The following is a 72089-nucleotide window of genomic DNA, read 5'->3' on the forward strand; positions in this document are numbered from 1 at the left end:
TATATATGAATATGTTGGGTTACACAGTAAATGTTCCTGTGTTCGGATATTGGTACCTTGTTCGTTTGAACAAAGTGCTCTGGGCTGCCGCTCTAAACCGTAAAGCGTAAGCTGGATCGACTTTCGTTTCTATTCTTTTACTCTGATGATAGAATTTCCCTTTGAAACAGAAGGTATTATTTTCTAAGATTAATTTTACAGATTCAATGATGAAGCTTTCCGAAAATTCAGTATCAATAGCCTCAGGATGTTTTCTAAGCAAAAATTGAACTGCTTCCAATCCCAGGTCATGGGTATGTTGGCATATAAACTCTTCACATCAAAGGTGACTAGAGTCGCATTTTTAGGTACGGCATCGGGAAGTGATTAAGAATGTCTATATCGTTCCTTACAAAACTCGGCACATGCTTTGTTAGTGGTTTTAAAATAATATCGACGAGACTACTAAGGCGCTGCGTCGAGCTGTTCGATCCTCCGTCAGTCAGTCTGAATGTCAAATCAGGAGATCTGGTAATTTCGATGTACTCCGAATTCTGTTCGGCAATAGCACTATTTATCAATTGAATTTTATGGATCTTGGATAGTCCGAAGAAATTAGCCATCTGGGGATCACAGTTTATTAAGTAGTCCTTTTCTTTAGCGGGAAGATCTCTAGAGAAGTCTTCACTATGTTTTTATATATGGGTTTTGACAAAAGACTACTGTTAACATCTGAGTAACTAAAAAGGTTCAAGAGCAGAGGCAGACACAGACCAACCATGTCCTAATTGCTTTGAATATTTCACCTCAGAACCACCAGTTAGGAACCATTTTGACTTTACCATGTCAGGTAACAGCTGACCACACACACGCCAATTACAGTACAACTTTAAAACAGAAAGTCCCATGCCATAGTAAATAAAAAAGTCATTAGCACTTACGGTTTAATAGCATCAATTCCGGTTCAGGACATTATGTACACGCCAAATGTAGTGCAACCTGGAAACAGAAGCCTGTGCCCCCAGCTACCTAAATAACAATGTTATGAAAACTTAACGTTTAAGCAAACATATTAATGCGATACAACTTTGAAAAAGAAAAGCCTATGCTTAAAAAACGCTCTAAGCACGTCCAGTGCAATAACATGCATCCAACTACCTTACAGCCATGTTTTGGGGCGGTCGGGTAGCCCAGTGGTTAAAGCGTTCGCTCGTCACACCGAAGACCCGGGTTCGATTCCCGACGTTGGTACAATGTGTGAAGCCCATTTCTGGTGTCCCCCACCGTGATATTGCTGGAATATTGCTAAAAGCGGTGTAAAACCATACTCACTCACCTATAGCCATGTTTAATAATATGACTGAAGCAGCCATGACTTTATATAGGGGAGCTCCAAACGTTTATACCATCGAGACCCATGTAAGACATTAATTATACATACTAGTAAGTACTACTCAAGTTATCGTGTACACAAGCTTTCTTACACCATGTTCACACTGTACTTGTACTTCAAGGTCTCCCAATCATATGTCAGAAACAATCACTAGGGGTATACAAGATGCATATTGGCCTCAGGTATGTCCCTGACATCTCTAGTGAGAGACTGAGTTGGATTTAACACTATTCAATATATATATCAAGGCGTGTCGGCCTAAAGTGGGAGGAAAGGCCGATGTGATGCTGGTCTCAGACATTTACCACTATGGTGAGTAGCTGCGTATGCTGCATATCTCTAGCATCCCTAGCACATGTCAGTCTGTATGTGTGTGTCGCTGTGTGTGCTGCATATCACTAGCATCCCTTACCCATGTCAGCCTGTATGTGTGTGTAGCTGTGTGTGCTGCATAAAACTACAATCTCTAGCCCATGTCAGTCTGTATGTGTGTGTCGCTGTGTGTGCTGCATATCACTAGCATCCCTTACCCATGTCAGCCTGTATGTGTGTGTAGCTGTGTGTGCTGCATAAAACTACAATCTCTAGCCCATGTCAGCCTGTATGTGTGTGTAGCTGTGTGTGCTGCATATCACTAGATTCCCTAGCCTATGCCATCCTGTATGTGTGTTTAGCTGTGTTCTGCAGATTACTAACACCCCTTACCCATATCAGCCCGTATGTGTGTGTAGCTGTGTATGCTGTTTATCACTTGCATCCCTAGCACATGTGAGTCTGTATGTGTGTGTCGCTGTGTGTGCAGCAAATCACCAGCATCCCTTACCCATATCGGCCTGTGTGTGTTTGTAGCTCTGTTTGCTGCATATCACTAGCATCCCTTACCCATGTCAGCCTGTATGTGTGTGTAGCTGTGTGTGCTTCATAAAACTAGAATCTCTAGCCCATGTCAGCCTGTATGTGTGTGTAGCTGAGTGTGCTGCATGTCACTAGCATCCCTAGCCTATGTCAGCCTGTATGTGTGTGTAGCTGTGTGTGCTGCGTATCACTAGAACCACTAGCCTATGTCATCCTGTATGTGTGCTTAGCTGTATTCTGCAGATTACTAACACCCCTTACCCATATCAGCCTGTATGTGTTTGTAGCTCTGTTTGCTGCATATCACTAGCATCCCTTACCCATGTCAGCCTGTATGTGTGTGTAGCTGTGTGTGCTTCATAAAACTAGAATCTCTAGCCCATGTCAGCCTGTATGTGTGTGTAGCTGAGTGTGCTGCATGTCACTAGCATCCCTAGCCTATGTCAGCCTGTATGTGTGTGTAGCTGTGTGTGCTGCGTATCACTAGAACCACTAGCCTATGTCATCCTGTATGTGTGCTTAGCTGTATTCTGCAGATTACTAACACCCCTTACCCATATCAGCCTGTATGTGTTTGTAGCTCTGTTTGCTGCATATCACTAGCATCCCTAGCCTATGTCAGCCTGTATGTGTGTGTAGCTGTGTGTGCTGCGTATCACTAGAACCACTAGCCTATGTCATCCTGTATGTGTGCTTAGCTGTATTCTGCAGATTACTAACACCCCTTACCCATATCAGCCTGTATGTGTTTGTAGCTCTGTTTGCTGCATGTCACTAGCATCCCTAGCCTATGTCAGCCTGTATGTGTGTGTAGCTGTGTGTGCTGCGTATCACTAGAACCACTAGCCTATGTCATCCTGTATGTGTGCTTAGCTGTATTCTGCAGATTACTAACACCCCTTACCCATATCAGCCTGTATGTGTTTGTAGCTCTGTTTGCTGCATATCACTAGCATCCCTAGCACATGTCAGCCTGTATGTGTGTGTAGCTGTGTGTGCTGCATTTCACTAGCATCCCTAGCCCATGTCAGCCTGTATGAGTGTGTAGCTGTGTGTGCTGGATATAACTAGCATCCTTAGCCCATGTCAAATTGTATGTGTGTAGCTGTGTGTGCTGCATATCACTAGCATCCCTAGCCCATGTCAGCCTGTATGTGTTTGTAGCTCTGTGTGCTGCATATCTGTAGCATCCCTTACCCATGTCAGCCTGTATGTGTTTGTAGCTCTGTGTGCTGCATATCTCTAGTATCCCTAAACCATGTCAGCCTGTATGTGTGTGTAGCTGTGTGTGCTGCATAGCACTAGCATCCCTTACCTATGTCAGCCTGTATGTGTGTGTAGCTGTGTGTGCTGCATATAACTAACATCCCTAGCCCATGTCCTTCTGTATGTGTGTGTGCTGCATGTCACTAGCATCACTAGCCCATGTCAGCCTGTATGTGTGCGTGCTGCATGTCACTAGCATCACTAGCCCATATCAGCCTGTATGTGTGTGTGCTGCATGTCAATAGCATCACTAGCCCATGTCAGCCTGTATGTGTGTGTGCTGCATGTCACTAGCATCACTAGCCCATGTCAGCCTGTATGTGTGTGTGCTGCATGTCACTAGCACCACTAGCCGATATCAGCCTGTATGTGTGTGTGCTGCATGTCACTAGCATCACTAGCCCATGTCAGCCTGTATGTGTGTGTGGCTGTGTGTGCTGCATATCACTAGCATCCCTAGCCCATGTCAACCTCTAAGTGTGTGTCGCTGTGTGTGCTGCATTTCACAAGGATCCCTAGCCCATGTCAGCCTGTATGTGTGTGTAGCTGTGTGTGCTGCATATCACCAGCATCCCTAGCCTATGTCAGCCTGTATGTGAGTGTAGCTGTGTGTGCTGCACATCAATTGTTCCATAGCCCATGTCAGCCTGTATGTGTGTGTGTTGCTGTGTGTGCAGCAAATCTCTAGCATCAGAAGCCCATGTCAGCCTGTATGTGTGTGTCGCTGTGTGTGCTGCACATCACTAGTTCCATAGCCCATGTCAACCTGTATGTGTGTGTCACTGTGTGTGCTGCACATCACTAGTTCCATAGCCCATGTCAGCCTGTATGTGTTTGTAGGTGTGTGTTGTGCTGCACATCACTAGTTCCATAGCCCATGTCAGCCTGTATGTGTTTGTAGGTGTGTGTTGTGCTGCATATCACTAGCATCCCTAGCCTATGTCAGCCATAATGTATGTACTATGGGAAACACATGGGGGAGAGCTGCGGCCAGCAATTGATTACTGGTAATTGGAGTGTTATCAAATGTGAAACAAGGCTACCTCATAGATTCCCGGTTGTCTCGAACTCGCCTTCCGGTCCTTAGGAATTCCCTCTATATTTCTCATCATTAATACTCGGATCTGTCAAACTGGATGTATCGAATTCCCGGTTGTCTCGAATTCATTTTGGAGTCCCAAGTATCCAAATGAAGCAGAAAATCCAACTGATGGTTCGAACAGTTAAAATAGAAACATAATGTCCACACACTCACTCTAGCCAAACTTTGAACTCACTTCAGACACAACAGACTACCTCACCGAGATTGGCGCAATTACATGAAAGGCAGGATACCTTCTGACAACATGCCAATATCCAATCAAGCTCAATTTTAACAAGCACAACTTGCATCAATGGTACAAGCTGATTGCCTTATACACGTCGACAGAAAGTCACTTTATTGTTCTCACGTGACTGCCGATGACACATGAAAATTGACAAATGAGTAAACGGATTAAGGTCATGTTAGTTAATCCATTATTCGAGATATGACTTAAAAAATGACACCAGTTCAGATTGGGAGAATGAGGTCGACGATACCCTGAGTTGCTGCCCCCTTTACTACAAGCAGGCTGGATTGTCAAAATTACGTCCGCCTTAAAATCTAATATTGCGTCCAGACCTGGTAATAATCTCTCATAACATGATGTTTGCTTTTCGAAAAATCACTTTGTTGGTTGTATCGAACCCCGGATAACTCGTACTTCTCCCCAGGTCCCAACGAGTACGACAAAACGAGGTTCGACTGTATCTTAATTATAAGTGACTCATACCTAAATCATTTACTGATAAACGCATTTTCATTTATATCATTCAATCAATGCCACTACATAACAGTTAGCGTACCACACTGGCTCAGGTATATTGATAACTTGTGTCAACTGTGAACCAACCCACATTGACTGTGGTATAACGATAACTTGTGTCAACTGTGTACCAGTCCACATTGACTGTGGTATAACGATAACTTGTGTCAACTGTATGCCAACCCACATTGACTGTGGTATAGCGATAACCTGTGTCAACTGTGTACCAGTCCACATTGACTGTGGTATAACGATAACTTGTGTCAACTGTGTACCAGTCCACATTGACTGTGGTATAACGATAACTTGTGTCAACTGTTTACCAGTCCACATTGACTGTGGTATAACGATAACTTGTGTCAACTGTGTACCAGTTCACATTGACTGTGGTATAACGATAACTTGTGTCAACTGTATGCCAACCCACATTGACTGTGGTATAACGATAACTTGTGTCAACTGTGTACCAGTCCACATTGACTTTGGTATAACGATAACTTGTGTCAACTGTGTACCAGTCCACATTGACTGTGGTATAACGATAACTTGTGTCAACTGTATGCCAACCCACATTGACTGTGGTATAACGATAACTTGTGTCAACTGTGTACCAGTCCACATTGACTTTGGTATAACGATAACTTGTGTCAACTGTGTACCAACCCACATTGACTGTGGTATAACGATAACTTGTGTCAACTGTATGCCAACCCACATTGACTGTGGTATAACGATAACTTGTGTCAACTGTGTACCAACCCACATTGACTGTGGTATAACGATAACTTGTGTCAACTGTGAACCAACCCACATTGACTGTGGTATAACGATAACTTGTGTCAACTGTGTACCAATCCACATTGACTATGGTATTATTATGTCTTATGTCAACTGTGTACCAGTCCACACTTGCTCTGGTATAATGATAACTTGTGTCACTATGTACCAATTTACATTGACTATGTTTTGATTATGTCTTGAGTCAACTGTGAACCAGCCCACTTTGGTTCTGGTATAATCATGTTTTGTGTCATCTGTGTATAAGCCCACAAGAATACAATAATAATGAAGACGTGGTAACAGGTTCACAGGTTTATTAATAACAGCTTATTGTACTAATAAATGACAATAAAAGGGATCATATCAACTTAATCTACACTGAAAACGATTACTGATGAATTAAATCAGCGCAAACACACAACTCTTGTTAGCACCTCACCACGAGGGCTACAAAAGGCACTTGATACAGTACATTCATATGCCTCAAAGTGGCGACTAACGTATAACCCTTCAAAAATGATGTTGTTGTCTTCTCCAAGACAAAACAAAAGGGATTAGATATTAACTGCAAACTTTGTGACATAAATATAACAACCTCTGACTCTTTCATGTATGGTGGCATACTACTAACACATAGCCTGTCATATAAATCAAGTATTGAAAAATGTTTTCAAAAAGCAAGACAGAGTATTGAGTCGCTAAAGTCTGTGGGACTCAAGAGTTCTGAGCTACATCCAGCTACCAGTGTAAAAATCTGGTTAAGAATGATATTAAAAACAAGTTTTTCACGGCTGCGAACTGCTCTTTGATATTAAGGGTCAAAACATTAATGTCATTGAAAATACTCAACGCTATTTCGCACAAACTGTATAAGAACTTGGTTAAAGATCTCCATCAGAATCCACTATTGCTAATCTTGGGCTTTGGACAATGATCGGATATATCGACAAGTGTAAACTTCAGCTGCTTGGCCGCTTATGTAACTTAACCTGTAACAATTTTGTTAAACATCTTTTTTGTGCATACATTGCAAATCCAACTAATCCTAAATCTGAATGTGGAGATTTATTATCAGTTCTTAACAAGTATAGCTTACGAAACAACCTTTGTACATATGTAAGCTGTTGTGTATTTCCTACAAAGAGAAACTGGAAGCAACTGGTTAATAAAACCATTTATGAATATGAAGAAAATATGTGGCGCAGAAAAGTTTCTGTCAATACAGGTCTTTCACCCTTCATGCTAATACACGCAAAGCTTACTCACCATATATTATGGCAACTAGCATATCTGTACCCAGAACAGAGGTCAAGTTTAAAATTTTGTGTTAGACTTTCATCACGAAGCAAAACTTCCAGGGACTGTTATATAGTGTTACAAGCATGCCTTTGATTATGATAATCACATCATATTACATTATGAAGCTCTACTGCAGGAAAGAATGAACTGTTTTCAACTTTTATTGATCTGTTTGATTTTGAAACCTATGTCCAGGAAAAACAAGATGAAGAAGATATGTTGTCATTTTTCTTTGGTGCTGATACTCACTTCTCACAATGTATTGATATAGTTACATGGGAATCTGTTATACTGCTTATGCTTATGTACTTACTCTAAAGCCTTACCTTGATTATGTCATCTGATCTAACCTTTTGTACTGTGTGAATGGCATGACACGGGTGCTACTGTCTTGTATTATATATGTACAGGTAATATGAGTTTGTCTGAATATGTTTGATTAATTATGTATAATCTTCGGATAACCTTCTGGAGGAAATAAAGAATCTCTCTCTCTCTCTCTCTCTCTCTCTCTCTCTCTCTATCTCTATCACTCTCTCTCTCTCTCTCTCTCTCTCTCTCTCTCTCTCATTGACTATGTTTTGATTATGTCTTGAGTCAACTGTGAACCAGCCTACTTTGGCTCTGGTATAATCATGTTTTGTGTCATCTGTGTATCAGCCCACACTGGCTATGGTAAAAGTATGTCGTGTGTCAGCTGTGTATATGCCCACACTGACTGTCACGGAGGGTAAGAATAAAATAATAATGAAGACGTGGTAACAGGTTCACAGGTTTATTAATAACAGCTAATTGTACAAATAAATGACAATAAAAGGGATCACATCAACTTAATCTACACTGAAAACGATTACTGTTTAATTCAATCAGCACAAACACACAAGCGGCTCAGCTAAGCAACTGTATTCCAGTAATACAATGAGAGTAGCTAAAACAACACTTTGAACAGATAAGACAAGATGCGTAGACAGCCAAATAAGTCGGCTGCGACCATGTAACTCAACTCTCTAATGATTGGGTTAAATAACGGGAAGTAAACACAGAAGGCCTTTCCCAAAAATAATTCACTAGGACTATAAAATAGAAGAGAATTTCAGAATATCAAACAAGTCTAATCAACTAAAGAATCGGTCACTTTATTCATGGCAACATGAAAGCACAGCGATATCGAGATGAAGTTTTCCATCCTTCCAGCAACAACCCCATGGAATCATTTTCTAGCACGACAAGGCGACGCCTGATATGGCATGGTTGATGCATAACTTCCTTAACAACGTGAAAATTCAGGCTCTACCATGGCCCTCATGGTAGCCAGATATGAACACCATTGAACATTTATGGGACCACCCCGATCGCCAAATCAGAAGTCGCCCAGACGCTCCGGTCAACCAACCGCAAATCGTTGGGACAATGCCTCCTTGACGAATGGCAACGCCCCCCCCCCCCCCCCACACACACACACACACACAAACACACCACGTTTTCTGGTATGCATTCGTGCATTAATGGTCAAGGTGGTCAAGGTGGATATTAATGTGACAATGTCATGAGTATTCTGACATTTTACACACTTGCCTTGTCATGTGTTATGACTGTGACATTCATTGTTGACCCCACGCGTCTTTATGGGCCTGTCTGTCTGCATGTTAAAGTTGGAATGCAATGGATTTTTGTACATATGATGTTAAAAGAAATATGTTAATATGTTAATGAAATATACCAATATAAATTTTCAATATGGTATTGGTTTTCTTCCATAACCTTTCAAACAGTTGGTATCGTTTCTTGTTGACGTTAGAGTATATACTGCGCGTTGACCTCAGAGAGCATTTCTCTCCTGGACAGCCGGGGAATACAGTAGACTGGGGTGCTTAGCCAATGTGTGTTTTTAAATATGGGAAACATGAATGGCAAAATAACCACTATATCCTACGGTATCATAAAAGATATACAACAATGTACAGTTACTGTTTGTTTGTTTGTTGTTTAACGCCGCACACAGCAATATTCCAGCTATATGACGGCGGTCTGTAAATAATCGAGTCTGGACTCTGCTTACGCCTCGTCCAATATTTTTCTGCTAACCTCATATGGCACCATGTACGGCAACTAAAGATACCATATCGAACTTATTATGCCGAAAAGCTTACACTATTTGGTATCTTTATCGCACGTGTCATGTCAAAATGAAAACTTGACACTTACAACCAGTGTAAATAACAGGACCAGTACATGCGTTTCCAGTACAACGATTTAATGTGAAAACAGACGTTAACAATGGTTTGGTTTGGTTTATTGTTTAACGCCGCACTCAGCAATATTCCAGCTTTATGACGGCGGTCTGTAAATAATCGAGTCTGGACCAGACAATCCAGTAATTGATATCATGAGAATCGATCCACGCAATTGGGATCGATGACATGCGTCAGCGAGCCTGACCACCCGACCCCGTTAGTCGCCTTTTACGACAAGCATAGTCGCCTTTTACGGCAAGCATGGGTTGCTTAAGACATATTCTACCCCGGATCTTCAAGGGATCGTTAACAATGAAATACATAATGCACTAACTGTGAACGTTTAAACAAGTATTATAGCTGAAATTGAAAGTATTCTGCGGGCCATTGTAATTTGATAGCAGTCCGCTTTTCCCTAACGACGGACTGCTATTCAATTGCTATGTGACGTCATTGGCGTCACGTTTCTTGTTTGTGACGCCATCCTATGTTTTCTTTGACGTTGCTATTTGTTAATCAGTGACCTCTGCTCTGAGCTTTTATTTTCCATATTTTTTTGTTAATAAAGTCACAAACGTCTCAAACGGTCTCATATTAGGTCAGTAACAACCATCATGGATTTTTACTGATTGTATACGGGATCATATGGGGTCAGTAGTTCTGCTCTTTGATTGGTCAATCTCACTTTGAGGCATAATAAAGCATAATAGCAAACCCCAGATCCACAACAACGTAAAACATCAAACGTAAGATTAAGATACTTGAACGTCCCACACCCGTATGACTAACTCAACAAGATAGCTGCAGTAACGAACTGAAAACATCAAGGAATACTAACTGATGCTCTTTCTTGTCAGACACTTACAACCTTAAGCGGATGATAGGGTTATATTTGCAGGACTATAAATCATAAACTCAGAAACAGAAGCAGAAACTGCATGTATTTACATGTAAACTGGCTGTTTAAATATGGCCTGGTTTGTGTAAGAGGACATTAGGACACCCGTGTTATATTCATATTTACACACTATTAAATAAGTAAGCATATATCTGGTTGGCTGTATTAAAGGGAACGGCATACATTTAAGACAACGGTCCAGTCCTCTTTTTTATCATTACTGATAGCTATTTTAGAGCTGTAGAATAGTGTTTGTGACGGGTGCCATTCACTCGAACACCTCTTGCTCGAAGAGAGTACTGCCGTCTAAACAGAAAATGTTCCGGGCGATTTCGTCGTGTCATCTCCTCTATTGCCGACAACAGTTCTTCAAACTTTTCCTCTTTTTCTGAGTTTGAAGATTCATTGTCCAAAAAGACACACGGACGTTTACTTACTATGCTCCTAATAGAAGTAGGCAACTGTTGAATGAATTGATCACGTGACGTACCGTATGAGAACATATCATTTGATCTAGTAAATACAAAAACCAAATAGTTCTCAATGTTGACGCCAAACACCTTCGTCATATTGGTTATCATATCTGCCGTTGTTTCGTCGGTTTGTCCAACTTGTGTCACAAGGAGTATGGCATGAGGAGCATTACTCATGTTTTTATTCAGATATATATTTGGTGCTTCCCCGTAAATGTGTGGTGTGTCCAAGACCTCTATGACTCTGTCCAGACGAACACATTTTCCCTTTTGAAAGTTTCTTGTCACACTGATAGCCCTTGTAGCGGATTCAAACACTGGTTTTCCAAGTATGGTATTTCCTGTTGCACTTTTACCACTCCCAGTTTTACCAACAAGTACCATCCGTACTGTGCGATCCATTGTATTCTAAAATACAACAATATGCGTCAGTATCAAGTCAGAGATTTTTGGTGGATTGGGGATATCAAGGATAAGCAAAACGTCTTTGCAGAAAAAAATGTCAAACTTCACATAATGTGATCATGTGAAGATCCGGGTTAGAATAGGTCTTCAACAACCCATGCTTGCCGTAAAAAGCGACTATGCTTGTCGTAAGGGACGACACACGGGATCGGGTGGTCAGGCTCGCTGACTTGGTTGATGCATGTCATCGTATCCCAACTGTGTGGATCGATGCTCATGATGTCAATCACTGGATTGTCTGGTCCAGACTCGAGTATTTACAGGCCGCCGTCATTTAGCTGGAATATTGCTGAGTGCGGCGTAAAACAACCAACCTTAAATCAATAAAATCGTACACAATGTGAAATAGTACTTGTCTCCATCTAAATTATGATACAGTTATCCTGTACAAGTTTTTCATTAGGTATTGGTGGACATTATTATATTAAGAGCAATTTCATATGTAAATGTTGGTAGTTCGGGACATGTCAAGGTAAAGGAGTGGTGCGTTTTCCAGGTGCATGTGATAGTCACGATTTTGTGAACAGACAATCCTGGTACGCAATAACTACATATTATAAAAGTTGAGAATATTTTTATACACAAAAACCCACACGGACGTCAGATGTATGTCACTGATGAACTAGTGAGTGAGTATGGTTTTACACCGCTTTTAGCAATATTTTAGCAATATCACAGCGGGGGACACATTATACCCATGTCGGGATTATAGCCCGGGTCTTCGGCGCGACGAGCGAAAGCTGTGACTATGCTACCCGACCGCCCTACACTGATGAACTAGGTGGTGATATATAACTGGATGTGAATAAAGATATCTTACCCAATGAAGTGTTCCATGTGAGCCGAGAGTCACTTGCTTCATAGAGCCGATTGACTGTAGTGTCGCCTAGTTGTTATTGATTGTAACGAATCACAAGGACACTGAAATGTCACTTCGCTTTCTCATTTGTCCTTGCAGTTTAACTTAGCGTTATTACGTCGCGTCAGTCTGCCACTCAAATTCCCAGCCGTAGAGCGTTAGTAACGCGTATTGAGGATGTCACGGAGAAAACGTGAGGAAGTTGTGCAACACACAACAAACAAACGTGTAAGTTAAACTGTTACACATAATTGTTTTATAAAACATATGATATAATTTATCCCCACTGGATAGTCTTCGTGTTGAAGATGCAGCAACTTGTCATAATTGGTCAATAGTCACAATAAACATGTTATTGTATTGTTGTACCGGTAATATTGATATTGTTATAATAATTGTACTTAGAAGAAAACGTTTAACGGATGAGAAAAAATAAGTTCTGTTATTTTTTAAACAGCCCAAGATGTCTGGTCCAAGAGAACATATCAAAGGTTGGTGGAATAAAGTTGAACATGTTACATATAAGGTACGGTGAGGAATGATCTTTATCACGTGTACTGTTATCCCAGGCGACTACAAGAGCGTGCTCGGGATGTTTACATTTAACTCACTGTCAATCGATTCCTACGGACATCAACAAGTTAGCACTGTGACAGATGACGCTGATACGGCAATTTAGAGATGGGGTTAGTAGGTGGGGTATGGTGGAGGTGGGGTCGGGGTGGTGTGGTTGAGTGGGGTGTTAAATCCAGTGATTGACATCATGAGCATCGATCCACGCAATTTGGATCAATGACATATATCAACCAAGTCAGTGAGCCTGACCACTCGATCCAGTTAGTCTTAGACTCGAACCTTATATCTAAATCGTTTCAGCGAGTAATATACATTTTACGTTTAATATCAATCATCTGTGAAATGAATGTAAGCTTGAAATTAAACATACCGACGTATGTCTTGTTACATGCTGGAAATTATGCTAAGTCTGAATGAGAAGGACCTCAATAATTGTGGGGTATTGTTCGATATTAACATTTCATATACTCATTTTGTCTAAGAAGCGTCGATGATATCGTTTCTATACCTTAACCTTTCAATGGGACCCTCCTGTCCATCCATAATTAAATTGAGAGTATAGAAGAAAACTAATAGGAAATCAGTACCGGAACAACAATTAATAACATATTCCCATTTCTAGTTCAGTCAAGAATTCTTTATTTGACTTAATACTGTTTTGGATATTCAAATGTTCAAATATTTTTTTGGTGTGTGTGTGGTGTACGTATGTGTGTGTGGTGTGTGGTGTACGTCCGGTGTACGTGTGTGTGTGTGTGTGTGTGTGTGTGTGTGTGTGTGTGTGGTGTACGCGCGCGTGTGTGTGTGTGTGTGTGGTGTACGTATGTGGTGTGTGTGTGTGTGTGTGTGGTGTACGTATGTGTGTGGTGTGTGTGTGTGTGTGTGTGGAGTGTGGATGTGTATGGTGTGTGTGTGTGGGAGGGGGGGGGGGATGTCCGATGCTTTACCTAAAAATGAGTCATCTAGTCACCTTTGATGTGAAGAGTTTATATATCCGATTGATGAAACCCAAAGTGAATTCTAGAATGCATTAACACATTTATCATTTCATTCGTAAATGTTACACTGCTACTTTACAAATTCAGTACATTTTGATATTTCTAGAACTGATGTAAATTGATATAAAGATGATGATGGATTAACTTGGACTTCATTATTTCCTTATATACCCCCCCCCCCCCCCCCTTCCTCCCTCTCTCTCTCTATATATACATATATATAAACAAGTGATTTCGTGCTTGTCAAAACTCCTTGGTGTAAAGAGGAGCCATTCAACGGCGAACGATCTTGTGTGGATAAAGGAGTTTTGACAAGCACGAATATCTGGAACTGTTTTACATACAAGGTATATAGCCACAAACATATCTTGTACATAAACAAACTCGATGGCTTGTTTGCAGATCCATGTCACAATTGTCAAGGCTATTTGGACAAAAGTCAGAGCTCTCCTGACGTGACATGTCTTCATATCCAGATACATGAAAAGTACAAAGATCGTCTTAAGTTACACATCGAAAACTTGTATAGTCATGGATCTTCTTCCGTGGTTCTCAAGTTTGAAGGAAAATACGCTATCCCAGCAGTCCATGATGTCATTAGAACTACCAAAGAAACTCTCAAGAGATTAGATAGTACTGCAGTTGACAAGGGTCTTCGATATACAGTGGAGGGAAAAGAGCTCAGAGGATCAAATGTGATGCTGATAAATATTTCTTGCGCTGTATGTGCGAGGTGCACCTCAGAAGTGAGAAAAGATGGGACGGGAAAAGTGTTGAGTATGCACATGGACATAGCAGCCGTCAACAGTAAATCAAAGAAACAGAAAAAAGAAAATCCTAACCTCGATGATGAACGGAGAGCAATTATGAATGGCTTCATACGAAATGTGTGTGCTCTACAAAACGTTTCTGGTGGTGGAAGTATTATTGTACATTTCCTAGGTAAGGACACGGAGGATCCAGGAACATACATTGGAGGGTTTGATGAGATGGTAAATACAAAACTGAATCAACTTTTACCGCCAGGCGAACTATTTGTAAATAACTTCAAAAGGAAACATTTGAAAGGCAGGGGTTATGTGATAAAGTTTGACGTTGCATCAAGCAGAACATTATCCACTATGGACATGAAGACCAAACTACCTCTGGACGATTGTCTTCTGGAGCTTGATCTGCCAAGTCTTAGGACATTCATAAGGACTCTGTCACCAAGAAGTCAGCAAGAAAGGAACAAGCAACAACTTCAACAACAGAGGGATAATGATCTTGTCGATCTGCATGAAAGTAGGCATGTACAGCTGAAGAGGTTTCCTCCTGTCGGGCCTGATGTCAGTCACACAAATGCAGCAGACATAATCTGGGACCAACTGAAGTTAGGTGAAAACATCAGTGCATTTGCCAAACTGGAAGAGGGTGGAACTTATTACTGTGGGATAGCAGAAGAGGTTCGAGATCTAAAACGATATCAAACTAAATATTCAGAAACAAGAGGCATTCCTCTTCCAAACGGACCAACAGGAGATGTGGAAGCCCTTCTGAAGGAGAAGATTGAGAAGGAAATGGTTGCAGTGACTGAACATTTCGATGTTGATAAAATGCAAAACTATTCAAAATCAGTCAACATCAAAACAGAACCTCATGAGGGGAGGGTGATCCTAGTTGTACATGTGCCTGCTTATCGAGGACTTCTATTTTTTGATAAATGTGGACCCGTATCATATAGATATGATGATACTGTAGACATTGTGAGACGCCTAGCGTTAGATGAATGGTGTAAAGTAATAAAACAATATCTTAACATGCAATGAACATGCTCGATGCCTTAAAGGCAATTAAAAAGAGTGTTAGAAACACAAGCATAAGGGCAGATATTTGATGAGGGTGTTTTTGTAATGATTGTGAGGTTTTTAATAAACCTGTTTATCTGTATTAACTGTTGTGTTTTAGCTTTGGTAGTAAATTATCGATGTGTCTCAACAGTGAACTCATGACATTCGTCTTATTGTAAACTAATAAAGTATAAGATTAGTCATTATTCCCGATTCTATTCCAATCAGGGACACGTTTACATCGTGAACACTTCTTATTTGTTAAAGTAAGTGAATCAATATTCTAGTTATGTCACGATGGTCTGCAAATATTTGGTTGATATTTGAAACGTACCACGCCACTGGGTACACACATGCACACATTTAGAAAGTCTGACCACTGGTTCCAACTCATTCCCAGAATCAATACAGAAAACAACAACTGCCAAACTACCCCAAAGACCTCAGAACCTTTTTCCTAAATCTGTTCATGTTAATTTCAGGATCAGATACAGGCAGTGAAATACACCAGCTGAAATTACCATGCAGTGATCCATTTCCTCCAACTACCTACTACCTTGGTGACAGTTTCGATGATGCTCAGACATATTTTACACAAGGTACAGAATAACCAACACTTTACAAGTATTTACAGACTCTGTTTCTTGCGAATGAATATCATACTTACAAGATTCAAGCACAGATATTCCGTAATTCTGCAAAAATATATTATGTTACCAATTATAAGTTTCTCAAAGAACTGCGTGGCATTTCAGAACAACATAATGTTGACGTTATCTTGTACATATCTCTACAGTTCAACAATGTCATTGCACATTAAGTCTACTGAACATTAGCTGAGACAATCGCTAATAAAATATCATCCTGATATTGATGGAATATTGCAGAGTAAAGCCTTTAATGAACAACTGAACAAGCGAATATGCAATTACATCCAGGTTTTGTTCGAACCTTTTGCCTAATTTCTATGATGTCCAGGTGGTTCATGAACCGTAACATTAAGACAGTGATTTGTATTACATAATATGTAGATAACATGTTCAGACGAATTTACATGAGCTCATTTATTTAAAATTAACTAGTATGTTTTTTCAATGAAGGCACCCTGATCTAAGCCTCTGTAACTCGCTGTGTGCGGTGCAACCATTGGTCAAGCGCTGGTCTTCGTTACTGATGCCAGTTTTGTTCCCTTCATGACTGTTGGTTTGCCTGCTCGCTGTCCATATGTAACTACATACACGTAACTATATAAACCTTTACTTACACAGAGCAAGCAATGCTTCCAGTGAACTTTGTCGGCGCCCTCAAGAAGGAACATCCGCATGTGGTGAAACGTGTTGCAGAATTATTAGAATACAATGGAGGGGGTATTGCTTTATTTGGTCGGTCGCTTGCAACTACCTTAAACGTGCCTTGTAACAAACCACCTGATGTTTTGCAGTGTGATGTATTGATCATCACACGAAAGTGCCTACCTTTTGTTATATCTTTCTCATCGGAAGCAGTTGATGATGCTATAGACAAATATAATGCCGAATTGGCCCATCGCATGAGGGTGATTTTTGGAAAATACACAGCAGAAAGGTTCACTTTCATCTTTTTGGCCACTGAAGAGAAAATATATGGGAAAAAGAACAAATTTCACTCCACTGTCCATAAAAGAAGGTCTACGGTAATGGAATCCTGCTTTCCTGATCAAAAACACATGACCGATTCCAAATTTGAAGGGCTGAAGAATGCTTTAACAGCTACAGCTGCAAGAACAAGTATTCCACAGGCACCTAAAGATGGTGGAAAGGGGTCGTTTTGGGTTTTGATGATAGAACAGTTTTCAAACTTACTTAACAATGTTGATCTACGCCAACCATCAGATGTATCTGAAACACTTCATGGGAAAACAGTGTTCATGTTTGAAGCTGCCCTACGACTAGAACGCAGTGGTAAAACACTTCTTATCTGTGAGAGCATGGAGGAAAAGACCAAACGAAAGTAGGTTTGCAGACAACATACTTAATATGCTCCATCAGAGCTATTGTAATACTGTATCAGGCATGATATATTAAACTGATAGGTTTGCATATATAATTACTGAGGCTGCTAAAGCAGTCTAACATAAGGAGGTATTCTTCACAATTAATAGGTGTAGAGACTTAGGCTAGTGCTGATTTCTTTGCAACATCTTCAACTGTGTACAATAATAACACGTATACTAACATGTAATCTTTGCGTGATGGAAGTGTTAAGATATGAGAGTAAAGAACATGCCATCTTTCAGTCATGCCCCAGCTGAAGTGACCATCGAGACAATTGACTCCTTCCGTCAGTCTGGTCAGGACTGGTCACAGTTCAAGTACATCATTGTAGCTGCCCCACGTCACCAGTTCATGGTCATTCAGGACACGTTGAAGGCACTTAGGACTCCAATATGGAGGATCTACGAACGTGACGAAGGTTAGTAACACTTAGATTATTGTCATGCCTGTGAACATAAGAATAGTTTTATCACAACTTCTTTCAATCCTTTGCAGATGCCTTCTTTCACTTGTAGGTTGTGAATTTCCATGAATAATATTATATATATGGCTATATTTGACACAGAATCAGTTTACCTTTTTGAAAAACGTTAACTATAGTTCGCTGATGGTTCCTGATGGAAATTGATAGCAGTACATTTACTTCTGCTGAATGAAGCTAGATACAACACACAGACAAAATGTAAATTGCTGCATATTTGTTTCAGTTAAACCCCCCTCAGAAACTGTGAGTATTGGGCTCATAGGCTACCCAAAGACAGGGAAAAGTCTTCTTGCCAATGCAATTGCAGGTGAGAAACTGTTCGATGCTGGATTACAGAAACCCACAGCAATATGTCAGGAGAAACGCGCAAGAATTGGTAACAGAGCAATTCAAATATTGGACACACCTGGGTTTTCGTTGTACAACAAACAGAACATCCAGAGAACAGTCGATGTGGTGGTGACAAAGGCAAGTTCCATTAACGCCTTCTTGCTTGTCGTGAAGGTATCTCCAATGACATATGATGAAGAACTGCTCCTCAAACATGTCAGATCTATTGTGGGGAAGTCCATGTCACATAAAATAGTGCTCGTGCTTACAACATTAGATGATAACCTCACTTTGAAGGAATACCTAGAGAACATTCCTAATTTCCTGAAAGACTTCCTCAAGTTCTGCCACAACCCACCTGTGCTTGTCAATGTCAACACTGGGACAGAGTCCGAGAAGGCAAACGATCAATGACAAGAATTGTTCAGGACAATAGGAGGCATACAAAGGGAGCCTGTGCAAGAGAATAAACAATGTGTGAACACGATTCGTCAGAAGGTAACTGAAGCAATCTGTGAACTGGAGAAATGTCAGAAGGATGACTTGAAGCAGTATATAGAGTTGATACACTCGTTCCTCTCAAGCCATTATGGATGCTATAGATCTTGCGGTATGGCTTAAATAACGTCAAATAGATGTAAATCGTTCACTCTCTCGCAACAGTGACACCAACTTTGAAGTCACTATTCACACACACATGTTAAGGTGGCGACCCAGATATAGAGTGGCCTACCCTTTAAATACGTATGTGTCGGACAGACAGAAGATCATAATCTTGGAACAGTGCTCCTCGATCAGCTGATCTTATTTCGGCTGAGGGACGCTACTCTGTACATCGAATGTCAGCGCCACACGCCCTCAACTTATCTGATATGTTTGTTTATTGCACAGACTAGAGTTAATATTTTTTATTTTGTTTTGGGAGTATTGCTGCGACAGGCTCTACAATGCATTAATCAGGATTTTATGAACGCTTCATGACACGACTTGCCTACTCATATGGTCAATATTGTTATTCTCACATTTATTACAATCGTGTGGGTTTAAACGAAAAAAAATCAGTTATATCTTATGATTGAAATGTTAGCTATTTTCTAACAGTTTGTGTCTATTTAACACATTTGACATGGCATCTGTACCAAGTGTACACATCATGCTTTAGTTGATCCGTTTTTTAATTTTGTTCACATGTACCTCCTGTTTGTACCCCTGACGATCCGGGGTAGAATAGGTCTTCAGCAACCCATGCTTGTCGTAAAAGGCGACTATGCTTCTCGTAAGAGGCGACTAACGGGATCAGGCGATGAATGTCATCGATCCCAATTGCATGGATCGATGCTCATGATATCAATCACTGGATTGTCTGGTCCAGACTCGATTATTTCCAGACTACAATCATATAGCTGGAATATTGCTGAGTGCAGCGTAAAACAACAAAACAACCTAACAACAGCCTTCTGTTTGGGTACTTGCAGTTTACATGTGTTAGCTAGGATTCAGTAAAAAACTTTGAAAATAATATTCTAAAATAAGTATTTTGAGCACAATGATATCGATGAGCTGAAGTAAACATCACATATACAAATAAAATCAAACTGTACTAGTATCAGATGTAACAAACATCATCTGGTCTGAGTCTGTCAGATACAAATCTGTCAGATTACTGGTAAATCCGTTGTATCCCATTCTAACACAACATAATTTATATGTACACATTAAGTCCACCATACATATTGTTTTCTCTTTCTCACAATATGATCAAGAGGCCAATGACGTCCCCAACGTGTTAATAAAGACATCTTCATTGATAGGAGTGTTTGTGATTTTTTTAATGCAGCTTAAGGATTGGATATTTCTGAGTAATGAATTAATCGTCATCATAGTTACACATGCTTTTGTCTGGAGGAAATGGCCCACCGTCATATAGCTGGAATATTGGTGAGTGCGGCGTTAAACAACAAACAAAGAAAACAAACAAACCAGAGAAAATGGAAGAAAGAAGAAATACACATGTATTCCCAAGAATAAATGTCGTAAAGTTATATAATGTGACACCAGGTGTTAGAACATCCGGTAAGGCCTTGTTTATAAATGAGAACAATTAAGACGATTATCACCATAGAGTTGCATTAGCAAACACTGAGGTAGTGAGTGAGTGCGTGAGTGAGTTGGGTTTAACGCCGCTTTTAACAGTATTCCAGTCATATCACGGCGTGTCAGCTTAATGTGGGAGGAAAGCCCGAAATGATGCAGGTCTCTGACGTTTACCACTTCGGTGAAACGCAAGAGCACGGGTATGGTGCTGACAAACCTAGAAACATAATCGGGGCGAACCGGGATTCGAACCCACAATCATAGGTAGCGGCGCTTGTGTACTATCGATGGTGTGCACAATTTCAGTTAGTTTCAGTTTGAATTGCCGATAAGTTTGCGTCCGCGTACACATTTTCTTCCACAGATTTACCTTTCACAAATATACTTGAATTGATTGAGCGTGATACACTTAATTCAGCTGCAGACGATGGTCTGTAAGTGAGTGAGTGAGTGAGTGAGTGAGTGAGTATGGTTTTACGCCGCTTTTAGCAATATTCCAGCATCATCACGGCGGGGGACACCAGAATTGGGCTTCTAACATTGTACCCATATCGGGAATCGAACCCAGTGTGGCGAGCGAACGCTTTAACCACTAGGCTACCCGACCGCCCCTGATGGTCTGTAAACGTTTAGACGTATTAGTCAAGAATAGATTAAGTGTCCCTTTTGCATTTTTGGTATAAAGAACACGTCGTATCATAATATTATACAGACAGAACCGGGACATTATGAGTGAGTGAGTTAGTTGGGTTTAACGCCGCTATTAACAGTATTCAAGTTACATCGCGGCGTGTCAGCTTAATGTGGGAGGAAAGCCCGAAGTGATGCAGGTCTCTGACGTTTACCACTTCGGTGAAACCCACGAGCACGGGTATGGTGTTGACAAACCTAGAAACGTAATCGGGGCGAACCGGGATTCGAACCCACAATCATAGGTTTCTGACGTGCCCAAGGGACGTAACTCTGCACAGCGAATCACGGAGCCTTAGACGACTGGGTCACCCGTGCCCCCATGAGTAATGAGGGGCGGTGGGCTAGCCTAGTGGTTAAAGCTCTCGCTTGTCATACTGATGGCCCGGGATTGATTCTCCCAGGGGTACAATGTGTAAAGCTCATTTCTGGTGTCCCCCGCCGTGGTATTGCTGGAATATTGCTCAAAGCGGCGTAACACCAAACTCACTGAAACCCGTGAAGATCCGGGGTAGAATAGGTCTTCAGCAACCCATGCTTGTCGTAAAAGGTGACTATGCTTGTCGTAAAAGGCGACTAACGGGATCGGGTGGTCAGGCTCGCTGACTTGGTTGATGCACGGTTATCGATCCCAACTGCGTGGATCGATGCTCATGATATCAATCACTGGATTGTCTGGTCCAGACTCGATTATTGACAGACCGCCGTCATATAGCTGGAATATTGTTGAGTGCGGCGTTAAACAATAAACCAACCAACCAAACTCACTGAAGTAATCTCCCTTTTACAATGCCTAATGCCTGAACAGATAAACTCATTTGAGATAGCGGCGCTTGTGTACTATCGATGGTGTGCACAATTTCAGTTAGTTTCAGTTTGAATTGCCGATAAGTTTGCGTCCGCGTACACATTTTCTTCCACAGATTTACCTTTCACAAATATACTTGAATTGATTGAGCGTGATACACTTAATTCAGCTGCAGACGATGGTCTGTAAGTGAGTGAGTGAGTGAGTGAGTATGGTTTTACGCCGCTTTTAGCAATATTCCAGCATCATCACGGCGGGGGACACCAGAATTGGGCTTCTAACATTGTACCCATATCGGGAATCGAACCCAGTGTGGCGAGCGAACGCTTTAACCACTAGGCTACCCGACCGCCCCTGATGGTCTGTAAACGTTTAGACGTATTAGACAAGAATAGATTAAGTGTCCCTTTTGCATTTTTGGTATAAAGAACACGTCGTATCATAATATTATACAGACAGAACCGGGACATTATGAGTGAGTGAGTTAGTTGGGTTTAACGCCGCTATTAACAGTATTCAAGTTACATCGCGGCGTGTCAGCTTAATGTGGGAGGAAACCCGAAGTGATGCAGGTCTCTGACGTTTACCACTTCGGTGAAACCCACGAGCACGGGTATGGTGCTGACAAACCTAGAAACATAATCGGGGCGAACCGGCATTCGAACCCACAATCATAGGTTTCTAGCGTGCCCAAGGGACGCAACTCTGCACAGCGAATCACGGCGCCTTAGACGACTGCCCCCCCCCCCCCCCCCCTCCCAGTTTGTTATAAGCGTGATTGTTAACAAAGTTTACTGTCATGCGCTCAGTAAATTAGTTCCTCCTAAATATTGATTTAATTAGGAGATAAATATTTCGTTTTGTAAGATTTGCGTGATGTTATGCTGAATGGATGTACGGACATTTCAAGGCGGAGTGTTCAAATGAAAAAATTCCGTTCATCCATTCAGTGTAAGGCGGAGTGTTCAAATGAAAAATGTCCGTACATCCATTCAGCATAACATCACGCAAATCTACAAAACGAAATATTTATCGACATTGTAACATGAACGTTAATTAAATCGATATTTAGGAGAAACTAATTTACTGAGCGCATGACACAACAAGACTGTCGTTAGTAATACGTCTCCTCGGTTCATTTTACGAAAGGGGTGGCATCATGTTGAAGCCCATTTCTCAGAAAATAAACAAACAACAGGAAATATCACAAATTCAAGTCTTTATCACAGTTCCTCATCTTACTTCTAATTTGTAGTTATGCGTATCTATAAAATACAAATAATCAAAATTAGAAAAGCCGTACATACTGTTTGGCCCCTATACAAGAAAGTGTCAACTCGCTGAGGTAGTGACAAGAGAGGTCAAACATGTGCGAGATTTTAGATATGCAGCTTAGCTGGGATGGAAAAAGTTGTTTACTGTCACAGTGGAATTACATATGTGAAAAAGACCATCGGAATTAACAGAAGAATTAACCTGGAAGTTATTCACGGGAGCAGTGGACAGTGGCAGGATATTTGTATCTTGGACAGGTACCAAATTACGTTCGTTAGCGAGCTGCTGCTGTCCCTGAAGAATGTTCGAATAATGTCGTTTTTGAGCCGAGCTCGAGTTAATGGAATACAACTTCAACGATTCATCGGTTTTGTGGCCGGTAATTTTGCAAATCTCGCGATTTTCAATGCTTGCGTTTGACAGCAAAGTAACAGCAGTTGCCCGAAGACAATGGTTTGTATACACTTTGAGACCAGCGTTGGTAGAAGTTTCTTTCATCATGTTGCCAATGACATTTACACCAACTGGCCTCGTGGTGTACCATTCGGTGTCGTCGACGTGGAGTCGTCACTTGGGAGCCTGGTAAAAAGCACCATTGTTGGGATTGAGGAGAGACATGTATTTTTTTAATGAAAGTACAGGACAGAATTGGTCCGATGTTGCATAAATGCGTTTGTTGGGCCCATTTGAGTCTTTGAGGTCCCCCTTGTGATTTTTTGTGACTTCGGAGTGTGTCATTTCAATGAACTTAAAACCCCTGTTCATTGGTGGATACAAGAAAGGAAGATACAGTTAATTCCCTTTTGGTTTTCTTTACCACGACGAGCGAAACCGAGTGTAAGGTCGAACCAAACTTTACGAAGCAAGCCGGAAGGAGTTTCCGTATCCAAACTTTCACGAATTTTTTTAAAATCATTCTCGGGGATAGCAGCATGATGTGTTGTCTGGTCAAGGCCATCGCGCTTGAGTTTTTTTTATCATGGACAGAAAAACATTGTTTGCAGTGTGAAATTCCCGGTCTTTGATAATGTTTATGCTGCGCTCAAATGGCGGTCCCCTGATGTGCCTGTGTATGGCAGCACGCAACCCAACAAAACTCGATTTTGAGTAAAGATCTCCCTCAGCATTTCTGACTTCGGCATAAAAGAACCTCAGTCTCTCATTCAGTTGAGAAGCAGGAAGCTCTTCGAACTTGGGTTCCAAACCTCGGAAACCAAGCCATTCTGGAAGTGAAAAAGATTGCCTTGTTCAGGGTACAAATGTGACAGTAAGTGGGAAGAATTTGTTATTAGTCCTATTACGGCGTTGTGTTTAAATGAAATTTCCGTGTATCCATTTAGCATAACATATCTCAAATCTTACAAAACGAAATATTTAATTTACGTTAAGATTTTGGTCAATCTCGTTATATTATTGGCAATTTTTGCGATGACACATTGGTCACGCTTTACATTGCTATCATGGCAATGGTGTAAGGGAGGTAACTCTCGCTGATGTTGATCGAATCTGCGTAGGAATTATAGGTATGTGTTTATGTATTCTTTTATGTTTGAATGGCTTACGTCGAAATATTTTAACTCCCCAGGAGGTATTACGCCCAGTAGATTTGGAGAGGTTCCCATCCACGATGTCCTGTACTGCATTTGCATCAAGGGACGCGAAGCGGTCACTGGACGCTAGAACTTTTGGCTCTACGGAAACGCTGGCTGTATTTCCTAGTTCAGGGGCCATCTCAGAACGGTTTTCAGCTTCAACAGCTGTTGTGAGTAATAATAATAACAAAAGTAGGTGGGTGTAGGGAAGTCATAACTATTATAGAGTTGCAATAAATGTTTTTACTCTGTTAAAAAATGATTTTCTTTTCTTTTCCCTTAGGCCAAGCCCAAGAAAATTACATCATTTATGATTATGATTGGGTAATTAATGAAAATAGGTAAATTTCATTTACCTTCAAATTCTTGAATTATCTCAGAAAATGTCTCGTTGTCCCAATCACTCAATATTTCATCGAAATCTCCGATGTGGTAAATCTCCATCTGTTCCTCCATGTTGATGATTTCAAAAATAGTTCCATTAATTAATGTATACATACACGGTGATGAGACCCCAAAACTTCAGCGATGTTATGCTCATTCGACAACACTTTTTAACCAATCACATCAGAGAACATACCTACTTTTATGTTACAATATATAATGCAAAACGAGAGGAATAATTCGTAAATTGTTTGTGACTATAACGCACACCTGGCGAATCGTTAGATATCACTGTTCTGTGTATCAAACGACATAAAACACAATTCCAAGACCAAGACATGTCTTTCAGAAATGTGTGCATATATTTTAACGAAAAATATTATCCATTCTGTTAAAGTAATATAGTCAGGATTAGTTATAACATAAAATGAAACGGCTGTTCATGGACATTGGTTTTATGAACTTATAATATTGACTATTACACATCCCAAGAAATACTAAAATGCTGCAGTTACATTTATACTTCATCTTGTAACACTTGTCCAAAGGAAAGAAATATCCTATTCGACACTATAAACTTATCAATTCTTATGTACGCAATGTTCAAACAAACAGGAGATTATCAAAGGTTCGTTCATACATGTTGTGGTCTATATCTACGTATGATAGCATTTTGAACATTGACAAATATCCAAAGTGAAATTAATTGTGTGAAAAAATGTATAAAAGATATGCAAAATCTACATCATAACTGAAACTGTAAACAGCATGATACAATGATCGTGTGCACTCTCATTCAAGGACCTTCACCTCAAAGAAATGACCAAATATGTACAACAATGTTGACGTAAGACATCACTACCTGTGACCGACTTTTACAAAATGGCGTGTTCACTGTCAACAGTACGCGGGATTTTACGAGGGGACTTTCGTTGATTCAGGGATCGTATATACATATATCTGACATGTAAGTAATCAGAAACATTCTGACAATCTATGTCCTGTTATTTGTTGTTATATTTTTCATTGAAACCAACGGAAATAGTCCGAAATTCCGATAAATACCGTTGTCGTTGTGGATGATTTTGCGTCGGTCATGGCGTCACACAGGACCGTAACTTTGACAATTTCTGTTTCTCATCCCATGCATATTCTGAAAATGTTGAGCCAATATCTTGAACGAATAGACGAATGGATAGCTCGAAATAGGAGAAAATGCTACACTGTGTAAAATCTAAATTTTGCTTTGTTTACATTTCAAACAAGTGCAGTTTGTCGACCACAGCGTTCGCTTTCACACCTAACTTATTTTGCTTGACTTCATCTGGGCACTTTGTATTGGTGACAAAGACCATTAGTCATTTCATTCTTAATGTATGAGTAATTCAAGGATGTATGTATGGCAGCTGAGTTTGAAATATACGTGATGTTACAGGCGTCTCATAACCGGTGTACGTGAAACGTGATTTTGTAAACACTATCCAATATGGCGGAAAGTTCACTTCGGCGTTCGTGTTTGCGTATTTTCCAAAACATTCTAAACGATTCTAGGGTTACGGGCGACGTTTTGGAATGATCATTGGTGATTTCATAAAAGACAGATACCCGTGATCACTAATATGCTATTTTTGAAATTCATTTCTCCGAGTAAATATCCGAAATTTAGATTTAAAAAAACATGCTGTAAATAACGCCGTGAGTGGTGATTTAGTCATCTGTAAAAAATGGCGACATTTACGATGTACCTAATGTTCAGAGGTCATTTTCAGTACTTTTTCTTGACCAAAAATGCCAGTGGATGATGATATCACAGAACAGGGAATTTCCCACATCATTAAAAACTGTGAAATGTGTCTGTGTGCATGATGTATTTTGAATTTTATTCGACTTCAAAATGACGGTTGAAGAGGAGGGACATATATATGGTGGTGTCATGCTACCCATACTATAGAAGCAGTATATTAACAAGCTTGAGGCAAGAGTGGCACTTTATTATTTTTGTCAAGTGGATAGACTAAATAGTGATTGCTCATATGCGTAATAAGGTACATGTACACGGTACATAATTTGTCATTATTGTTATAAATCAATGCCAACGAAAGTCATTTCAATTTGTCATCGCATACACGTTTTGTGTTTTTTGTCTGGAACCGTATTGCTACGAGGGGTGTTCATTAAAGATTTCCCCTGACCCACTTTCGATGGAAAGGACTAGTGGACTGAAACTGTTAGTTTCTACCACTGAAAAGCCCTCATTTTGCGTCTCAAACCAGGACTTGACTTCAGAAATCAGTGTTTCGTCATCAGTGACACATTTTTCCTTCAAAAATGACTTCATGGTTGGAAAGAGGTGGAAGTCAGATGGTGCAAGGTCAGGAGAGTAAGGAGGATGTGGAAGGATTTCATAGCCATAGGACCGCGCTTCTGTCAGGGCAACATGAGATTTGTGTACTGGAGCATTGTCTTGCAGGAGACGGACACCCTTGGTCAGCATGCCACGCCTCTAAGCTTGATAGCGTCCCGCATTTTCCGCAGCAGTGAAGCATAATAAGCTCCTGTAATTGAGCATGACCTTGCCTGCAGAAGTTTAGACACGTGCCTTCTTTGGGGGTGGTGACTCCACATGCTTCTATTGCATCGACGGAACTTTAGTCTCAGGATCATAGTGATGGACCAATGTTTCATCCTGTGATAAGTCTGTCAAAAAGTTTGCCTGGTTTTTTTGGCACATGTCCAAAAGATCCTTTGAGCAATTGACTCGTTCCTGCTTTTGGAAAGGTGTGAGTAACCTGGGAATCCATCGTGCAGACACCTTATGCATGTTCAAATTGTCATGGATGATTTTTTTCACAGACCCTTCACTGATCTTGACATCTTTTGCTAACTGGCGAACAGTTATACGTCGGTCTGCTAAAATGGCGGTCTCCACAGATGTCCGACCACACTTGAACTGGCGATGCCAGTGTTTAACAACGTCATATGATGGGCATCTTCCCCATAAGTTGCTTTCATTTCATCGAAAGTTTCTTTTGGTGTGCCACCTTTCAAATATTAACAACCTTATCACTGCTGGGTATTTACTGGCTCCATTGTCACACCCTACTCGATCATAACACCTGTAAAAGTGGTAAGATTAATAGTTCGGTGCTGCAAATTCAGACATAACCTATAGATACATGTATCATTACACATGTGAAATTTCAACCAAATATGATAACCCTAAGTGGTTTAGAGGAAATCTTGAATGAACACCCCTCGTATGTAGAACTACACTATTTGTAATACTGTTCCATGATCTGTTTATGTCACGTTATCGCGAATGTACGGATATATCGAAGTTACAACACGGTCACACTAAGTTCGAGCAATTTTTCCTTTGAAGAAATATTTCCACAGTACATTTCACAATTTCGTAAACAGTGCCAAATGGACGGCTAAGCAACCGTCAATGACATATTTGGAAGCTTGTCACGTGATAAAACTGATGCGGCTGGCTGTAGTTACTGTTAGCACTGGTATATGTGATTATATCTTTAATATTTAGATGGTAATATCATGCAATAGCAGCGTTTAAATACGCGTTAGTCCTACACATTTACATGTATATGTACTCAGTGTAAATTGTGCTTCAGTAAGGGAGGTAACTCGTACATGTATCCCACCTCTGTTCTGTCAACGCACCCGGCGCCACAGGCTGTTTTGAGCACGGCCTCTCTCTCTCTCTCTCTCTCTCTCTCTCTCTCTCTCTCTCTCTCTCACACACACACACTGCGAGTATCCATCCTGGCCAGCATTCACCAGGTGTCACTTCCTGCCGCTTCACTATACGCAAAGATATTTAAACACGAAACGTAATTAATGCATCAATGGCCGTTCAGTATGTCTTGACTAAACTAAACAAATAGCAATATTGAGTTGTCTGGTCCAGCCTCGATTATTTACAGACGGCCGTCATACAGCTGGAATACTGCTGAGTGCTGCGTTAAACAACAAACAATCAAACAAACAACTATTGAATAGTAGCCTTGTTGTGAACAAAGTCGCTTGTAACAGATCCTGATCGAGGCAACTAATTAGTTATGTGTGTCAATTAACAAGGGGCCCTAGCTTCAAGCACACACATAAATACATGATTTAATGTGTGAATGGTGTCTGAAGACGTACAAGTCGAAATACGGCCTATCACTACATGTGGAAAAATTCACTGTTATCAGTAATATCAATAAAAATTGGCTCCCATCATCCCTAGAAGAATACACATCCCCAATACAGCGTAATTTATGGCTCATCGGCAATCTGAAAGACAGGAACAAGGTATACTACTTTGTCAAGCTACAATCATGACACAACTTTTATAGAAAAGCCATAACCTAGACAGTGTTAAACCAACTACACGCACCGTGAACTCGTACAGTTATTGTTTTGTTAAATATCTCGGAATATATACATTACAAACAGGTGACACATTGATACAAAGCTACATTTGACACAAAAGTGCACTTGTATAAAATAATTATGTGGTTTTCGCACTGAAAAGCAACTTGGTTTTCTCGTGCAAAATGAGATCAAAAGTAAACATAAACATATTGAACATATTATTGAGTGTTGTATTATGCATACTATAACGATTATGTCCCAGAAGGAGTTCAAAATATTCATTAAATGTGCTAAACACTTGCCGAAATGAAGCTCCATGTGCTTGGGTGAAATCACATTTGTTACTGTCGGGCGAGAAAAACGTAGTTGCTACCTACCAACTTCCAGTTTGGCATGGACAGCGCTTACCCCCTGTGAATGTAAATCTCAGAAAATGTATCTCAGATTACTTTGTGTAAGCCTCACCCTACATGTGGAGACAGTAAACATTGAAGAAAGCACACTACTTAAGGCAGCTATAACATGAGGTGAAATCATAAACTGTGCTCAGAATTTGAAAAATAACAAAGCTGCTGGTCTTGATAATATAATTAATGAATATACATTTGTATTTCAATCACCATTAATGTCTTTATAGCTATTTATATCAAACTTTTTAACATGGTTCTTAATACTGGTACATTCCCAGAAAAAATTATCAGTAGGTGTTATCAAACAAATTTTTAAGGGTAAAGGTTACAAACAAAAGCCCGAACATTATAGAACTATCACCCTGCTTAGTTGTTTTGGTAAAGTTTTTACATCAGTTTTAAATAACGGTTTGCAAACATTCATTGAAGCTCAGGCAGGTTTCAGAAAGGGTTACGCTATCGTTGATCACACCTTTCTCCATATAACCTCATGGAATTATTAAAAGCTAGGAATAAGAAATTATTTTGTGCGTTTGTGATTTTTAAAAAAAAGCATTTGATACAGTTTGGTGATCAGGACTTGGCAATAAGTATTATAAAATAACATATGTAGAAACTGTTTTAACGTTATCAATAATGTGAACCATATTATGAAATCATGACAAGGAGAAAACCTGTCGCCTGTCTTGTTTGCAATATTTTTTAATGGCTTCGAAGCAGCACTTGTACAGGATTCATGTAAATGTGTCAAATTGAAACCAAATATTGCGAAAATTATGTAAAATCATGACATTTTCTAAACCTCTCAAGTAACTCTCCCCCTTATTAAATTGCACATATATTGCTACCCTAGAGAATCCTTATACATATGCATGCATGCTCGGCAAAAATGTTTTAACAAAATAATTTTGTACCTCTGATGCTGCTGCGTGTAAATAAAAGTGCAGTTCAGTTCAGAAGCAGGCTGTCTTAACCAAGGGCTGTAAGTGCTGCACAACATGCGAGGTGGTCTCTTTGCTGTCATATACTACTCAAAAGAAGTTAAGGATCACCTGATTCTTTCATATTACTATAGTTAATCTCTCATGTCATGACAGATTAACTTTACCATTATGAAAGAATCGGGTGATCCTTAACTTCTTTTGAGTAGTATATATAACCTGTATATAGAATATTCGTTTATGTTTGCAACATACTAATTCAGAGCAAACACTATTTAGTATTACCAGACAACACTATAATGGATAGTTGAAAGTATAAAGATAGGTTGGCTGATCAGCGCTTAATGCTTACAGTTGACATGAACTAATCTAGCACCCCTTTCTTTATAAGTATAGTAGTCAACATCAGACAGTTATCTGGTGAGTATATTTTACTAGTGAAGATGATTGTTTCCAGATCCTTGCCTATTACGACAGACATTATGCAGATGTGAGATTCATTCCCCAAACTTTATTAAATACACAATATGTGTCACCTTGACACAACAAACTGCTATGTACAAACTTGAGATAAACAGCGGGTCAGGGGATATTCGATTTCATGTGTGCAATGAATTTAACTGTGAAAGAATATATTTTAATGGGTTTTTAGTCAATGACACACACAATATGCGAGAAGTATGTGCATTCAGAAAATATAGAATCTTTCATTCAATGGTGAGAGGTAACAAATAATCAGGAATCATTAACCATCTGGGCACGTTTAAGCATAAAAAGCCGCATAAAGGAACAGTTATTTGGCCATTACGTCTTCGGGAGAAGTGGCTATTCCCGAGGAAAGCATGACGTATTCGTCACAGTGATCTATTGGGAGTGTTGGAGTGAGTTTAATACCACCTGTCAACTGAACTCAAGAGCAGTTTTAAAGTTCACAATATGACTCCGTATGAATTGCTTTGCATATCATAGCAGTGAACAAGCGCGCATTACTGGAAAGGGAAGTTTGCAACGAAGTTAATCACACAGATAAACATGAATAATTTGAGGAAACAGTTTATAGTGTAATGCCCTTGTAATTATGAGGGTTGTCTAAGGCGCCTGGGTTGTGCATCGGAATTATGATGGCAACTGGGAACTTATCCATGTTCGAAGCACAATATATGGTAACTACAAATCTGCAGACTGTTCAGGTGATATGTTTTCAGTTCAAAAGTGAGTTTTTTACAATTGGGATGCTGAATGCTAACAAGAAATTCGCATTTAGTGTGAAGGTGTGATTACATTAATGTTTTATGCTCTTATATACTGACGTTCATGATGGGTATGTTCGTGCGCGCCCGCGTGTGTGTGTAGTGTGGGTATGTGTCTGTGTCTGTGTCTGGGTATGTGTGTGTGTGATGGAAAATGTGATGTGTCGGTACACAATTAAAACCTAATGCTTCTAAGTCCTTATATAGGTTACATTTTGTCCGATCAAATAGACATGTAGGCAGTAGTCACGCCACTAGATGGATTCATCGGATTTAGTTGACTTTCAAACCTCAAATGAAAATATTATGAAAGGGATATTATGTAAAGTTAAGGTGAAAAGTTAAGGACATTCACACACGGGTAATAGAACATGCATATTAAGATGTTTGATTGATGATACAATCTTTTACTTTACTTCTAAATAAACAAAATATATTGATGGATTTCATTCTACAAACGAGGTTCGATCATTTGGATAATAACTTTGCTTTCTGGAATAACCATTAAAGAATTATGCAATGTGAAAATATTTACCTAACTTTCCAGGAATCACTGATTCATGCTTTCCTCGGGGATAGCCAAGTAAACTGATCAGTCAGTTGCCATTCATCTCCTTCAATATTCATCACCTCGGCTACTGTTGTTTTCGTAGGTCAACCCCGTCAAGTAGTTTAATGCATTACAGTGTTTAAATGTTTGCTGATACAATCCAAGCAACTCATAATTGGAGCGAAAAATAATAAGGCATAAACACCCATTCTATTCGTAGAAAATGAGAGGTGTTTGAAAAATCGAATGGATTCAAACTACTGCATTAATATATTTGTATAATTGTAACAAATATTGTCTAATAGAAATGTCGATATTTGTTGCCAGACCATAAGGACAAAATAAATACAATTCATGTTGTAAGAGATCAATATCTAATTCGCTCCTTGGACTCCTATTACCATGAACTTTACCCTGATGTATTTGTACATTTACATCTGATCAATTTGTTATTTACAAGATGAACCAATCATAATGCAGAATCTTCATATGGCGTGTTTATATGAGGAACATGTTGAAGGTCTAACCATCATATTTTAACAGCTTTGCTCACAATAGTCAAAGCTGCCGTTTGTATGTGACCAAAGTATACGATTCCACACGAACACGTGGAATAAGTTACGTGGGACTTCCACACAAACAATACACATCATTGGAGAGCAATATAAATATTGTTTTGTAATGTATACGCACACTTATTGTGACACTTTAAATCAACATTAGGAACACAACACGCCAACCTGTCAACAATTAAACCAGTCCCCACGCAAACCAGTCAACAATTAAACCGGTAAAAAATTAAAACAGTCAACACTTAAACCCGTCCATACGTAAACCAGTCAATAATTAAACCAATCAACACTTAAACCAGTCCAAACGTAAACCAGTATACAATTAAACCAGTAAGCACTTAAACCAGTAAACACTTAATCCCGTCCACACGTAAACCAGTCAACAATAAAACCAGTCAACCCTAAAGCAGAAAACACCTAAAGCAGTCAACAATTAAACAACACTTTAACCGGTCTATACTTAAACCAGGGAACATTTAGACTAATCTACAATAAAAACAGTTAACGAGTAAACCCTTCAACACCTAAACCCGTCCACACGTGAACCACACCCACCCCACTGCAAACCAGTCAACCATTAAACATGTCAACATTTTTAACCGGTGTATACTTAAGCCAGGGAACATTTAGACCAATCTACAATAAAAACAGTTAACAAGAAAACCCTTCAACACTTGAACCCGTCGACACGTAAACCAGTCAACACGTAAACCAGTCAACACATAAACCAGTCAACACTTAAACAAATATATTTTAACAACTATGGCAACAGGTAAATAAAAGCGACAAACCCCTTTCCATAATCATAAGAAATCTCTGCCAAACACAGAGTCGAAAGTACTATTCCAACGATATCATAAGTAAGGAGCATGTGTTTATGATTTGTTTGTTTGTTTGTTTGTTGTTTAACGCCGCACTCAGCAATATTCGAGTTATATGACGGCGGTCTGTAAAATAATCGAGTCTGGACCAGACAATCCAGTGATTGACATCATGAGCATCGATCCACGCAATTGGGATCGATGACATGTACCAACCAAGTCATTGAGCCTGACCAACCGATCCCATTAGTCTTTGCATGTGTTTATGAATCATTATCAGTAGTATAGGTAATGGGGGTTCTGGACCACTTCCACTGGAGCCGGATTCATATACCTATACTGCTACTACAGGTGGCATTTTTTATGCCAAAATGATTATGCGATTCAACGATAGTCATGAGATTAAGCTAAATTGGGTCTAGCTCACCAATACCTGGGGCCAATCATTGCTTTAGATGAGCCTAAATGGAAATAAAAATATTCTTCATTATTTTTATCAATAAAGGGATATTCAACATTTTATTAAGTTCTTCGTTCATTTTACTAGGAGACCAGACTATTTAACTACACTCTTCTTGTAAATTGATAAGAAACAATTGATAAACGTATTTGGTTGGTTTGACATCACTGATATAATAAAAACCTTGTGGTAATTCTCTCCATTTAATAGCTTTTTGATCTCCATTATTATATATATGTATGTAAGCATTTGTCTAAATGTGATCAAACGATAGTAAGCAATCTATTTTTAATCTCCAACCAGTTCTTTGGTTTTGGCACGGAATAATTGACGCGCTTGTTGCCTCCCCTGTTCTATGAACTTTTTTTTCTCGTTTTCGCTAATACCACTGGTCTTTTGAGATTTTGATCGACTCTCCTGCTTCATTGCATTGTATTTGGTGAGTTCTGACAACACTAAACGAAACTCATCTTCGGATATCTTACAATCGACCATTGCTGTTGAAATATGATCCTCAATGCTGTTCAACTTTTCTTCGGCGAGTATCCGAATACTATCGTGTTTTAATGCTTTCTTTTTGCAACCTAAGAGAAATGAATTTTATCCCTATTCCTGCCAGTCCCGAGACTCCGGCGCCTATTTCCATGCCGAGCACGATATATAGGCGCGATGACTATAGTTAATAGTAAACCGACACCCGCTACACCGAGTCCCATGCCAGCTGCTACAAGCGCGGTGTCAACTCCGTCCAGAGCATTCACGGCTCTGCGATACTTTTTATACAATCCAAGTCTCAACTCCCTATCCTTCTCTATTCGATGTTTTATGTCGCTTATTTGATGTAATCGAAATCCATCAACAGTTTCCATCTTTTCAATTGCTTCATCGAGCGCCGGATATAAACTCATAGTGTATATTACGGTCATATAATAGTCTTTTATTCGTCTTGCTTAAATGTTTTGAGAGTATACATCAACCTTATCAAATGTATATTATACGGCAAGAATATCTTAGTAAGAGAAATACTACCACTTTTGATAATTTGGACCTAATCGAGGGTTGCAACGGGCGATGCTCTGATATGAATAATACTACAACGTCGACGCTCGTGTTTCTTGAGCCATTTAATCGATAGACCTGGTAATATTTCAAAGGCATCTTCCGGTACATCTCCGAACAAGACTTCAATAAAAAGAGTAGAAATATTAGGTATTGCACTCAAGTTCTGTTTAATATCTTCGAATTCAGTAACCAAATTTAAAGTAACATTTTTTAAGGCCGGACGACTATATAACATATGATCTGGGTTTTCTGGCAGGGGGGTAACTGACACACTTTTTCGTTTTGATAGGATATAAGCCGCGAGTACGATGCCACTATTTATTATCTTAGTTAAATTATGGCTCTTACCCATCATCGCATAAGGTGGGGTAATGACGATATTCAGTAGCCACTTGATGTTTGCGTCGATCATAGTCCATTTATTCTCGCCGTTGAGAATAATATTGTACGAAGTGTTTTTAATGAGCCTACTAACGTCGACATCGCTTAAATCTTCTAGATGACCCGTGAACTTCTTTCCACTTGTATACATTATCGTGTAAGTGTAAAGCCTATAACTTACCATAGCTACCGGGTTTATCGAATCCTTCCGTGTCTCCGAGATCGGAAAGCGCAATTGTATTACATTGTCTGAGCGTTCTAGGGCCTGATGCATCAACCATTATTTTTAATATGGAGTGTTACACTTAAGTATCCTATATGTACTGGTTGGTGTTTTACATCTAATACAGAAATTTTGAGGTCTGAAATAATACCACGCTTCAATTTTTTATATTGTAATGACGAGAAGGATTCCGTTCTGCCGCTATTATATTTTTCATTTTTCACTGGAACAAATCGTGCTTTGTTAACAGTTTAGTTACCGATCCCATAAACTCGCGACCGGGATCTACTTGAAATAGCTTAGGCCATTTTAGTGGTCCGCGTTTATATATGCGACTCAGTGCATTAGCTACTTCTGTTGAATCTTTCGAGGTTAATGGCTCAGCCTCTTTGTATCGACTAGCCACATCCACTACTGTTAAAGCGTATTTATATGTTTTGCGTTTAACCTTATCGTGGGGGAAGAAACAAGAGGTCAGCCTGATGAACTTCATTCGTTGTAAAAATATCAAACTTCTTCCTCGGTATATAACGCAGTGCTGGTAAGTATATTTGCCACATCGCTTGTTTCTTTAACCAATCCTTGGCCACATCTTTAGATACCTTAGCCGCGGTGGCTAATTTTTTTATTGCTCCTACACCTTTCCAATATCCTCGTGGGCTATAGTAAATTTTATTCATTATTATTTAATATTGATGTTTCTTTTAATACGACTTATGACTATCATTGAATCGCATCATCATTTACGCATAAAAAATGCCACCTGTAGAAGCAGTATAGGTATATGAATCCGGCTCCAGTGGAAGTGGTCCAGAACCCCCGTTACCTATACTACTTTATCAAATAGTGACGATAAAAGGAGTTCGCGATAGGTGAGTGTATCCTGACCCGTCGGTGGCACCATCACAAACACATGCAAAGGCAAGTCAATTGTACACCTAAAACAACCATGGGGACAAGAAATCTTTTTCTGAAATGAACATTCTAAGGATTAATTATAACAATCATATTCATTTGCAGTGGCGGGGGTTGATTCAAAACAAGATATATTCAAGGAAGCAGTTTCAGACTCACAGCGTTGCCTCGAACATTATTTCCTTTGGCAACTGGAAGAACATGATCACTTGTTGAAATGCGGGGCATAGATATGTACGATCATACCCTAACAATACTCATTGTTTAGCTTTTAATTTGACAACTCACTGTTTAGTTTTCTTGTTCTGGTAATGCTATTCCTTTCAAATATTAGATTTCGGGAATAACGCCCACGTTCAACTGATAACGAAACATATTTTGAACATTGAGTTCGAGAGCATATGAAATTAGTGACAGGAATGGAGATCGGAGATTAACTATTTCCTTGATATAATTTGCTAAGCTGTTAAGGGGGGTAAAATCAGAAGACATATGTGATTTGTGTAAGCATGTACATATGGGAAATCGTTTGAACGATAAACAGTATATGTTGGGCAAATGAGAGAAGGTCCACAGTCTTGGGGATTCAGTAGTCAGGGCTCTGTGACCAGATCATCGAATGTCTTCATGCTGCGATGTGTATATAACGCTTTTCATAAACTTGCATACACACTTTTCACGTACACAAAGAACTACACGTCTCCCTGAATGTTCTCAGTGTTCGGGTATTTTGCAGAGAGTCATTACCGTTAGGTGCATTGTAGGCGTACAATAAAAGTGAGGGGTTAGTCATACAGGAAGAACCTTTTCAAGTGCAACGGAAAAGACATTACTGTTCACTATGAGTTGTATTTCAATCATTAACACTCTACCTTTTGAAATGCAGAATCTATTCCGAGCTGATTTGTATTACAGTCAAGAAGTGTCCCACGCCCGGTGACATTTGTGTTGACACAGAGATCCCTGGGAAGTTGTTGTGAATGTTCACTCATTGAAATGTAGCCTATTTAGAACTTTGCACATGTTAAAATCGTTCAAAAGATTCATACTAGCGGATACAAGTGACACTTTGGCTGTTTGAATAAAGTGTGTCGACTATTAGTTTCGACCACTCCCTGTTTACAAGTTAACGTTGTGCTGTGACAACCCAAAATCAACAGCCTTAGTCATATACGTTACGTGCCAACAAACCATGCTGTACGTCTGTGTTTATGCGTGCTGATACTCGTGGGAGTTGGAAAAGTCCGCTCACTATTTCCTTCAGACAGACATTTAAATACGACCTCGAACCTTTTGAATATAATGAATACTGGTTGCCTTTGTCGTCTTGTGCATGACGTGGATATTCTTTAAAACTAACATACTCACTCACCCAGTTGACCCACTCACTAACACTGGCGTTAATGTGAAACATCCCCTCTTCCCCTTTCGTGCTTTCCCTAGCAGTGGCTTTAAAAAGTAAAAGCATATTATTCACTTAGTTGGTAACCACAGCTGTTGGTGTGAAGCCAATTATTGCGGTCCATCGTGTTGTATAATTCCCAATCACGGCCCCTATACTGATGTGACAAGTCGACTCTCTATATACATGTTTAAATTGTATAATTCCCAATCACGGCCCCCTGTACTGATGTGACAAGTCGACCCTCTATATACATGTTTAAATTGTATAATTCCCAATCACGGCCCCCTGTACTGATGTGACAAGTCGACTCTCTATATACATGTTTAAATTGTATAATTCCCAATCACGGCCCCCTGTACTGATGTGACAAGTGGACTCTCTATATACATGTTTAAATTGTATAATTCCCAATCACGGCCCCCTGTACTGATGTGACAAGTCGACCCTCTATATACATGTGTAAATTGTATAATTCCCAATCACGGCCCCCTGTACTGATGTGACAAGTCGGCCCTCTACCGGTGTAAATTATATAATTCCCAATCACTCCCCCCTGTACTGATGTGACAAGTGGACCCACTGTATACATATGTAAATTGTATAATTCTCAAGTCGAATCTCTTTTTACATGTTTACATTGTATAATTCCTAATCACGGCCCCCTGTACTGATGTGACAAATCGACTCTCTACAGGTGTAAATTGTATAATTCCCAATCACGGCCCCCTGTACTGATGTGACAAGTGGACCCTCTGTATACATGTGTAAATTGTTTAATTCTCAAGTCGAATCTTTTTTTTACATGTTTACATTGTATAATTCCCAATCACGGCCCCCTGTACTGATGTGACAAGTGCACCCTCTACATGTGTAAATTGCATAATTCCGAATCACGGCCCCTTGTACTGATGTGACAAGTCGACTCTCTATCTTCATGTGTAAATTGTATAATTCCTAATTACGGCCCCCTGTACTGATGTGACAAGTCGGCCCCCTACCGGCGTAAATTATATAATTCCCAATCACGGCCCCCTGTACTGATGTGACAGGTCGAACCTCTACAGGTGTAAATTGTATAATTCCCAATCACGGGCCCCTGTACTGATGTGACAAGAGGACCCTCTACAGGTGTACATTGTATAGTTCCTAATCACGGCCCCCTGTAACGATGTGACAAGTGGACCCTCTACAGGTGTACATTGTATAATTCCTAATCACGATCCCCTGTACTGATGTGAAAAGTGGACTCTCTATATACATGTGTAAATTGTATAATTCTCAATCACGCCCTCCTGTACTGATGTGAAAAGTGGACCCTCTACAGGTGTAAATTGTATAATTCGTAATCACGGCCCGTGGTACTGATGTGACAAGTCGACTCTCTATATACGTCTGTAAATTGCATAATTCACAATCACGCCCCACTGTACTGATGTGACAAGTCGACTCATTATATACATGTGTACATTGTATAATTCCCAATCACGCCCCCCTGTACTGATGTGACAAGTGGACCCTCTACAGGTGTACATTGTATAATTCCCAATCACGGCCCCCTGAACTGATATGAAAAGTCGACTCTCCATATACAGGGGTAAATTGTATAATTCCCAATCACGACCCCCTGTACTGATGTGACAAGTGGGCTCTCTGTATACAGGTGTACATTGTATAATTCCCAATCACGGCCCCCTGAAGTGATGTGACAAGTGAACCCTCTACAGGTGTACATTGTATAATTCCAAATCACGGCCCCCTGTACTGATGTGGCAAGTGGACCCTCTACAGGTGTACATTGTATAATCCCCAATCACGGCCCCCTGTACTGACGTGACAAGTGGACCCTCTACAGGTGTACATTGTATAATTCCCAATCACGGCCCCCTGAACTGATGTGACAAGTAGACCCTCTACAGGTGTACATTGTATAATTCCCAATCACGGCCCCCTGAACTGATATGACAAATGGACCCTCTACAGGTGTACATTGCATAATTCCTAATCAAGGCCCCCTGTACTGATGTGACAAGTGGACCCTCTACAGGTGTACATTGTATAATTCCTGATCACGGCCCCCTGTACTGATGTGACAAGTGAACCCTCTACAGGTGTACATTGTATAATTCCCAATCACCGTCCCCTGTACTGATGTGACAAGTGGACCCTCTACAGGTGTACATTGTATAATTCCCAATCACTGCCCCTGTACTGATGTGACAAGTGGACCCTCTACAGGTGTACATTGTATAATTCCCAATCACTGCCCCTGTACTGATGTGACAAGTGGACCCTCTACAGGTGTACATTGTATAATTCCTAATCACGGCCCCCCTGTACTGATGTGACAAGTGGACCCTCTACAGGTGTACATTGTATAATTCCCAATCACGGCCCCCTGTACTGATGTGACAAGTCGACTCTCTTCATACATGTTTAAATTGCATAATTCCCAATCACGGCCCCCTGTACTGATGTGACAAGTGAACCCTCTACAGGTGTACATTGTATAATTCCTAATCACGGCCCCCTGTACTTATGTGACAAGAGGACTCTCTATATACAGGTGTAAATTGTATAATTCCCAATCACGGCCCCCTGTACTGATGTGACAAGTGGACCCTCTACAGGTGTACATTGTATAATTCCCAATCACCGTCCCCTGTACTGATGTGACAAGTGGACCCTCTACAGGTGTACATTGTATAATTCCCAATCACGGCTCCCTGTACTGATGTGACAAGTGGACCCTCTACAGGTGTACATTGTATAATTCCTAATCACGGCCCCCCTGTACTGATGTGACAAGTGGACCCTCTACAGGTGTACATTGTATAATTCCCAATCACGGCCCCCTGTACTGATGTGACAAGTCGACTCTCTTCATACATGTTTAAATTGCATAATTCCCAATCACGGCCCCCTGTACTGATGTGACAAGTGAACCCTCTACAGGTGTACATTGTATAATTCCCAATCACCGTCCCCTGTACTGATGTGACAAGTGGACCCTCTACAGGTGTACATTGTATAATTCCCAATCACTGCCCCTGTACTGATGTGACAAGTGGACCCTCTACAGGTGTACATTGTATAATTCCTAATCACGGCCCCCCTGTACTGATGTGACAAGTGGACCCTCTACAGGTGTACATTGTATAATTCCCAATCACGGCCCCCTGTACTGATGTGACAAGTCGACTCTCTTCATACATGTTTAAATTGCATAATTCCCAATCACGGCCCCCTGTACTGATGTGACAAGTGAACCCTCTACAGGTGTACATTGTATAATTCCCAATCACGGCCCCCTGTACTGATGTGACAAGTGGACCCTCTACAGGTGTACATTGTATAATTCCTAATCACGCCCCCCTGTACTGATGTGACAAGTGGACTCTCTATATACAGGTGTACATTGTATAATTCCCAATCGCGGCCCCCTGTACTGATGTGACAAGTGGACCCTCTACAGGTGTACATTGTATAATTCCTAATCACGGCCCGTTGTACTGGTGTGACAAGTCGAATCTCTATATACGTGTGTAAATTGTATAATTCACAATCACGCCCCACTGTACTGATGTGACAAGTGGACCCTCTACAGTTGTACATTGTATAATTCCCAATCACGGCCCCCTGTACTGATGTGACAAGTCGACTCATTATATACATGTGTACATTGTATAATTCCCGATCACGCCCCCCTGTACTGATGTGACAAGTGGACTCTCTACAGGTGTACATTGTATAATTCCCAATCACGGCCCCCTGTTCTGATATGAAAAGTCGACTCTCCATATATAGGTGTAAATTGTATAATTCCAAATCACGACCACCTGTACTGATGTGACAAGTGGACTCTCTATGTACAGGTGTACATTGTATAATTCCCGATCACAGCCCCCTGAACTGATGTGACAAGTGAACCCTCTACAGGTGTACATTGTATAATTCCCAATCACCGTCCCCTGTACTGAGGTGACAAGTGGACCCTCTACAGGTGTACATTGTATTATTCCCAATCACGGCCCCCTGTACTGATGTGACAAGTGGACCCTCTACAGGTGTACATTGTATAATTCCTAATCACGCCCCCCTGTACTGATGTGACAAGTGGACTCTCTATATACAGGTGTACATTGTATAATTCCCAATCACGCCCCCCTGTACTGATGTGACAAGTGGACCCTCTACAGGTGTACATTGTATAATTCCTAATCACGGCCCCCTGTACTGATGTGACAAGTTGACTCTCTATATACAGGTGTACATTGTATAATTCCTAATCACGGCCCCCTGTACTGATGTGACAAGTGGACCCTCTACAGGTGTACATTGTATAATTCCCAATCACGGCCCCCTGTACTGATGTGAGAAGTCGATTCTCTACATACATGTTTAAATTGCATAATTCCCAATCACGGCCCCCTGTACTGATGTGACAAGTGAACCCTCTACATGTGTACATTGTATAATTCCTAATCACGGCCCCCTGTACTTATGTGACAAGAGGACTCTATATATACATGTGTAAATTGTATAATTCCCAATAACGACCCCTGTACTGATGTGACAAGTCGACTCTCTATATACGTTTGTAAATTGTATAATTCACAATCACGTCCGACTGTACTGATGTGACAAGTGGACCCTCTACAGGTGTACATTGTATAATTCCCAATCACGGACCCTGTACTGAGGTGACAAGTCGACTCTCTATATACAGGTGTAAATTGTATAATTCTCAATCACGACCCCTGTACTGATGTGACAAGTAGACTCTCTATATACAGGTGTAAATTGTAAAATTACCAATCACGACCCCCTGTATTGATGTAACAAGTGGACTCTCTATATACAGGTGTACATTGTATAATTCCCAATCACGGCCCCCTGAACTGATGTGACAAGTGGACCCTCTACAGGTGTACATTGTATAATTACCAATCACGGGCTCCTGTACTGATGTGACAAGTGGACCCTCTACAGGTGTACATTGTATAATTCATAATCACGGCCCCTTGTACTGATGTGACAAGTCGACTCTCTATATACATGTGTAAATTGTATAATTCCCAATCACGGCCCCCTGTACTGATGTGACAAGTGGACCCTCTACAGGTGTACATTGTATAATTCCTAATCACGACCCCCTGTACTGATGTGACAAGTCGACTCTCTATATACATGTGTAAATTGTATAATTCCCAATCGCGGCCCCCTGTACTGATGTGACAAGTGGACTCTCTACAGGTGTACATTGTAAAATTCCCAATCACGGCCCCCTGAACTGATATGACAAGTGAACCCTCTACAGGTGTACATTGTATAATACCTAATCACGGCCCCCTGTACTGATGTGACAAGTGGACTCTCTATATACATGTGTAAATTGTATAATTCCCAATCACGGCCCCCTGATCTGATGTGACAAGTGGACCCTCTACAGGTGTACATTGTATAATTCCTGATCACGGCCCCCTGTACTGATGTGACAAGTGAACCCTCTACAGGTGTACATTGTATAATTCCCAATCACCGTCCCCTGTACTGATGTGACAAGTGGACCCTCTACAGGTGTACATTGTATAATTCCCAATCACTGCCCCTGTACTGATGTGACAAGTGGACCCTCTACAGGTGTACATTGTATAATTCCCAATCACTGCCCCTGTACTGATGTGACAAGTGGACCCTCTACAGGTGTACATTGTATAATTCCTAATCACGGCCCCCCTGTACTGATGTGACAAGTGGACCCTCTACAGGTGTACATTGTATAATTCCCAATCACGGCCCCCTGTACTGATGTGACAAGTCGACTCTCTTCATACATGTTTAAATTGCATAATTCCCAATCACGGCCCCCTGTACTGATGTGACAAGTGAACCCTCTACAGGTGTACATTGTATAATTCCTAATCACGGCCCCCTGTACTTATGTGACAAGAGGACTCTCTATATACAGGTGTAAATTGTATAATTCCCAATCACGGCCCCCTGTACTGATGTGACAAGTGGACCCTCTACAGGTGTACATTGTATAATTCCCAATCACCGTCCCCTGTACTGATGTGACAAGTGGACCCTCTACAGGTGTACATTGTATAATTCCCAATCACTGCCCCTGTACTGATGTGACAAGTGGACCCTCTACAGGTGTACATTGTATAATTCCTAATCACGGCCCCCCTGTACTGATGTGACAAGTGGACCCTCTACAGGTGTACATTGTATAATTCCCAATCACGGCCCCCTGTACTGATGTGACAAGTCGACTCTCTTCATACATGTTTAAATTGCATAATTCCCAATCACGGCCCCCTGTACTGATGTGACAAGTGAACCCTCTACAGGTGTACATTGTATAATTCCCAATCACGGCCCCCTGTACTGATGTGACAAGTGGACCCTCTACAGGTGTACATTGTATAATTCCTAATCACGCCCCCCTGTACTGATGTGACAAGTGGACTCTCTATATACAGGTGTACATTGTATAATTCCCAATCGCGGCCCCCTGTACTGATGTGACAAGTGGACCCTCTACAGGTGTACATTGTATAATTCCTAATCACGGCCCGTTGTACTGATGTGACAAGTCGAATCTCTATATACGTGTGTAAATTGTATAATTCACAATCACGCCCCACTGTACTGATGTGACAAGTGGACCCTCTACAGTTGTACATTGTATAATTCCCAATCACGGCCCCCTGTACTGATGTGACAAGTCGACTCATTATATACATGTGTACATTGTATAATTCCCGATCACGCCCCCCTGTACTGATGTGACAAGTGGACTCTCTACAGGTGTACATTGTATAATTCCCAATCACGGCCCCCTGTTCTGATATGAAAAGTCGACTCTCCATATATAGGTGTAAATTGTATAATTCCAAATCACGACCACCTGTACTGATGTGACAAGTGGACTCTCTATGTACAGGTGTACATTGTATAATTCCCGATCACAGCCCCCTGAACTGATGTGACAAGTGAACCCTCTACAGGTGTACATTGTATAATTCCCAATCACCGTCCCCTGTACTGAGGTGACAAGTGGACCCTCTACAGGTGTACATTGTATTATTCCCAATCACGGCCCCCTGTACTGATGTGACAAGTGGACCCTCTACAGGTGTACATTGTATAATTCCTAATCACGCCCCCCTGTACTGATGTGACAAGTGGACTCTCTATATACAGGTGTACATTGTATAATTCCCAATCACGCCCCCCTGTACTGATGTGACAAGTGGACCCTCTACAGGTGTACATTGTATAATTCCTAATCACGGCCCCCTGTACTGATGTGACAAGTTGACTCTCTATATACAGGTGTACATTGTATAATTCCTAATCACGGCCCCCTGTACTGATGTGACAAGTGGACCCTCTACAGGTGTACATTGTATAATTCCCAATCACGGCCCCCTGTACTGATGTGAGAAGTCGATTCTCTACATACATGTTTAAATTGCATAATTCCCAATCACGGCCCCCTGTACTGATGTGACAAGTGAACCCTCTACATGTGTACATTGTATAATTCCTAATCACGGCCCCCTGTACTTATGTGACAAGAGGACTCTATATATACATGTGTAAATTGTATAATTCCCAATAACGACCCCTGTACTGATGTGACAAGTCGACTCTCTATATACGTTTGTAAATTGTATAATTCACAATCACGTCCGACTGTACTGATGTGACAAGTGGACCCTCTACAGGTGTACATTGTATAATTCCCAATCACGGACCCTGTACTGAGGTGACAAGTCGACTCTCTATATACAGGTGTAAATTGTATAATTCTCAATCACGACCCCTGTACTGATGTGACAAGTAGACTCTCTATATACAGGTGTAAATTGTAAAATTACCAATCACGACCCCCTGTATTGATGTAACAAGTGGACTCTCTATATACAGGTGTACATTGTATAATTCCCAATCACGGCCCCCTGAACTGATGTGACAAGTGGACCCTCTACAGGTGTACATTGTATAATTACCAATCACGGGCTCCTGTACTGATGTGACAAGTGGACCCTCTACAGGTGTACATTGTATAATTCATAATCACGGCCCCTTGTACTGATGTGACAAGTCGACTCTCTATATACATGTGTAAATTGTATAATTCCCAATCACGGCCCCCTGTACTGATGTGACAAGTGGACCCTCTACAGGTGTACATTGTATAATTCCTAATCACGACCCCCTGTACTGATGTGACAAGTCGACTCTCTATATACATGTGTAAATTGTATAATTCCCAATCGCGGCCCCCTGTACTGATGTGACAAGTGGACTCTCTACAGGTGTACATTGTAAAATTCCCAATCACGGCCCCCTGAACTGATATGACAAGTGAACCCTCTACAGGTGTACATTGTATAATACCTAATCACGGCCCCCTTTACTGATGTGACAAGTGGACTCTCTATATACATGTGTAAATTGTATAATTCCCAATCACGGCCCCCTGATCTGATGTGACAAGTGGACTCTCTATATACAGCTGTACATTGTATAATTACTAATCACGGCCCACTGTAGTGATGTGACAAGTGGACCCTTTACAGGTGTACATTGTATAATTCCTAATCACGGCCCCCTGTACTGATGTGACAAGTCGACTCTCTATATACATGTGCAAATTGTATAATTCCCAATCACGGCCCCCTGATCTGATGTGACATGTGTGACAAGTGGACTCACTATATACATCTGTAATTTGTATAATTCCCAATCACGGCTCCCTGTACCGATTTGACAAGTGGACCCTCTACAGGTGTACATTGTATAAATCCCAATCACGGCTCCCTGTACTGATGTGACAAGTGGACCCTCTACAGGTGTACATTGTATAATTCCTAATCACGGCTCCCTGTACTGATGTGACAAGTGGACCCTCTACAGGTGTAAATTGTATAATTCCCAATCACGGCCCCCTGAACTGATGTGACAAGCGGACCCGCTACAGGTGTAAATTGTATAATTCCCAATCACGGCCCCCTGAACTGATGTGACAAGTGGACCCTCTACAGGTGTACATTGTATAATTTCTAATCGCGGCCCCCTGTTCCGATGTGACAAGTGGACCCTCTACAGGTGTAGATTGTATAATTCCCAATCACGGCCCCCTGTACTGATGTGACAAGTAGACTCTCTATATACAGGGGTAAATTGTATAATTCCTAATCACGGCCCGTTGTACTGATGTGACAAGTCGACTCTCTATATACTTGTGTAAATTGTATAATTCACAATCACGCCCGACTGTACTGATGTGACAAGTGGACCCTCTACAGGTGTACATTGTATAATTCCTAATCACGGCCCCCTGTACTGAGGTGACAAGTCGACTCTCTATATACAGGTGTACATTGTATAATTCCCAATCACGGCCTCCTGTACTGATGTGACAAGTGGACCCTCTACCGGTGTACATTGTATAATTCCCAATCACGGCCCACTGAACTGATGTGACAAGTCGACCCTCTACAGGTGTACATTGTATAATTCCTAATCACGGCCCCCTGTACTGATGTGACAAGTCGACTCTCTATATACATGTGTAAATTGTATAATTCCAAATCACGGCCCCCTGTACTGATGTGAGAAGTGGACCCTCTACAGGTATCTGATCCAAACAACTATCGAGGTATTTCTCTCTTAAATGTGACTGGCAAATTGTTTTCCGTTGTAATTGAAAAAACGTATTAGAACATGGTTAGATGTGAATGACCTGTTATCAGAATCCCAAGCTGGATTTAGACCCAACTGTTAGACAATATATTTATTTTTCAATCTTTGTGTACAAAATATCTTATTAAACCCAAGGGCCGTTTTTATTGTGCCTTTATCGATTTCAAAAAGGCTTTTGACTATGTGGGATAGAAAGAAAATTGATTGATTTTATTGATTACTAAATGATTAACAGGCAAAATGACAAACGTTCTACAGAGCATGTACTCATCAGTTAAGGCATGTATCAAGACAGATAAAGGAATAACTGAATGTTTCAGAACTTCAGCTGGTGTAAGACAGGGCTGTGTACTCAGCCCTGTCCTATTTATATTTTTCATAAATGAACTTGTCTGATATCAGGAATATTCTTTGTATGTCTGCTTTTTCTCTTGCAGGGATATCTCAAGATGTTGGAAATGATAAATTATTTATCTTCATGCTTAAGGAAAGATTAGTTGATATATTTTCACAAGATTGGCACTGTCAAATATCATCCTCAAGGTTTTTATGCCATCATACGAACATAAAATCTTTACTTGTTCCTGAAAAATATGTATCTGTACTTCAGGATAGAACTTTGAGAAGATCTTTGTGTAAATTACGTATATCATTACATAATTTTAATGTTAACAATCTCAGAAAGAAAAATGTACAAGATAAAGAAAGTAGCTTATGCCGTTATTGTAATGAAGGCTATGTTGAGGATGAGTTTCATGTACTTCTCATTTGTAATTATTATCAGTTTCTTAGAAATAAATACCTCCCTATGATTTCAACTATGTACAAAGATGAACAACTAATGAAAAATTTGTTGAACTCCTGCAAAGCTAATACAATATCATCTCTGTCAATATTCCTGAAAAAGATTTTTGAAATTAGACGTTAATATTTTATGTAAACTTATTATTACCTACACGTGACTGTACAATGTTGATACAAAAAAAACACTACTGTACTATAGGTGATATGGGCTAAAATATTGAATAAACTTCTGTCTGTCTGTCTGTCTGTCTGTCTGTCTGTCCGTCTGTCTGATTTTGCGCCAGACCGTTCTGGCGTCTGTACGGTTATTTATTTCTTCACAGAATTGTTTTTCAGTTTCTGGTTTTAGATATTTTGACTAGAATTTGAACTTGGTGGTTTAGTTCGTGTGCTATTTTTAGATGTTTGTAGTCGCGTTTGGCTTTAATGAAGGCTGATTTACGCTTACAACTAGTTTGTTCTATTTCCTCGTTCCACCACGGTACCGTAGGTTTGCCTGTTTTAGTTGTTTTAAAAGGGATGGAGGTTTTGGCTGCTTTTATTATGTAATCTGTTAGGTTTTTACAGTAGATTTCTGGATCATTATTTTCTAATTCGTGATTGCAGATCACTTGAAATTGGTCCCAGGTAGCTTGGTTATAACTGAATTTTGGTTCTTGATTTTCTGTTTGTATTGGTACGTTTGTATCTCCTATGGTTAAGTTTATGGGGAAGTGATCACTACCTAGTGGGACATCGTGTACTTCCCATTGAGTACTTTGGGCTAGATCTGCGGTGCATATAGTTAGGTCGATAGCCGACATTTTTTGGTTAATCCTATCGTACCTCGTGGGTTGGTTGTTATTTAGGAGTACTAGGTCGTTTGTTTATAACCATTCAGATATTAGTTTGCCATGATTATCTATTTTATCATTTATGCTCCAGGTAGGATGGTGAGCGTTAAAGTCTCCTAGGAATATAGTGGATTTGTTGCTTATTTGGAGTAGCTTATATAGATCCTCAGGTTGGACTTTTTGTTCTACCCAGTGGTATATATTAATGATGTTTATCTTTTTGTTATTTAATGTGATTTAAATGCCGTTAGCTTCTAGGTTTGGCGTGTCAATCTTTATTTCTTCGTAGTTTATTTTATATCTTCCCTGATATATATTATCAGTCCTCCTGCGGCTCTACCTGTTTTTGGTTTAGCTCTATCTGTTCTAATTGAGTTATAGTTCGGTAGTGTGAATTTGGATTTTTTGAAGAATTTAGTTTCCTGAATGCAAGCAATATGTGGGCCTTTATCTCGTTTAAATTTAGCTTTTAGTTCATGGCCGTGGGAGGTGAGTCCGTTGGCGTTTCACTGAAAAAATATTTAGTCCTTCCATTATTGGGGTCGGGTGTTTAGTAATTTTGGTTTTAGTTTTATTTTACATGGTGACTTCTTTTAGGTGGAGGTTAAAGAGGAAGATTGGTTAAGTTTAGATTGAATGCTACTTTGTGAAAGGATTTCATGGTTGCGTTTGGTGAGTTTTGACAATGCATGTAAGATAGGAGTAAGGTTTAGTTTTTTGATGTTGGTTACTTGGGTTTTTTTGCGGTTTAGTTTTTTGTTTCTTTTAGGGGCTTAGAAGGTCGTTTCATTTGCTTTAGTTGTTGGAGTAGCTTCGATTGTTTCTTCTGTTGTGGAGTACTCTTCTTCATCAGTTAAGTTTGATTTAGCTGTTTAGGTATCCATAGGGTTGGCTTGCGGTGTGGAGGGTTGTGTTTGAGTTTGCGGGGTGGGCGTAGCTGTGGATTTAGTGTTTGTGTTGTTTTGTTGTGCTTGCTTGTGGGGGAGTGTTGTTGCCTTGTGGGCTGTAGAGTGTTTGGATGAGGGTCGTGTTGTGGTGGTCGTTTTGTGGTTTGTTTTGCATGCGAGTGTTGATGTTGTGGCTATGTGAGGTATGGGAGAGTTGGTGGGTGGTTGTGTGGCTGCAAGTGTGTGTGAGGTGGGTGCGGTTTCTATGCCGTCGCCCCAGACAGAGTTTGCGGTTATGGGTGTGGTGTTTGTTTGAGGGATGGTGTTTGGGTGCGATGTAGGGAGAAGTAGTTTTGATGCGGGTGATGCAAATTTTCGTGTTTGGATTTTGGCCGTTTCTATGTTAATGTGTTTGTTGGCCTGCTGGGTGAGGGTGTGTCTGTGTGGGCATTGGTTTGAAAGTGAGGTGTGTTTGATGGATTTGCAGTAGATGCACCAGGGTGAGCATGTGCCTGTGCAGTCTGTTTGTGCGCATCTTTTACATTTAGTTTTTTTGGAATGTGCATTGGGAGGCTGTGTGATTATATTTGAGGCAGTTGGAACATTGTTTGACCTGTTTTATATAGGGTTTCACTTCTAAGTAAGTGTGGGCTCCGAAAGATATGTGTTGAGGGGCTTCGGGAAATCTAGCGGGTTTTGATATGTTGATGCTAACAATTGAGTTTGGGACCGTTTTTCCGTTTCTAGTTGAGGTGATTCTGCGATATTTGTGATTTGAGGTTGAGGGTTTAGGTATTGGTTTATGTTTGCTTCCAGGGAGTAAAGTTCTAAATCTTCAGTTGTTTCTCTTAGATTGACTCTAATTACGCCTCGTGTGTATTGTTGCCAGTTTGTTTTTTGTTTGATTACTGTAACGTGGAATATTTGAGTTATATTATTGGATGCCATTAAGGATTCTTGGTTAGGGAAAATAATTTGGTATCCTTTGTTGGCTTTTTTAATGTTGCTGTAGTTTATCTTTTCTCGTTTGAACCAGAGTCCTATTTTGTCTATTGAAAGTTGGTGTGTGAGTGTGGTGCCTGAACCTGCGGAGAAGAAGTAGAGGGCGAAGGTGGTGAGGAAGGCAGCCAGGGAGGTGGGCGATGGAGGTGGAGCGGATGTGTCGAGTTTGCGTTTTTTGGTGTTTTGAGGTGGCGAGTTGGCTGGTTTGGTGGGGGTGGTGTGTTTCGTGTTTTCGCCATACTTGGTCGGGACGATGTTTTCGAGTGACCTCCCGGAAGTGTTGTGCGCTTCCGCAGGCGTGGGTGAGTAAGGAGCTGGAATGTCTGCGAATGTGACGTTGCGGGTGTCAGTCATGTTGTTTGGGTGTTGTGTTGGGTGGTGATGGGCATGGTTTGTGTTTTAAGTGGTGTGGGTGGGGGTTTGAGATTCGATGGATGTGGGTTTGAGATTAGGGTGTTGTTTGAAGCATTGGTTTAGATGGGACTAGTGGAAAGCGGGGATTAGGAGATATTTAGTCGAAGGAGTGGAGGTATGTGTTTAAAGAGGTGAGTGGTGGGCGTGGGTGGTGAGTAGGAAAGAACACAAATATTCTGCTACTTAACATTTTTAACCCTCATTATTTCCGAGGAATTGGAGTCATGCATGACAAATGAGAAGCAAATATCTCTGCACCAACTGATGATGGTAGCTTCAGCATTTGGCTGGGATGTATTTCACAGTAGCAAAATAGCTACAGACTGTTATCTTAACTTATTTCTGAGTGAGTGAGAAAGTGTGGTTTGTCGCCGCTTTTAGCAATATTCCAGCAATATCACTGCGGGGGACACCAGAAATGGGCTTTACACATTGTACCCATGTACCCGAACACGGGTCTTCGGCGTGACGAGCGAACTTTTAAACCACTAGGCTACCCGACCGCCCCCGTTATTTCTGAAATATTCTGTGTTTAAAGATGACTGTGCCAATAACCTTTTTTGGACACTATGAGCAATTGTGGTTATTGCAGTACACAAAAATGTGGAAAAAGGAGGCAATATGGAGTGTGTGTATCCGAAATATGACATATCAATCACGTAAATTGGGATCTTATGATGCAGTACAATCAACACAATCCAAATGTTCCCAAGGTTCTCCCCAGTCATTAGTAGATCAAAGCATTACGGTGACATTCTCCTTTCAAACATGACAAAGACATTGATTTATTGTTATTTCACTGATTCAAGGATATATAGTTCGTATGACAACATAAATCGCACCTACTCGCCAGCACACAAAGTACGTATCTAGACTACCAGTTGTCGGACTTTTTTTCTGGAAGCTTTGGTGGCTGAATGGTTAGATCGCTGACTGTATGTGCTTGCGAGTAGGTGCCTAACTCTGGCAGTGTGGGTTCGAATCCGGAACGGGACTTAACCCAAAAAAGTACGAGAATCTGTACTTCACTAAGGAAGTGTTATCCCAAATATAACATGTGTTATATTTTACAGCTTTCTAAATGGCATGGTGAATTCATGCTTTGAAATAAGTACCAAGGGAAAAATGGTACTTAACGTTTAAAGCCTTGGGAGTACTTTTCATAATTTGTTGATGTCATGTTCTCTACCTGAAATACATAGTCTTTTCGGGCACTCTAATTTCAATCGGGAGCTATCTCCATTGTTTTCGTACTTGCAAAAAATGGCGTCAGTCACGCTGTACCTGGTCGTTGGTCAAGCTATTAAATTGGTCATCTAATCCTTAAGGTAAACCCTATTCTTAATTTACTTATCATCTAGCAATCCACGTGTGCATTTAGCTGTCCGTATTATCTTTTAGCAATCCACGTGTACTTGTAACAATCTGTATTACCATCTAGCAATCCACGTGTGCATTTAGCAATCCGTAATATCGTTTAGCAATCCACGTGTACTTGTAACAATCTGTATTATCATCTAGCAATCCACGTGTGCATTTAGCTGTCCGTATTATCTTTTAGCAATCCACTAGTACTTGTAACAATCTGTATTATCATCTAGGAATCCGCGTGGACACGTAACAATCGCGATCATCATCTAGCAATCCCCGTTCAATCCACATGAGTTGCACCCCTTACGCAAGCAGCCACGAATACCCGGGACTTTATGTGCAGTACAACCTTATCCTGGTGTATCACCCGTGACTTGTTTTTACATACTTCACAGTATGATATGTCTTGATAACACGAGTACCCATGTACAGTCCTATGGTTTGGCAAGGGATCACAAGGGATTATTTATTGGCACAGTGACTTACAATAAGTTCTATCTCTTAGACATCTACCTCCAATATATTAATCTGTCATATCTGAATTAACATTTCTTAAAATATACTATGCTTAGAAAAGTAAGGAATATTGGGAATCATCAAGGCATATCTTCTGATCTATATGGTATTGGTAAATGGAAATACTGTGATCATATCCACGGGGTAGTGGGCGATCACATCTAATGGGTTCTAGTGCCAACCGATTTCTTAATGCCATCGTTCTGAGTAATCTGTCCTGGCCTGGAGTTGCTGCCCTTGGTCTTCCAGAGCGGCGTTGATCAGCGACTTTAAGTGTTTGCTGTTTTGTTTGTAGTAAACTACGGTTATAACGAACTTAAAGGGACCACTAACTTTAGTTTGTTATAACCGTAGTTCGTGTTAAGCATATATACAGCATAACTATAGCAAATAGTCGGGACAAAAAATCAGTTCGTTATACCCGTCAGTTCGTTATAAGCGTGTTCGTTATAAACGTACTTTCCTGTATTGACATTCTTTGTGTTTTATACTCCATATGCTACACCCATAGTTGGCAATTCTGAATCATTAGTGTTTGATGTCATTTTTCCATCTGGTGAGGTGAAATGGGGCTCAAAATTATTTAATTTATGTACAGACTGGTGTGTATGTATGTGTGTGTCTGCGTGGTCCACTCATGTCATTGTCACCGCTATTTTGCTTTTCACTCAATGTAATCTGTTTTGTCCGATTATTCAACCCATTTGGACCCAGTCCTTATTTTATCCCCTTAATGCCAAGCGCTAGGAAGGGTACGAAAAAGTAACTTCTTTTCACATATTTTTGTATGAAGCGTACAGGAAACCAAGCTACAGACTTTTGGCAGAAGCTCTGTTTACTATACCATACATGAGCTGTCCTATTCACATTTGGTTTTATTAAAATCTTGTGTGGCCATAACGGTCGTTACACTACAATTAGGTGAGAAGAGCCCTGACCGACTTTGTCTACCTCAGTCTTTATGATAAAATGTATACATCATAATGTATTTACAAGGACTAGGGTATTCAAGTATGAAAAGAGTGACACATATATGACGTTGTTGCCGGAGCTTATAAATGGCGATCTTTAATCCTAGGGAATCATTCTGTCTTCTGTGTGGATCACGCTAGTCGAGAAAACAGACAGATACATACGGTAGGTGTAATGATGTATTCCCAAAGTATTCGTCTTTTCTAAATGTTTCACGTAGTGTGGAATAATTTATATATGTAGAAATATCTTGAAAATATGGGATTTGGGAGTATGATTCCAGCACGATGTTGCAGACACAAAACGACAAGACTGTTCGGTGTTTCCTATCTGTTATCTTTTCTTTACCAGATACCAAAGATAAATGGGTGCTAAACCAGGGAAGGAGCTGAACTTCGATGTGAAAGTTAATGGTTCACACAAACAGGGTAATTACTTCCTAACGTAATTTATTAATATGGTGTACTAATATGATCACTTGATGTCCGAGCATGTAAAGCTTGTATCGTTATGGTCTTCCTTAAACACAATTACACACTCTCATGCAATAATACTTATTACTTGCCCGTGAAGAGATCACCCGTTTAATAAACATACAGCTGTATTACACATTGTGTAATACCCAAACGCGTGCTTACGTTCTCTCCGGGGGTTGTCGGGTAGCCAAGTGGTTAAAGCGTTAGGTCGTCAAGCCGAAGACCCCGGTACAATGTGTGAAGCCCATTTCTGGTGTCACACATTGTACCATAGCAGGGGGGACACCAGAAATGGGCTTTACACATTGTACCCATGTACCCGAACCCGGGTCTTTGGCGTGACCAGCGAACGCTTTAACCACTAGGCTACCCGACGGCCCCTGTATGGTAGATGTATTGTTAATCTGATGCATATGCCTTGACATCTATATATTTGTCTCTTGAAACACGTTCGTGTGCATTTTAAGAGTATGTGCACCAATGTCTATGTGCACGTCTGTGTGTGTAAAAACAAGAAACATATGTGTGTCATGAGAGGCGACTAAATGGATCGGATTGTTTGAACTAAAGTTTGATCATATCGAGCACTGGTTCGTTTGGTCGGGACTTAATTATCTACAGGTCCCCGTCATAAAGCTGGACACTCAAACAAACAAACCAGTCGTAATACCAAAGTATAGTGTATAACATGCTTTTCAGGAGGAACGCACATCGACAACCAAGGCAATATTGGTAACATTACCACTGGTGACAACAACTCCGGCAATAATACTGCCTCAGTCGGGGGGCAGCCTGGGAAGAGTCCAAAGCAATAGTAAGAACACATTTTGTTTCTGAACAGTGCACAATGTATACTCCCCAGGGAGATGAGAATGAAAATCGAGTACACCGTACCCTGATCCATTGACAAGAGTAATAATGTTAGCTCTTTGAACATACACCTTCTGTTTGGAGTCTAGAGTTTTGACAAAATACTCTTGTAATGTACTCCTCGTGTGCATCCGCAAGCGTCAGTCGATATGTTTTGGAAGTTGCTGGTGCAGTTTCTGTTACACGTTGGTCTACCAGCATTGCTAGTTAGCATTCTGCATTCTGGTGTTGTATCAACCTGTTATATCTATCTTGGAACAGGACCTGTTATATCTATCTTGGAAACAGAGGCTATTAACACATGTAGGGAATGCATATGATTAAGGGAGCACATACTTGGGTGTATTCCAGAAATCCAATACAATTGTTTCCTGTTGAAGGATATATTCTTAATTGTAGTTTACTGTATGTGTCGTTTACTTTTGTAGAACAAAAATATGGTCTAATATGGAAATAATTCTGATGATACCAAAGACTATTTCTGGCCATGGCTACGTAGAGGTTATCCCTCGAGTGTGTTTTGAATGGTAAATATCCTGTCCGGAGTAAACTTTGTATTAGGTGAGTCTTGACGAGTGCTTATTCCTAATACAGGATAGTTATCGCCCAAAACACTAGCTATGAAATCATTAACTTGGTGACTTTGATTTTTTAGTGATAATGTCGAATGCACATTTCAAAGAACTTTCGTTACCTATAACACATGGTATGGTTTCCAGAATGGGTCGTGACCATCCCCTAAAGCATTATGGCCGGACCTTACGTTTCAATACGGTTTGGACGTGTAAGCGAATACTCAATGTTACACAACATGCGAATCAGGATAATGTTGTTGTGCCCCCTTTATGATCAATGAGACATGGAATACAAAGGGTCAATGGAATCAGGCTAAATGTATTTCTTGCGTCTACGTCATGCTTTATTCGTGTTGCCAGATCTCTGTTATGTCTTCAAAACGCCCATTGATCAACACACTGCAAAACCTGGCCTAACAGGCTGTATATTTCAATACCCAACAGAAGGTATACAGAAGTATAGTCAACGTATCTCGCCACTAATATGATTAGTCATACCAATTGTACGAACACACTGAATCCGCATTTGGTTGTAGTCTTATGATCCACAGCGTATCGAGGTAACGTTGGAGGAAACGGCAGTACTAGAAGTACACTAGAAACAAACGTTTTTATTCTAACACACTACCATGATGACGAGCTAATGCTGCCACGCCATATATATATATTGGACTGCGTGTAGTAGATATATTTTAAGCCATCCTTTGAAATGATGTTGGATGCAATTCCCTATTGTACACTTATGTACCAGTTGCCACTGGTTGTACCAGGGCAGGGCACGATATACTCACCTTTCGTGAAGACTCCTTGACTGATTCAAAAACACATTAATGCTATAGTTAAAATTGCTGTTGAATATGGGAATGATCTGACGCCTTTACGTTGCAACATGGTCATTTATACATGTTAGGAACTGTTCCACTCAATGTATTAATGAACTTGCTGAAGAACTTGTAATATCAGGATTGATACGTTTACAAATTCTGAGGATACCTATATTTTATGTGTTGCTCACCGGCATGCTTGTTCACTTGTTGGGCACACGAGGGTACTTCATTGGGCTGATTTTCTCCCCAAAGATTCCCAAATGAAATTAGAGCGTGTTATAGAGTTTAAGAAATTTGGTTACACAAATATATTCCTAAAAGGACCACAAAGCACGACACATAAACATGTGTTATTTATTTACATACAATAAAATGTTACAACTGTCATGGTAACTAGGCATGACTAACTTATATGTTACAGGACAGTTTTTGTAGATTCTGGCTCCAACTTGGTGTTAAGGTCAAGCACAGTCACGCCCTCAAAGACGATAATGGCATCAAGTGCAAGGTAGGTCCTGTTTAGTCTGGTAACCTAGGCAACAATAAAGGTCTCATGACAACGTCAAATCAACCGTTCATATACGATGGTACATTTTGAATATCCTTTCAAAATACTAAATACTAACATCTTGATGGCGGGAAAAGCTGTATCCAAACATGTTTCTAAACGTGTTGATGTTTGAGGCAAATTCAACATCTACATCATCATGGACAGCTTTGTCAGCGATATACATGTTCATTGATTTATTGAAGATGCTTCATGTGTCTCATTTACTGTCCATTGCATTACACACTTCATCAGACAATTTCAGCCACCCTACTTTTATTTCCAGCGTACATAGAGTCTACATATGGTTGCCAAGATGGAATTTTCAGGTAGGTGGCCATGTGTCTCTGCTTCTCAACGATGGGACATACATAAGCTGGTGGCCACATGATGGGGTAGACTTTAAAACAGATATGTTTAATAGTCCGCATGGTGTCAAGGCATCACATGGTACATGTGTAGAAAATGACATAGAATCCATGAAGTACAGTTATCATTATGTATTTGATATTCCCCCGGAACGGTTGGATCTGCAGAAAATGAAAGATTTCTGGGAATCTGTCCTTACAACTCGTAACTTTGACCCAAAGAAGGAGAACTGCTGCTGGGTTGTGTACAACGTACTACTTGCTGGAGGCGCTCCTCCAGCATCAGTGTGGTCACCATGGCGACCAGGGATGATACGACGATACATGGTCAACTTTGTGAGTGGCGGTTCTGCGCTCTTTCGACTTATTGGGAACTTCCTTCCTTTCTAAGGCGATGTTAAGTTCATTATTGAGATAGATTCTTCTGTGTTGACTCTGACTCTTCTTAATATGAAAACCTGCTCTGGATCTGTGTCGAGTTACGTTGTTTTTTAGTTAACAAACATGAAGTAATGATGTATTGTAGCATGTCTAAAAGTATGTTACCTAGTATGGTGACCTACCTTTGGTTATTGGTGATCTATAGCCCATTTTTTATTGTGTACTGTTCTGAATTGTTATGAACTTTATTATGATATGCTAGTTTTAAATCTACATCTGTGATAGTCAAGTGTTTTTACTGTCCTTTGTCGACAGATTCTAATGTCTATATGTATTATTAAATAACTTGATTTAGTCACTATATGGCTGAAATACTGCCGATGTGACTTTAAATATTTTACTCACTCACTCACTCTAAAAGTATGTTCACTTGCATGTATACAAGGTGAATGTACCGTACACAGGGCTAAAACTGGATTTCAGGGACCCCTGCAAGTTTTAGGAGGCGACTAACGGGACCGCGGACTTGGCTGATGCATGACATGATATTTCAGTTATGATGATCAGTTCCTCATGATGATCAGTGGTTTGTCCGGTCCAGGGGAAATGAGATCAAAGCATGCATGACCCAGTAGCCGATTGAGCCATAATTCGCTCTGCAGATGCACGTTCCCGAAGACATATCAGAACATATCGATAGTGGGTTCGAATCACAGTTCACCCTGATTATGGTTGTATGTTTGTCAGCAATATTCCCATGCTCGTGGATTTCCACAATATGGAAAAGGTCCTGCATCATTTGGTTTTTTTACAAGCTGACACTCCGTACATGAAATTAAAGCTGCGTTGAACCAAACCCACTCACTCGTTGAGGTGAATCCATTCAGTTATGTTTCCTATCATATGAGATGTGTTTGATTTCAGTTTCAGATAATACATAATAATACAAAAAATGTAACTGAACGGTTGGACATGATACGTTAAAAGCAAATGTTTCAAGGACGGTTGAGGCTTACAGTGAATACTTTTGAGTAGATTTAAGAATGCCTAGCGAGTCGCAAATATACAAGTAGCAGGTGTAGAAATTTACATTTACATTTTGACAATCCTGTTTATCATGTCGGGTGCTTTCATACATCATCTATGCCGAGATCTAAAGAAAATCTTTAAAAAACCAAAATATATAAATTGTCCACAAATGTTTTCCGAAATTTTTCTGTCTATTATTCCATAGGATAAATCATCCCTGTTAAACTAATTGCAGCCGAGGAAATTACAACATTAAAATTAAAAGCATTAAAGAAACCGCTCCATTGTTTTCGTGATCACGTGACGTGAACGCACTGGTGCTGATAATTGAAGATGACGCTATTGTTAATGACGTCATGACGATTTTGTCAATAAGGAAACACACACTCGTTTTGTAATTGTTTTCAGAAAAAGACTATATTGTTATTGTATAGAACAATGACTAAGGCTCAGAATTTACAAACTGAATTGACTCGAGACAGATAATCCGCATTCCTTTGGTGCTTGTAGGCGGCTCTCTAATTCTGTCATATTCATGTTGATATAAGTGTTCCGAGACTTCCTTTTTTATCCTGGTAATATGGTTCTTCTTTTCTTTTTCCGGCGAGATACTGAAGATAGTATCATGTTTGTTTCCAGGAGAAAAAAACGTTATTAAATAAATCCCCAACTTCATCTTTTGTCTTTGAGAAAGTGTATTCCTATACAGAAATAACAATGCTCAAAAACTTCTTATCGGCCGTGTGTGCATTTATTGTCATTTTTTCTAAAATTTGTACTGATTTGCTTTTATATGAGAGTAAAAAGTTGCAACAAAACTATTCTTGTTTTCTTTTTTCAGCACACAATTTCAGCACAGAATTTGTATCCATCTTTAATGATATACCTGATCTCATCCAAATTTCTCCTATGGATTTGTACAAATTTGTCTCATTATCCACTTCGACCTCTTTCCCCTGTCACCATTTGCTTCCAACGCCTCCTCATGAGGTGGTACTCCAGCACATTCTCAGGGAAGATACATGTCTCGTCTTCTCCTCTTCACATCTGTCTCCGATCATCCACTAAGCTGGAAGCATCTTCGGTGGTATCTTCCACCCTGCCTTTCCTATTTCCATCTTCCTCTATGTTGTACTCAGTATACCTACTGACAGAGCGTGGCGGGGCAACCTGCTTACATATACAGTGTTGTCTGGCTATAGCGAATAATGATTTTCAATACCATTTTTGGCATTCCATACGTACGATATGATCTGTTCTACGATAGAAGAGGGGAATCGACTATTTTTCTCATATTCACAACATAAAGCAGCCAGTTCTAAGTATTATGATCGTATTTATGGACTCACAAGGGGTAGGAGTCGCCCAGTCGTCTAAGGCGCCGCGATTCGCTGTGCAGAGTTGCGTCCCTTGGGCACGCCAGAAACCTATGATTATGTTTCTAGGTTTGTCAGCACCATTCCCGTCTCGTGGGTTTCACCGAAGTGGTAAACGTCTGAGGCCTGCATCACTTCCGGCTTTCCTCCCACCTTAAGCTGACACGCCCGCGATATAACTGGAATACTGTTAAAAGCGGCGTTAAACCCAACTCACTCACTATGGACTCAGAAACTCTGACATAGGAAATGGCTCACAGGTTTATGTGAGGTACTGAACATTCGATATTCTGGTGAGAGGAGGGAAGGTGGTAGCGGAATGTGTGACAGGATTATTTTCCCAACAACTGAGGACAAATTAGTATTCCACCTTTATCAGGAACACAGAATGGAATGTGTGGAGGCACACAAAAACTACAGCTCAACATCACGTTATCTTCTCATTTATAACGTTAGCAATTGACGGTCGGGTAGCCTACTGGTTAAAGCGTTCGCTCGTCCCGACGAAGGCCCGGGTTCGATTCCCGACATGTGCAATGTGTGAAGTCCATTTCTGGTGTCCCAGGCCGTGATTTTGCTGGGATATTGCTAAAGGCGGCGTAAAACCATACTCACTCACCTTAATGTGAGCCAGCAGTGGGGTAGCCTTGTGGTTAAAGCGTTCGCGCGTCACGCCGAAGACTCTGGCTCGATTCCCCTATGTGTGAAGCCCATAATTGGTGTCCCTCGCCGTATTTCTGGAATATTACTTAAAGCGGCGAAAAATAATACTCACTCACTCACTATTATGTCAGCATCCATTTACAACCCATTGGAGCAGGCTCAAATCAATCCCTTTAACATTCACTCTAGAGGTGAAGGTGACTACTAGGCCAAAAACACTCAGTCAAGGATCAGATCTCTCCCTTCAACTGGGCCCAACACGTTCAGTCAAGGATCAGATCACTCCCTTCTTCTGGGCCTAACACGTTCAGTCAAGGATCAGATCCCTCCATTGTAGAGGGCCCAACACGTTCAGTCAAGGATCAGATCACTCCACTCTACAGGGCCCAACACGTTCAGTCAAGGATCAGATCACTCCCTTCTTCTGGGCCCAAAACGTTCAGTCAAGGATCAGATCACTCCATTCTACAGGGCCAAACATGCTCAGTCAAGGGTCAGATCACTCCCTTCTTCTGGGCCCAACACGTTCAGTCAAGGATCAGATCACTCCTCTCTACTGGGCCCAACACGCTCAGTCAAGGACCAGAACACTCCCTTCTACAGGGCCTAACACGTTCAGTCAAGGATCAGATCACTCCACTCTACTGGGCCCAACACGCTCAGTCAATGGTCAGATCACTTCCTTCTAAAGGGCCAAACACGTTCAGTCAAGGGTCAGATCACTCCCTTCTTCTGGGCCCAACACGTTCAGTCAAGGATCAGATCACTCCACTCTACAGGGCCCAACACGTTCAGTCAAGGATCAGATCACTCCCTTCTTCTGGGCCCAAAACGCTCAGTCAAGGATCAGATCACTCCATTCTACAGGGCCAAACATGCTCAGTCAAGGGTCAGATCACTCCCTTCTTCTGGGCCCAACACGTTCAGTCAAGGATCAGATCACTCCACTCTACTGGGCCCAACACGCTCAGTCAAGGACCAGAACACTCCCTTCTACAGGGCCCAACACGTTCAGTCAAGGATCAGATCACTCCACTCTACTGGGCACAACACGCTCAGTCAATGGTCAGATCACTCCCTTCTACAGGGCCTAACACGTTCAGTCAAGGATCAGATCACTCCACTCTACTGGGCCCAACACGCTCAGTCAATGGTCAGATCACTTCCTTCTAAAGGGCCAAACACGTTCAGTCAAGGGTCAGATCACTCCCTTCTTCTGGGCCCAACACGTTCAGTCAAGGATCAGATCACTCCACTCTACAGGGCCCAACACGTTCAGTCAAGGATCAGATCACTCCACTCTACTGGGCACAACACGCTCAGTCAATGGTCAGATCACTCCCTTCTACAGGGCCTAACACGTTCAGTCAAGGATCAGATCACTCCACTCTACTGGGCCCAACACGCTCAGTCAATGGTCAGATCACTTCCTTCTAAAGGGCCCAACACGTTCAGTCAAGGGTCAGATCACTCCCTTCTTCTGGGCCCAACACGCTCAGTCAAGGATCAGAACACTCCCTTCTTCTTCTGGGCCCAACACGTTCAGTCAAGGGTCAGATCACTCCCTTCTTCTGGGCCCAACACGTTCAGTCAAGGATCAGATCTCTCCCTTCTACTGGGCTCAACACGTTCAGTCAAGGATCAGATCACTCCATTCTAGAGGGCCCAACACGTTCAGTCAAGGATCAGATCACTCCCTTCTACAGGGCCCAACACGCTCAGTCAAGGATCAGATCACTCCCTTCTACTGGGCCGAAGACGCTCAGTCAATGATCAGATTACTCCCTTCTACTGTGCCCAACACGCTCAGTCAAGGGTCAGATCACTCCCTTCTACAGGGCCCGACATGTTCAGTCAAGGATCAGATCACTCCCTTCTTCTTGGCCCAACACGCTCAGTCAAGGATCAGATCTCTCCCTTCTACAGGGCCCAACACGTTCAGTCAAGGATCAGATCACTCAATTCTACAGGGTCAAACACGCTTAGTCAAGGATCAGATCACTTCCTTCAACAGGGCCCAACATGCTGAGTCAAGGATCAGATCACTCCCTTCAGTAGGGCCTTACACGCTCAGTCAAGGATCAGATCACTCCCTTCTTCTGGGCCCAAGACGCTCAGTCAAGGGTCAGATCACTCCCTTCTACAGGGCCCAACACGCTCAGTCAAGGGTCAGATCACTCCCTTCTACAGGGCCCAACACGCTCAGTCAAGGGTCTGATCACTCCATTCTACAGGGCCTAACACGCTCAGTCAAGGGTCAGACACCCCCCACCATTCTACTTGGCCAAAAACACGGAGCCCCAAACACTAGCTTGTCAGCTAGTTTCTCAACTTAGTTAGATAAATAATGCCTAGGAGTCTCCTTTGTGCTCAACAACGCTTTTGTGGATCAGAGTGGATCAGGTTTCCGGGGAATGTTTCGTGAATGTTTTGAAAGCATGTAAGGCATCGTGACTTAGATAAACATTTCACTAGCGTTTTACAGGGACGCAGTCAATCCTGAGGAATATGTCCATATATGGTATATGCATTATGTATAGTGTTCATAATAGATGAATATACACGTTGTTGCCAGGGTGCTGGCGTTGACACTGAAGGAACCAGGACGATCACGGTGTGCATATCCGTGTGAGTGTTAAGTTAACGTAAGCCCTCAAATACTCATATACATTATCAACGTAAATGTTATTCAATATTTAACGTTATGTTAATCTCTCCCTAAGCCTAACAGTATGTTAAGTGATACTTAAAGTCACGTTTCCTCGCTGTAGTTTTTATTGTGGCAAATGGACAGTTTATATGTTACTCAAAATTATGTTTGTTTGCGAATGTTCAACTCACAGTGAAGAAGTAATCATATTTTTTTGCTGACAGGGACAGAATTCGTCTCCCCGCCACCAGTGGGGCAGGATACGCTAACATCACCTGGTTTCATCGCTAGTTGGTAGTGATTCATAAACACATGCTCATGGTATGGTCGGGTTGATACAATGAGCAGAGCAAATATGTAATATAACATTCACCACAATACATTCTCCATTTTCACTTCTAAGCTGAAACTAAGACTTTAGGGTACTTCAATACTGGAAGGTAACTTTAAAAAAATATGTTCAGTATCCTCAGTACACAAAGAGAGACCTCCGACTTTATAGAGAAGTATTGATATGATTTGATTTGGACATGTTCATTGCTCGGGATTTAGGGAAATAGAAATTATTACCTCGTGCGTCTCTGCATCGTCAATATGGTATGAACAAAACTTGTATTATGAGAGCATCTGGTCTTTATTAGCGAAATGAGTCATTTAATATTTAAAACAAGACATGCACATGTTTCGAACACTCAAACAATAGATATCAACAATACATAATATTTTATTATCGACCATGTATGTATTTCGTGACAAATGTTGTTTGATTTCGGTGCCTAACCTTTGGTTTCAAGAAATGCCAACTCCTCTCTTAGAATTGCAACACGCCAATGATGTAACTGTGCACACTGCAGATATAATAAAGTAAACATTATGTTATGATATTTGCAAACTCACATGTTCAAACAAAAATATTGATCATTCGAAATACGTAGCTACATTTGTGTATATTACCGTCATAATGTAGGGAATACCCATGGCAGTTTAAACTGCTTCAAATATCACGATTAAACAAAGGTCACTTTATTTTTCGATTGCAGTTAATATGAAAAGGGCATTAAATTACATGTGTTACAATACACAACGCATATGAAGACATCAAATGAAGACATCCAAACGAGTGTATACAAGTGTTAGTTATAAATACATGTTTTGCCGTAGAACGTCACATAACTATTTATACATGTTTGACATATCCTATTGAGGAACTATACATGTTACGTTGTGAAATGTCACTGTTAAGTTAAATATTCATATGTTTCATAAACTGTGTAGCACACACCCTCACCGTAAACAAACCCGGCGAATAAGGCCCATGTACTAAGTTTGAATGTTTATCATCACAGTTGATGGCTGCAATAGTTCAAACTGGAGGTATTATCACAACTCCACGAAGCACAGACAGATGGTGTGTGAGTGAGTGAGTGAGTGAGTGAGTGAGTGAGTGTTACACTGCTTCAGCACTAAACCCATAGGTTCACAGCAAAGATAGCTTTCACATAGTATGCCCTTGTGAGGAATCTAAACCGGATCTTTAGCGTGATGGGTCACCTCTTTGAACATCAATCTATTGACTCATTTAGTTTGTTTATGTTGTCACGTCGCAATATTCCAGCTATACAACAACCACCTGTGAACACTCGAGTCTAGGCCATACAATCCAGTGATTTATATTACCAGCAACAATGCCCGACATCGCGGGACGCAATCAACCAAGTCAGTCTGACAACCCGATCCATTATGTCACCGCTAACGACAAAGATATGTTGCTTGAGACCTATTCCAACCAATCCTCATTTGACAGACGGAACTGAATGAAATGCCACAAAGCCTCGTCGTACATTGTACATTATCTAGAACACTGACACCCTGTTTTGTGCAGCTCTAAGTATACCACCATATAACTCCACGTTGTTTTCTTTTCATATGATTTTGTTCTAATGATGTTGCTTATATTATTGAACATCGGTTACACTCACTACATGATCGTATTCGACCCCTGAAGATCCGGGGAAGACCAGGTGAGGTGAGGTGAGGTGAGGTGAAATTGGGTTTAACGTCGCGTCCAAGATTATCGCACTTATATAGCGACGTGCATGCACGTGTATGTGTGTGTGTGGCTGCTTGTACTAGTCCGGACTGATGCCGATTTATAGTGCTAGCTCACTGAGATACCATGCCGCAGTTTAACATGAATACCCCACTCAGACACAGTATACTGACTCCGAGCCGACCAGTCCTTGTTTTAGCCCCTTAATGCCGAGCGCCAGACAGGGTAACAACAAGTACAATCTTTTAACGTCTTTTTGTATGACGCGGCCCGGGATCGAATCCTGGACATTCCGCTCTCCGGGCGGACGCTCTACCACAAGACCACGGAGGCGGTCGGGGAAGACCAGGTCTTCAGGAACCCATGCTTGTCGTAAGAGGCGACTAACGGGATCGAGTGGTAAGGCTCGCTGACTTGGTTGATGCATGTCATCGACCCCAATTGCGTGGATCGAATACGTGAAAGGGAATGAGCTATACAATTTTTGGGACATGCAACAAATACAAATGTGCCAGCATATTATTGAGTTTGTGCATGTGTTGTGACAGAGATTGTATTGTGATGTTTATCAGTGGCCCCTTGTAAGAGGGCGTTGGTATACAAATAATTACTCGTGATGACATAAGTGCGAAAAGAAGGACCCGACCGTCCGAGGGTCCTTGTGTTCGCATATTGACCTCTTCAAGAGTAATCATTGTTATATCCAAATTCACTTTGAGGTTTATGAAGCATTAAAACCGTCCTGCCGTTTTACTGCAGTACACCAGACGCCATCTTGTTCTCTAGCAGATGAGTCAAACGTCATCACGAGACAGGACAACACTGATCATGTGACGATCATTGGCAGTCACGTGATTTGGGGGTCGACATTGAAATGTATTGTTTCGACTCTTGGTACGGATTAACCAATGGAATTGCAGTGATGGTAAATAAACAGACATATGAAGATAATTTATATTAAATCCATTTATAATAAGGCCAGTAATGATACAGTTTGTTGTTCGCCGTTCTTCATTGTCATAGTTAGGCAAGAAGTATGCTTGCTTCTGTTATCAGCAAGAACCCACACTGAACACGTATTATTATAGAACACCTCCTTGACATACTTTCAAAAGCAATCTGACGACGCGAGACGGGCGTGCCGTGCTGCATTCAGTAATACGTGGACGTTGATAGGTAACTGGGCCACGTAAGAACTCTTTAAATGTTCTGTAATGTTGTTACCCTCGTTCTGGTTAAATCTCTGATTGCCCTGTCATTACTGTTACATATCAGGAGGACGTTTACACAAAGATTCAATTCCGCTGCGTAGATCAGTGATGACATGGCTACGTGGGCTCATGTGTTTATTCAAATTAAATCAAATAGTGATGTTCACAAAATGGTGACTGTATTTTGACATACCAATGACACTCACCACATACATGTGATACTGTACACTTGGGGTTGAATATGAATAGGCTGATGTTCCGTAGTCCATATCCGAAGTTCGCCATGTCTCACCCTTTATCAAAACGAAACTAGGAAGTCGGCGGGTGTAATAATGCAGTACACTTGTTATTTACAAGGGTTGTCGACTTTGTATTTTCAAACTGGCTTAGTCTAAAGTCTCATCTTGCTCATGTGTTCAAGGAAAGAGAGTCGGGGCAATCTCCGGTTACCCTGTTGGGTTATTTACACATAACCCTGAACATGAAGATCTTGTTTACTTTTGTAAACATTGCTACAAGTCTTCCACAGTTGTCTCCCTTGCGTGCCTACCTTGACTGCAATCAGCCAATATAATAATAGGCACTGTAAATTCAGCTATAAGAACAAGACTTTAGAATGTTGGTTAATATTATCTATTACCAGGGTCCGATGACATAATTTTAACCACTCAGTACAAATGTAATGATATGTACAATAATATACAGTAAACTACGGTTATAATCACGCTTATAACAAACTGACCGACATAACGAAATTATTTTTTAGTCCGGGCCATATATGCTGTTTATGTGCTTATAACGAACTACGGTTATAACGAACTTAAATTAGTGGTCCCTTTGAGTTCGTTATAACCGTAGTTTACTGTAACAATGTCTACAACAGGAAAGGTAAGGGATCTTTATGCAAATCAAAGTGTTTTGATCCTGCTCTTGCATGTGTATGTACCCGTTGATCACGAGTGAACGAGAGGATATTGTAGTAAAGACTGAAATTGATTGAACGGGAGGGGCAGAAGGGAGAGGAGTGCATGGGAGGGACAGCACAGAATGGAAATGTCCTCCCCTTGTCTACCGGAAGACGTTTTAAAAGACTCATGAAGTAACAATATATAAATATACATGTTTCTGGAACGCGTTTGTAACAAGACGCATTGTTTCAACAGGGATATATGACACATTATGTGACACAATAAGTTTTCATTTATGCCTAGCTGAACGTTATGTTAGGGAACTATGTCATGCAACAAGCACAGATGGCCAATCCATGTAAAGGAATAGTCGAATGTGCCTATATTGCTACCAGGAACACCTTGGCTTATTCAAAGCTGCGTGACGCAACTTGCAATATCCAAGCTACGATTAATTTAACAAGCCTGAGGCAAGCGTGGCGTTTTGTGTTGACAAGATAGGCGAAATAGTGATTGCTGCTATGCCTAAGTTACATGTACACTGTACATAATTTGTCACACATGTTATTAATCATTGCCGGCAAACTACATTTAAACTTTTCATCGTACACACAGGTATTGCGTTCTTAATTTCTTGAGTATGAAATCGTTTGTCTATAATACTGTTACTTGATCTGTCTGGGTGTCCACGCCTCGTTATCTCGAATGTCTTTGATATCTCGACGTTACAACATTGTCCCGCTAAATTCGAGATTCATCGGTATGCGGTAAATTATCCCCCACAATGAAAATTAGCAGTTTCTTAACACGAATAAATAATAAACACATAATTTGGAAACAAGATAATAACATCTGCATGTAAAGTAACTAACAAACCTTCAAATCTTCTGTATGTGTAAGTAGTTGAGGGCATCGGTACAGGACCGCTCCTTGCTTCTGATTGGTCGAGAGGGTCACGTGACCTCTGATGACGTCACTTCCGGTGCGCATGCGCGCAGGGCATGGTGGGTCCTGCGTGCACATACAAGATGGCGGCACATCCGTTTCCGATGGCGTGCGCCTCCAAGATGGCGTTTCCGGTGGCCCTATGGAAAAGAAACACAAGGGTCGGTCCAGTTTGGAAAAATTGAGACTCAGACCAGACACCGGAACGGACCAATCAGAAAGCAGGGCATCAGTGCCTTTTAATACGACCAACGCTCTCCGGTCATCACTTTTCACTGAACGGACCAAGCAACAACATCGTCCCTCTGATTGATGTTCCTCACGTTGTGTTGGTTGTTGGCGTTTTATCTGGAAGAAACACGTGTTTGGAGAGAGTACCATCAAGTGTTGACACACATCCGTGAAGACTTGAAAAGAAACAACGAACAGAAAATCCGGACAACATCCTGTCGAAACGGTTGAATGCCAAGACACGGAGCGACATGGATGGTAAAGGAAGCAGTGGAGATGAGAACGGTGACATGACGACATGTTGTGTGCAAAGATAAAGGCCGACGACGCGTACGCCAAGATACGTTCAAAGATGAGGAAACTTACTGAACCCAAGAAAGTAGCACCGAAGAAGACAATAAAGAAGACCCAGAAGAAAAAAACGAGCATACCACCTGCAGCAGCATCAACAACAACAACAACCACAGCAGCTGTTGCCACCACAGCAGCAGCTGTCATCACCACAACTACCCTCACAACAGCGCCAGTCACCACAGCTACAACAGCAACAGCAGCAGCACTCCGAAACGAAAGGGACATCCTTTTTGAAACCTGCAACACCGGCAACACCTGCAAAAAGACGACCACGGAAGAAATTGTCTCTGAAGATCTCTCATCAAGAACAGCTGTAAGTACCATGCTATTCTTTGTCTCAGTCATTCTTGATGTGATGATGATGATGATGAATATGACCATTCATATTATTCTTTTCTTGTTAGATTGACAGGATTGACAGGACCCCTGATGTCGGTTCAGCGCAGTCCGTGCTAGAACAGTGGTGGGAACAAACCCCTCGGGAGCCAACCTATTCACCGAATGCGCCTGTGATGATAACGACGGGTGACAGTGATGGTCATGAAGCGCTCAAGCTGGCAACTCTCCCTTCCATGGATCTGGACACACCCACCCTGCTTGATGCTTCTTGGTCACCAGCAACACCAGAAGATGTGAATGTCTTCTCCTCAGGTATGCCCATGGTTTGCAACGATGATGATGTTGACAACGATGACAAGGATCCTTATGGAGAAGCTCAACTCACTCCCCTACAACGTGAATGTAGTGCCTGCCGACACAACAACATGTTAAGATACATAAGCTGCAACAGTGGTCAAGTAATGTGCCATGTCTGTTTCAGGGAGACCATAGACTCTCACATGTTTGGGACCTGTTTGGGACAGTATGATGGAGGACCACATCTTATGGTGACCCCATCTTCACTCGAAGAGCTTGAAGACAGAAGAGCTTGAAGATGGAAGAGGAAACGTTTATGCGTTGTTGTTGTAGGGACATGCAAAGCACTTCCTCCTCCATTGTCTTTTCGTATTTCCTTTGTATCTGGTTGGTGTTGTTCATTATTAAACAGTGATTGATTGAACTGACTCTTTGTGTCTTGATTGATCTCAACTCCAATAGAGTGCCGAACCGAGGGTAGAGGTTGAGTTGAGATGTCGTCTACGTTGTCTGTCTCTCTGTCTGTCTGTGTGTCTGTCATGTCAGTGCACACCAAAGTGATGAAATAAAATAAAAAAATAGATAAAAGAGAAAGGCCATGCTTGAACGATCAGCTGCCTGGTGTCAGTCATTCATGTGTCATGCCGTGTGACAGTCAGCCC

The 72089-nt window shown here is 40.9% G+C and overlaps 1 protein-coding gene and 3 long non-coding RNA genes across 6 annotated transcripts in view; 3 read left to right on the forward strand and 1 right to left on the reverse strand.

The window, feature by feature from the left end:
- Positions 1-11292: 11292 nt before the first annotated feature.
- On the reverse strand, positions 11293-12355 carry LOC125378657. The gene is made up of 2 exons (XR_007220458.1): positions 12310-12355; positions 11293-11432 (listed from the first exon to the last, which is right to left on the reverse strand). It is a non-coding gene; the product is annotated as an uncharacterized LOC125378657 (long non-coding RNA).
- Positions 12356-12488: 133 nt separating this feature from the next.
- LOC124121773 lies at positions 12489-20377 on the forward strand. Of its 2 annotated transcripts, XM_046484838.2 has the most exons (6): positions 12489-12576; positions 12806-12839; positions 16234-16350; positions 17020-17740; positions 18027-18202; positions 18492-20377. In XM_046484838.2, the coding sequence occupies exons 1-6, from the start codon at positions 12526-12528 to the stop codon at positions 19010-19012; spliced, it is 1620 nt and encodes a 539-aa protein (XP_046340794.2). In that variant the 5' UTR covers positions 12489-12525; the 3' UTR covers positions 19013-20377. The 2 variants fall into 2 exon arrangements, with proteins under 2 accessions (XP_046340794.2, XP_046340795.2); XM_046484839.2 differs by lacking the exons at positions 16234-16350; positions 17020-17740; positions 18027-18202; positions 18492-20377 and adding an exon at positions 14325-15820.
- A 4299-nt stretch (positions 20378-24676) lies between these two features.
- Positions 24677-25229, forward strand: LOC125378812. Its single transcript, XR_007220517.1, has 2 exons — positions 24677-24732; positions 25051-25229. It is a non-coding gene; the product is annotated as an uncharacterized LOC125378812 (long non-coding RNA).
- A 30199-nt stretch (positions 25230-55428) lies between these two features.
- LOC124121774 overlaps positions 55429-72089 on the forward strand; it is an 18391-nt gene continuing 1730 nt past the window's right edge. Inside the window, exons 1-5 of one of the 2 annotated variants that reach the window (XR_006859081.2) lie at positions 55429-55495; positions 55682-55758; positions 56506-56620; positions 58500-58586; positions 58912-59603. This is a non-coding gene — a long non-coding RNA (uncharacterized LOC124121774). Of the gene's footprint in view, positions 55496-55681; positions 55759-56505; positions 56621-58499; positions 58587-58911; positions 59604-72089 lie in introns of those variants that run through there. The other variant, XR_007220459.1, reaches the window with a different exon arrangement.

Source organism: Haliotis rufescens, unplaced genomic scaffold (genome assembly GCF_023055435.1).
Source record: "Haliotis rufescens isolate VD_foot unplaced genomic scaffold, xgHalRufe1.0.p SCAF_13, whole genome shotgun sequence".
NCBI lineage: Eukaryota > Metazoa > Mollusca > Gastropoda > Lepetellida > Haliotidae > Haliotis > Haliotis rufescens.

Bases quoted from the DNA above. Each gene is read 5' to 3' on its own strand.
- LOC124121773 (XM_046484838.2), top strand. From the start codon at position 12,526: ATGTCACGGAGAAAACGTGAGGAAGTTGTGCAACACACAACAAACAAA. The intron at 12,840-16,233 runs GTTGGTGGAATA...TGTTAATTTCAG, and splicing joins TCCAAGAGAACATATCAAAG to GATCAGATACAGGCAGTGAA. The intron at 18,203-18,491 runs GTTAGTAACACT...TATTTGTTTCAG, and splicing joins GATCTACGAACGTGACGAAG to TTAAACCCCCCTCAGAAACT.